At 39.8% G+C, this 72,089-nt stretch overlaps 1 protein-coding gene across 1 annotated transcript; it reads right to left on the reverse strand.

Moving 5' to 3' along the window:
- Nucleotides 1-10,053: 10,053 nt before the first annotated feature.
- Nucleotides 10,054-40,035, reverse strand: PPP1CB (protein phosphatase 1 catalytic subunit beta). Its single transcript, XM_032684601.1, has 8 exons — nucleotides 39,696-40,035; nucleotides 27,166-27,297; nucleotides 23,621-23,851; nucleotides 23,171-23,275; nucleotides 18,297-18,368; nucleotides 14,729-14,880; nucleotides 13,027-13,161; nucleotides 10,054-12,398 (listed from the first exon to the last, which is right to left on the reverse strand). The coding sequence occupies exons 1-8, from the start codon at nucleotides 39,745-39,747 to the stop codon at nucleotides 12,294-12,296; spliced, it is 984 nt and encodes a 327-aa protein (XP_032540492.1). The 5' UTR covers nucleotides 39,748-40,035; the 3' UTR covers nucleotides 10,054-12,293.
- Between the last annotated feature and the right edge of the window lie 32,054 nt (nucleotides 40,036-72,089).

A 72,089-nucleotide genomic window follows, 5' to 3' on the forward strand; every position in this document is an offset into this window, starting at 1 on the left:
AGGCACGTGGTAGGAATCTTGGGGATGGTTCTGTGCAGGACCTGGAGTTAGACTCGATGATCCTCGTGGGTCCCTTGAAATGCAGCACAATCTGTGATATAAACACCTCAGCAGAGTATATTACCTTTACTTTTTGCAACTACAATTAAACTGCTTATTTTAACTGTTTTTAATGAGCTTGGGTGTCTAGGGGGATTCAGGGGTAACAAACTCTCAAGGTGGTCATTCCAATTTTCTACTCCAGCCAAAGAAGGCAAAAGATGACCCTGAGATTAGTTCAGTTGGTTAGAGTCTGGTGTTAATAACACCTAGGTTTGTGGGTTCAAACCCCATATGGGCCATTCACTTAAGAGTTGGACTCAATGATCCTTGTGGGTCCCTTCCAACTCAGAATATTCTGTGATTATGTGATCTTACAATCTTCTGTGATAATTGGAAATGTATACGTACACACACACACAAACACATACCTATAAGAAAGGATATCAGCAGAAGCTACAAACTAATAAACATGGAGCAGAGGTAACAGAAATACAGGCAGATTTTCAGATAGGAGAAAGTGGATACATAAAAATAAAGACCACCATAAGTGGGTAAGAAACTATACAAGTTATTTCCCACCAGGCCTGCAATGCTTAGTACTCCCAGAAAGGAAATACTAAAGCTGGTTGCAGTCATATGTGGACAATTTTCTTGGAAAATAAAAAAGGCAGTCTTACTGAAACAAGAGGTAAACACCAATTGCAGCACACCACTTTTGTTTTTCCTATAGGAAAATGTATAAAACCAGTTGACTTCCAAATATTATTTCAGAGAAGAATTTTGAGTGGTTTCCAGTAAAAGCTAGCAGTAGGCTCAGATGCCTATTTCAAACCAGCATATGTATCACTCCAATGGTCTCCCTTTGTTTCACTTGCTCTTGTTTCTCTTGTAAATTGTACACATCAATGTGTACTATCTCCTACATGGACAGATGTACAATAACTTGATATCACAGGCTAATACCATGTAAATGTAAGTATACATGCTGGTTTTCTAAGAAATGGGGACATATGCAAAACAAATGCAAAACTGGGTTTTAGAGAATTACAGACATTTGAAGTTTGTGGACAGAAATGCCGAGAAGTGCCTCATGAAGTTGCGGAAGTCCAACTCCTACATCACTGACAGCATGATGACATGGAATCTTCCACAGGAACCAACATATGGTTCCAATGGGAAGAATGCAGACAGATACTTTCCTCCTCAGTCTTTGAAGTAATTATCTATCAAAGCCACATGCAAGATCACTGAAGTGCCAAACGATCAGCCTGGCATCCTCTAAGATGTGCTAGTAATAAAGCTGAGCAAGGATCACAATTTTTTTTTTCCTTTTGTCTCGCAATGCTTCTTCCTCTGTTGAACTGATTCTAAGAATTGCAGGCATCAGTTCCAAGGACAAACTAGCACCAATCAGCATAGGAAGATGAGCAGACAACAATCTAAGGCAATTAGAACATTGCACATTAACACTGCAGCAGGTCAGTGCTACTGTCAATATGACACTTGTGAAGGAGGAACTGCAGTGTTTGCTTCAGCTACTGCTTAGAAGTGCTATTTGTGGGACAGCAAAAAGACAAGAACACAGCAGTGTCTGATATGGGTGGAGAAGATTTTCCTTACTGCTTTCTTTGAATAGGTAAAAATGAAGAAAGAAATAAAAAGATAAAACAAAGACTGAGGAAGAACCAAAGTGTTGGTTTTGTACCAAGAAAAAAACCACAACCCTTTATTAGGAAATGCTGGCTAGCATTGCCAGTACTGTACACAGGACACTATTGCTGTCTTTAAGCAGAAATCTAACCCTGACTGCAGGCCAGAGTCAAGAACTCTCACATCTTCACTCTAATCCTCACTATCACTCTACTGTCAAAAAAATCCTTTGATATTTCTGGTTTCTACCATCATACTTGTCTACCTTAAAGGTTGTGAAGCAGATCTATTCCTCAGATGCTTGTGGATTATAGACTAACATGAAAGAGGGATAGGAATGAGCTACGTTTGCAGCAGAGAGCAAACATGCCTTGTTCTAGAAAGCACTAACATTCTAAACTTCAGCCACCCATATCTTCTTCAGTTTGAAGACTAGGACACCAAAACCAGTGACTGAAGAAATCACTATAACAAATCTACATGCACAAATTGGTAACCACACAAGTACAGTTTGAGTAATTGTGTACAAAAATTACATCCAAACACCCTGAAAAACAGCTGACCATAAACTCCTGCAAATAATTAGTTAAGTTACATAAAAATGCTGCACCTCACCTACCTAACAAAGCCTACTTGTACAGACGTGGGTGACTAAGCAAGCCCTGGTCTCTCTTTAAGTGAGGTTCAAAAGTGAGGTTCAAATGCTTATTTGCAGTGCACTAATGCCACCACCTGGCCATTTTAATAACTCCAACTCCTGCAGCTACTACTGAATTTTGTTTAGTGTTTTGTTGGTTGTTTTTTTTTTTTTTTTAGCAGTTCATCTGAGTGCAAAAATACTTAAAATTTCTCTATTTTCACCTAAAAAAAGAATACACAGCACTGTATGGGAACAAACTGATGTCTGACAAGTATGTCACAGACAAGTTCTTGCACAATTACCAGGAGTGCCCAGTGTTCAATCCCATCTCCACATGCAGGCCACAAGCTTCAGAGCTTCTTCATTTCCTCAGTTCAACACTGCACAGCATGAGGGCATAAGTTATTTGTTGTTCTGAACTACCACATACTACTAGAAGAGCTGAACATATTTTATAGCCAAAACAAGTACATGCTATACTCATCCCATGCAGAAGGCTGAAGGCATCCAGTTATTCTGAGCCTAGTCTTTGCTGAAGCATCCTTTCTGGAGTTATCATGTCCTTCCAGCTATATACATGGCTCAGCCCACACTCTAGAAAACCATAAGTCAGCAAGTCAGGTAATTTGAGGTGGAAACACAAAAATAGGAGTGGTCAGAAGGGATAGGGAAAGTACAGATAGGAATGAGTGGGTCAATACAAACTTCTCTTAGGGGTTCAATATGGGGACTAACAGCCCAAACTTAACGGTTTAGCTTAATGTAATGGGCAAGTATCACATTCTCAGTTTTGAGGAAGATTGAAGGACCAGTAAGCATTCTGTATAGAGTGCACTTCCACACCACATTACCTCATGCTCACCTACATGAATGGAGAGGGTATCTGATGATCAAAAGCGTATGAAAGCTTCTTGAATGATCAGGCTGACCTTCACTTTCCTTTCTTTCTGTAGCTGGCCCGTGACTCACTATCAAAGAGCTGGATGTCCAAACTCTGGATGGAAAACAAATGCTTCCTGAAGACACTGGTCTTCCTACCACCTCTCCAGTCTCCTGAACTTTAGCATCTGGCACACAGGCTGCCCAAGAACTGCTGTCAGGCCTGCTACAAGTTCTAGGTAGATAGGACCATGGCTGTCTACAAGTTCTTCCTTCTCTATTCCCTTCTCACTTTTGCCTTAGACTGCAGCTGTGAACAGCACACCTTCCAGCATGGCCTCCCCCCTTCATAACCAACCACCTGAAATTCTTGTGACACCAGCTTGTCTACCTCCCACTGGACTGCTACATATCTGGAGCAAAATCGTGTCTAGCAAGCAGGACAACACATCCTTTTTCTCCTGCCACCCCAGGGCAGTTGGACAAAACCAATCCATGACTGCAGGCTGCCTACTGAAATAACAGCTCTGTACCTGATATCCAAGTCTCTGATCCTGAAGCGACCACACAGCAGTACAAGGCATCTCCTCTAGAACAAACTTCATGCTGTTGCTCCCAGGGCCTGACTAAGGAAGGGCAGCCATGAAACTCTTCAGGAATGTGGAAGAGAAAAAACATTACTACAGGGTCAGCCTTTCACTCTACGTAAACTGACACCTCAACCAGTATTTGCCACTGCTACTGCTCATAAGGTTGTGTGCAGTGTCATCAGCTCATACCCTTCAGCATTTATAGAGAGGAAAATGCCGTATTGTCTCTTGAAGTTGAGGAAGGTTACACAAACACCTTATCCTTGTGTGCAGTTGGTGCAGTTCATTGGACAGACCTCACATGGCAGGAAACCAGCACTTTGAGACAAAATTGTTTCATGGCAGATTTCTCCTGCAGCTCTCAGCCATATCAAATTGCTTTTAGAGGCCTAAACAGCCCTCCTGTTCAGATTAGCAACTCATTGCCTGTCCACACACTCAGGCCCATGTACCAGTCCCCCTCGTCCATTTTAACAAGGTGTATAGGAAAACAGTAAGTTTGCCTGAGTTGAATATTAGTAGCAACAAGCACAAAAGGTTGAATACTTCCAAAGAGATTTCTTCAGTATTGTTGTAGTAGATACATGCTATGACACCTTAAAATGTTTGTTGCCCTGGTCTTAAAGACTTTTTCTACCTTTCTGAACTGTACACATCCCCCAATTGCTGCTCTTCTGGTAGTTGGTGACTTTTGAGGGGCATAGCCTCTGCCTACTGCTGAGAAATTTCAGTCCTCACAACAGACTGAAAAATGAGTACTTCCTTGCAGCCTAAGGTGCCACCATATTGGAGCACCTGGGAAGCCAAAGAGACTTTGCCACCATTGGGTAGAAAAAGCCAGAAGAAAGACAATAAAGAAAAAATCAGAGCAACAGAAAGCACAGTAGAAGGAATGGAAAGGCTTCTGAGGAAAATGCTGGGTATATTGTAGAACAGCAGTGTGACTCTTGACAGTGTCAGAAGTGCAGATGTCAATTTGACGTTACACAGCGCTGTGACACTTCTGTGTCACATAAGCTCTTCACACTTTGATTCCATTCTATCTGTTGATGGACCTAAGTGACATCCATCCTTGCTGAGGGATTTCACAGCCATATGGCCTATTCAGTAGTTTGGATCCCTGACACCACAGCCATACACTGGAAACAAACTTCAACTTAACGAAACCGAACTGAAAAATCTAATCTGCATACAACAGCACGAGCTCTGCAATCAACACCAGTACGTGGAGACAATCAGAAAGAATCACTTCAACACCACATCACTGCTCTGAACTAACACACTAGTGGAGATACAGCTTTTCAAGAGCAACTCATTGCAGACAACTACTGAAACGGGGCTAAACAATGATTCCTTCAAATTGGGTCTAAACTGTACAAATCTCTTTTCAATAGTACATGTCTGTAATACCAAGCCCATAAGTAGAGTAGAGAAGAACCGTCTAATCAAAACCAACAAAATTCATGCAATATTTGATTAGATATTAAAATTTAATACCAGGTCTATTCTGATAGCATCTCCCCATCTCAGCCAAAACCATTTTTTTCCTTTTATGTAGTGTTGATTTATACCACACCTAAACATACTTCATATTTTTTCTTACATATTTTCCACCAGTCCTCATCCAATCACTGGAAATTAATACAAATAATCCCACCTTACTTGGTTAAACTTGGAAACAGAAGACTCCAGCCTAGGGAAGAAACCCAGAAACCTTCGCCTAAGACAAAGCTCAACTTTATTACACTTTTCATGGCAGCTCCGATTTCTGCTTCCCCCCCCCCCGGCCCTTCAGAATCCTCAGATAAGTCAAGAGACTTCACAAAGTCTGCAAAACTTAAGGGAAATAAATTTGTACATCTAACTGGGGTAAGCCTAGTTTCAAAGGAGCAAGATCTGAGTCGTTACAAAGTCATGCACTATGGATATATTTCAGTACTCACCAAGGAATAAGGTTTCCATGTGAGACAAGTGCAGGATAAACATGCAATAAAATGTGAATTCTGCAGCTGCAACAGCTTTCCATTCACTGTACTTCGACCACTAGATGGCATCTGCATGCCAGACTAATTCTAATACGAAAAAATTATGTCAACTGGATTGCATTTTTTTCATTAACTGTGTTAAATCCTCGTACAGTATTGTTTAAAACAAGTCAGACCAAGGAAAAGAATATCTGTCTTCTTACTCTAGGTGGTAAAGGCAAAGAGAGAGCCTCTAAGCCTAGTAAATCAATTGTTTGTTGTACCTTTAGGTAAAGAGCCTTAAGTAGGAAAGAAATAAATGTTTTTTCTCCATTACTGATTCCACAGAAAGGGGCCTTACATCTTTTAGCTCATTTTCTTAACTTAGCCTCGTGGAAACTAGATGCAATTAAGGTGCAGTTAAGGTATCTATAAAAATGTAGTTTTCCTAACATGTTCCCTCTCCCAGCATTCCACAGTAATGATATACATTCTGTCTTTGGGGAAGTTGCAAGAAGTCACTGAGGAACAGAATATGAAATATAAATATTCCAGCTAGTGGAAAATTACTAATTTATACATGCCCAGAAATTTGACAAGACAACGAGGAACTGCAGAAATGCTGCTTGGAAGTAGCCAGAGGGAATAATGTGAAATACTTGGGGTTATTTTCACAATACATTATATTTGTTGGGACTTCAAAACAATGGAGAAAAAACTTACACTGGAATATATTTACTAGCTACACTTATCCTCTGCATTCATCGATGTTGTGTGCTCCTCTGCTTCATGTCGTGAGCTGCACCAGTTTTGTTCTCAAGATACCAGGGGTTTTTTCTGGCTAAGCCTTTTCAGTAATTAATTGGATCCATCCACAGCATTCTCTCTTGCACCCTGAAAAAATCAAACCTTTAAAACAACAGGAGCAGACAGAACTCTCTATCAAGGAGAAAAATCAGTAGCTTAATATTTTGCTCTCTGAAAATACAATTTTGAATTTTTGAAAACCAGTTCTCTGTAAGAGTAGACAAACTATTATCCTGCCTACTTCCTCCATTTAACAGTAACTCGGGTGAAGTTAAAGCACTGAAACTCAACATCCTGGCATGTCTATCCTATTTAAAGAGGATTTGGTGGTGCTCATTTATAGAGCTCTGCCTAGGAGCTTTTCTCATCTTTAACATAAAGCTTACCTGAAGATACAAAATAGCTTTTGCTGTTCTTTATTAGCAGTTGGATATAGTTATTTACCTGTTTTCTGATATGGTTGCTTCTAAGACTGTCTGCAGCAGACTAAAAGGAAGCTTGGGCAGCAGATTCTGTTTAACTAAGGCAGCAGAATCCAGGAAAGGAGCTGTGCTAGGCCACATGCAATACGTATTGACTATTGAAAGCTCCACCTGTTTTGACTGTTTCAGGCAGCAGTAAGTTTTTTCTTGGAAAAGATTAGAGCCATGTATTGGCAAGAGTTTGTGGCAAACAGTTATTTTGAATTGTTCTTAAATTCTCACTTCTTGGGACATACAGATGATTAATATGAGTAGAAATGGGATATTGGGGAAGAGAACAAGATGTCCTTATTACCAATTAACATTATTTATTTTAACAAGGCACACTAAGATACATAACAAGTAACCAGACAGTTTTGCTGATTTCCCAACAGCTCAAGGGGTCTGCAGAGAAGATGCTCAGGTACTACCAGTTCCAGAAATCCATGGAAGATGAGAATCTGGCAAGCCCAAAACGAGTACCCAATCCTGTGTCTTACCTGCATAAAACTTACTTGCTGTCCCAACACTGACTTACTGCCACATGGTTTTCCAATATTCAGTCCAGTGTGGCCTGAGGTTCCTTCAGCTTTCATCATCTGGTACACGCAACATGAGTTGCATGCAGCCACCTGGTTAGATGCTGCCCCCAAAACCTCGATAAGCCTTTGGAACAAGGCAAGCAAATCAGTGTATGATCCAAGAGCAAAAAGTATATAGCTGCACTGAGAGTGAGCTTGAGAGCTTCTATTCCTAATTAGCAGAAACAGATGACAGTAGAGAAAAAACATCCAGGGCTTAGCCTAAATATCTCAACCCTAGTATTGATTGAGTTCCTTTTTATTGACAAGAATGGCTATGTGCATGAACTTCACTGCAACTCTGGTTTGTATTAAAAACCCCTCGCTGTTCTTTAAAGAATATTAGCCCTCGTGGACTCAGAGACATTTGACTGTGCTGTAGTCATCTCTGCTCCAGAATAAGGAGACATTCTTTTGTCCTTGCTTTTTTCACAGTTCATTTGAAGTCAAATGTTCATTTTTATCCTAACGTACATTACAAAGCAGATGGATGCCAATCATGGAATCAAGCTACAACTCAGATAAGTTCAAAAGCAATAACGCATTGACAGTATTGCTGTCTCTGCTCTTTACTAAGCTGTCATGTTACCTGTCAGGTTTGTTTAAGGCATCTTCATCTCCAACAAACCTGACATCAAGGACAGTCCCAGAAACATCAGCCATGGATACAACACTAACAGTCTGCCAGGAAGAAGTTCAGTACCTGGTTAAAGACTAGGTTTTTACAACTATTATGTCCATAAGCCTCTACAAAGCAGATTCCCTTTTCTGTTAACCTCTGAGCTTTACACTAAAGGCCAAGCATGGAATATTTGTGTTTGTCATCTCCATATTCTGTTAATTCCAGCTATCTGTAACAGTTACTCTCAGGTCACCTTCAGTTTAACCATACTCACAACAGCAATATTGTCTTTTATACTTCTATTACAACAAAGCAAAAATGGGTCTTCCAACCCCAAACTAACCACATAGAGCTCCAGCAATTAAATCTAACAGTTTCCACAGTATGATGGCAAGATCCTCTTGCACTTATCAAAAGATAAGCCACAGAAACACTTCTTCATGTAAGAGATACCTTTTTGCTCATCAGTTCCAACTTTGGTAGAAACATGGTAAGGTGGATCGCTATGTTCAAACAACTTTACCACAGAGATGTAGGTTATTGACAACAAAAGCAATTTCCTTCCACAGATCTGAAGAATTTCTATCTCTTTCCTAGGCAAGTAAGTACACAGCACCGACAGCACTAGGGTGTTACAAGCTGTGTCACACCTACATAGGTGTGACACATCTGTTGAGATGCTCCTTTCTCAGAGAGCACAGTACAAATGCAGATTACCTTCACAACAGGATCATGAAGCTTGTTGATGCCTGGCAGAAGCACACTTGCACTCTAAACTCAGAAGCAAAAAGATCAACTCAGACTTCAGTGGCCACAAGTATTTCTATGTGCCTAGATGTAGCAAACTAAATACAGTCCACTAGTGTAAACCCTTACAGTGCTTTCAGTGAGACTATTTCTACAGCATCTTTTGGAAATACATCAGCTCAGTACAAACAATGCTACCTAAACAGAAATAGGGTTCAAGGTATTAGAGCAGCACAACCACAACTGCATGAAACACTTTTTCCTCCATGCATAAAAAACTATGAAGCACACAAAAAAAAAGTGCTGTAAAACAAGAATCTCAGATCAATCAACAGAGAATAGACCAAGGAAGCACTGCTTGCAGCACACTTTAAATTAGTGTTTGGGAATCACAAAATGCTCAGCACCCAGAAGGAAACAAGTGCCATGGCGTACTCTACGATGAAATCAGGAACGAGTATTACTGTCAGATAAAGGGGGGGGGTGTGGGGAGAATATGCAAAAATGTATCACAAATGGTGTAATGTTTTATATGCCTCTCAACAGCTCATTCGAGAATCCTCCTGTTAATTCCTAGCACACCACATTGTGCTATTTAACAGCATTTAAGGTTTGTATAGACAAGATGTTTATGTGGAAAAAAATTCTTAGAAATTAGACCACTAGCAATTTCCATGGAAGAAAGTTGATTTTATCTGAGTAGAATTAGATTCAGGTTCTCTTTTCTACCTCTTTCAGAATGCACAATATTAAAAATAGAGATCTATATCAACACTGTAAACCTAAGCTGAAGTGGCGAGTTCTATTCTCTATCTGACTTGCTTTTAGTATGGACTATCTATCATATCTGTAGGGGTAAGATTATTAAATCATGTACATTTTCCACAATATAGGGTGATGAAGGATGTTAGCAGACATCTCAGATCTCCAGAAATCAAAACACCATTCAAATACTTTTTAAGTGATTGCTGCTACATAAAAATACCAATTCTTCAGAATACCACCACCAGATCTGGCTTTCTAGTGCCATAAAATAAACTGAAAATTTCCTATTTCTTTAGGACACAGAAGAAGGCCCAAAGACTTTATTTTTCTTTTGACATAGCATCTGTAACACAAGCGAGCATGTTAGGTACTCACACAACATACAGTTTTACACCTGGACATTTCATGATACAGAAGACATTGTTCCAGAAACTAAAGAAAAAACGTGAAAGTGTTAATCCAGATGTTTGGTAACATAAAGGCTGGTGCTTGGTAAAACCCAGCATTTTCAAAACTTGTAGAATTAAACCTCAAGTAAGCAATGACTTAGAGCAGGAAGTTACCATGTCAAGGCTTACAGATTAGATTTCATTAATTGCCTTGTCACAAACTGAAGTTACTCTCACACAGCTCTCATCACTGACTTTCAAGAACAAGTGTCTTCAAACAGTATCAAAAGAAATCTACTTCTACATTTTATTCTAAGCATTGAAACTGGTGTTTGCTCCAAGGTGGGGTAAAATAAAGCATTGTTCAAAACCACAGACCAATCCAATATAAATCAGTAACAGATATATATTTTGTAAGTTTTCCTTTTTTAAAAAAACCAACCAACTCCACACTTTTTGAGTAACAGTAAGGTATGTCAAAATAACCAGTCAGACTTCATTCAAATGAATTAGACAACTTTTACTAAATGAAAAAACCTACATTTAAAATATGCATTTAAAACAAAATGGAATTAGAAAAGAGACTGAAATCCATTTTAAAGAACTTGCTCAGTGTCAGAAATCAATGTATCTCTTGCACTATATAATGTGCCAGTTCATAAAACGGAAGTTACCAGAATCCTCAATTTAACATTTTCAAAGACAATACTGAAGTCAAGAGTTTTACATCTACTGATGCACATTTAGAATGGTATAAATCTGCAGCCTTCCCCCAAAGAATCTTACAAATTTGACAATATTCAGTAAAAGCTTTTGTAGTTATATCCAATAAGTATTGCATCCTAAAGCATCACAAATCTGTGCCTTTCATTTATCCTACTATAGTCTGTATCTTCTCTGTATCTTGCCATTTGTCAATGTTAACTCTTTTAAGAAAGGAGAGAGGTGAAAAGAAATACTGCGTAACTCTTGATCACGTACAGAAATTATTGCTACTATAGTACACTACAAAGCAGAAGTCTATACAATAGTACATGAAATTTGATCATGAAAATCCAAATGATATAATCTTTAGTGACATAAGCCTTACTATGAAGTTGGACATTCCTGTAGCATTTTCAGCTCACCACTCATCGTCTAGCCTATTTTACAGTGATGAACATCCATTTAAACACACCCTCTTTATGAAAAAAGAATGTCAGCTTTTAGAGGCTTAGCAAATAAGGATCTTCATGTTCTGTGGAACTATGTAAAATGAATTTCAATGCAGGTAGGGAATTACCTGGAAGCTAAGCATGCCAAAGGTGTTTCATGCTAATAAAACTAAAGCCAAGGTACCACTTAATCAAGTTACCAACTAGTAGGCAATACCATTTTTGTCCTATCTAAGTTAAATGAAGTGCCATCGCACAGTGTAACGTCAATAATTTAAAATAGTGTAGTGCACAAATCCATTGTGTGGCAGTTTAAGCTAAAATGTCAGGACAGGTTTTTCTGTCTCAGTGTATGTTGGCTGTCAAGCTGTCCAGTCTGGGCATTTGGGATTTAGTTTGTCTTTTAATCACTACTGTACTATAAACTTTGCCTTATAATAGGGCACACATTTGGGTGGCATTATTATGAAAAACGAGGGATTAGGGGGAGGATAAGAGATCAATGGCTGTTCTAAAACGCCCTTTCCTCATTTCAATTTCATAGCCAGGAAATAAGACTAGATACTGTATTCGCATCATTCTAGCTACAAAATAACCAAAGTAAAAGCAATCAAGCAACAATAAGACCACATTACACAAATGGAACATCATGCTCTCATCTGGTTTAACTATTACATCAAGTTTTAACTGGGATGTTGGTCAACTTTAAAAACCGTGGTAAATGTGAATATGTAAGTTGCAATAGTTTTCCTCCTAATTTTTCTTTTCACTCTATGCTGGATATTAGAACTTGGAGCTATGCTTGTTACAATACAGTGTCGCACATCTTTCTACTAGAAAAAATTAATAAAGATCCTTTACCCGTCTCTTTAAGTTAAACGTGTGACATCATAAAGGGTGTCAAATGGCTGGATGGTTTTACAGTGCACACTTATTATATACTGTAATATGGAGTTTTGTCCTTGACAGATCTGATGGTGTTTTCTACATTATTTCCTTTCTTCACCTCTTCTTCGGTGGATTAGCTGTGCGAGGTGGAGTGACTGGACGCCCAGAATTCAGTCCACCATACTGGTACTTGGCTTTCTTTTCAGATGGTTTCAATATCTTAGAGAAAATAAAGAAGTTCCTTTGAGTCAGCAACAACTAAGAACATTTCAAATACTGTTAAGCCAACATGAAACCTTGTTCAGCAGGAACAAGAGGGTTGAGGATGGTGGGGGGGAAATCACATCACAATCCTACAGATTTCTTAATTCTGCATACAACAATACTACTTCTACATCCTTCCAGTGCTATCACTACAATCGGGTGGGAACAGGAAAGAAAAGGGGTTGAAAACATGTCCAAGAGGAAATAGGGACTAAAATCTGATCAGAGTAACCATACTAAAAGGGTCCCTTATAGGCTATTAGTTCGCATAATCGGGTCGCATACCAATCGCATACCAGTCACCAGGCATGACTAAAAATAATCACCCAGTTAAACTTTGAAATGAGCATCTGAACAGAGTGAATAACTTAGTATGCAGTAGTTTGGAAAACATCAAATCCCAGTTGTCTGGAGAACAGTTGGTTTGCAGTTCAGTTGTTCACTAACACCAGCCTCCTGCACAGTCCTTTCTGTAGTTCAAGAATATCGCTCTACACTAACCATGAGCGCAGCAACAAGAAGACTAACTTGGTCCATAGAGCCCAACACCTACAGTAATACTTAATGCACAAATATATCATACCTGAAAGGAACACATCAGAGTTTCATCCACACTCATCATGCCCCCTGCATTGTCAAACTCTCCACAATAATTTGGAGCTGAAAATAGGGTGACCAACTGCCGTTTTGCAAAGAATTCATATCCATCTTCAACCACCTGTCAACATCAGAGAAATCAATACAGCTTACATAAGAAAAGATAAATTTTGAAGAAAAAAAGCTAATCTTGAGGTCAACAGGACTTTATATTAGAAAGATGACAAGAACTCATCAAAACAGTCTTTTATATCTTGACTTTCAGACAGGCAGGACAGGTTCATTCATTTTGTCTTACCTAACACTGAATGCCAAGCCAAGTAGCATACCCTGTGTCTGACACTTCCAGTGTTAAACATTCATCAGCTTGACTGTTCAGTATTTTCATAGCTGAAGTCCAATTATGCACTGCTAGTTTAAGTATTCCCAGCATTTTATGGTTTACACACAGCATGGGGATGTTTGACCTAATTAGTGTGGAGCCCACAAAACCTGGATACCATTTAATTGCAACTTGTCAAAATCAAGTTTCACTTACACTGGTGCTGATCCTACAAATCTCAAGTGCAGGCTTTTTTATAATTTTGATGCTCCAAAAGCAAAGTGGGGCTGACATATTTTGCCTAAGAGCATAACACACCTTTAAAGTCATGCAAGCAGTATGATGCATCAGCTAAGGATGTTCCCTCTTCCCCAAAATAGAAGCCTCATGTTACAACACAGTGAAACCAGTGCATCAATTGCTCACTTTGGTGCAGTCACCATGATCTTTTAAAAGACATACTTCTTTTACAAAGAACTGAAGTGACTATATGAATACAGGAAATTGGTAGCAATTTTGATCAGCAATTAAGAAATCTAGCCAGTGTGTGGAATGAATATTAAATTTTCTGTAGTGTTTTAGCGGTAAAATTACAAAGATAAATATTTAAGTGTTCTGATAGTGTACCCAAGCCTAACAGTGACACAAAATAAAGAGCCTATTTTTGTTTCACAGCAGGAAAGAGCTTTTAAAATTGACCAAATAATGAAATTGAAATATTATATAGGAAATTGAAACCTGATGTCCACCTAGGTAGGACTCTTGCTTAAAATAACTTAATTAAAAAAGCGCACTAAAAATGGACAATGCCAAAACCAACCTGATTTACTGAAATGTGCAGAAAGCAAAACAGTCTATGCCAAAGTATCCTAAACAGTTGAAACAAAGGCAAGACTGAAAGATTTTATGTACAGACTTGTTTCAGAAATATTCAAAATGCATTTAATACTTTGACAAAGTGAAGCAGAAGTAGTGTAAGCCACAATTACCAGGGAACTGTCTACTACTGAAATGGAAGAACTCTGAAACTTCAGTGTAAATCTCAAATTCAAGTCACTTTGCCATTTTAAGCTGGACACTGTACCTCTGATGTTTACATACATCAATCCAACATTTAGCAGACAGTACAAAAGGAAAAGATCAATGGAGATATCTAGTGTTAGTATTCTACTTCAATGACATTAGACACGCAGTTCAACATGAGTCAATAGATACAGCCTTACAGTCCCTTTATTAGGAAGATCTTTTTTTCTCTAAAAGTAACACAATGTAAATTAAGTTTCAAATATATCCTACTTATAAGGAGCACCAAAGAGGCAGAAAGACTAGGAGAGGTTTTAAGAAGCAACAGTAGCAAAGTTCATACCTGATGAGCTCGACAGATCAAATCCAGATCATGACGATTCAGAAATTTACTGACCACATCAGCACCAAAAGTGAAAGAGACCCCGCGATCATTTTCACCCCAACCTTGCACATCTTTGTCTGGGTCAGACCACAGCAAGTCACAGAGCAAACCTTTGAAAGATAACACAAGTGAAGATGCTAGTCTTCAGAGGTATCACTTCATAATATAAAACAGTTCTATTGTAATTAACAGAGCAATTCTCCTAAAGAAAATAAGTTTTAACAACAAATGTGGCAACATTTTACACTGCAACTCAAAAGGTATGTTGTGTGTAAGTCTGGAGATTGTTCCTCCTCACCAATGACAACACCTTGAGATTATAAGAGTCAGAGCCAAACAGTTCTCTGAAATAATATTTAATTGTAATACTCACGGTGTTTGAGGAGTTTAAAAATACTGAAATGCATGGGTATTAAAAGGCAACCATCAATTTTGCAGCACACCAAGAAAGTTTAGTTTGAAAGCTGCAGTAAATTAAAACATGCTATGCAAGGCCTGTCATAAATACAGCAAGTAGACTTGTACCATAAGCTTCTGAACATGGAACAGCTTTGATTCTTACCTTTCTCACCGTACATGAAGAACCTTAGGTGGCTAAATCAAAACGTAACAGCAAAATGCTGATATATTGTTTCAGGCAGCACTGTCAGTTTGTTCCGACCGCTGTTGACTTTTCAAAAAGCCTCATGACAACCACTCTGGAATCTAAGCTGGAACAATAAGCCTCTCTGGTGTTTTAGTAAGATCTTTTTTTCTCCTGCCAACAAAAGGTCAGCTAACTCTGGAGTTAAAACTGGGTACTAAAAAAAGATTTCTCTAGATCAACTGCAGTGCCTTTATACATAGAATTTTCAATGAGTTTTCACATGGGAAAGAACCAGGCCAATTTAACTACAACACAGACAAACATAAAAACATTCAAAAGGCATTTCACAGCTTGCCATGAAACTGTACTTTCTTTACCTGTGATGACTAACCCATAGACATTTAAATACTTAAGACCATTGTCATAATCTGAAAGATGTGTCAACAGGCTCCTTTATCCTTCATTCAAGCACTCAGAAGTTTGATTTACACCTGGTTATTTGCTGAACAAAATATTGAAGACATTATTTCCTAAATAGGAGATCCTTCAAGCTGTAGTCAAGTAAACCAATGTCTGAAACCTATTGCACAACTAGACCATTTTATATTTAATACAGTTATCAAATGGTCTTTGGCGCCAGACACAGCTGTTCTCTAAGAGAAGCTAAAATTTTATTTGCTTTTAGAAGACAAAGAACAGAACAAGCACAACTGCATCTTAGATACAATTTCTACCTAGAAATACACTACTGAATACAGACAGCATATGAAAAAAGCTTAGGTTTACTGAAATTTAGTTCTATATTGAGTAACTTGTTTTTCAAAACAACAGTTGCACTGCAATCCCTAATGGTTTCTTACCATGAATTTCCAGTAAGTGACAGAGGCTGCTTGTCTCAGCTGGTTAGGAAGTGCTTCCTCTTCTATTCTCTCCCCAAAATCAAACAATTTTTAGGCTTATACAGAGCAATAGGTTAGAATCGTTAGCAGTGGTATAAAAGAACACTGCAACAAGTTTGTCTAAACTGTGCTGCCCAGGTAGGTTTATATTTTAATATGCAACATCTACCATTGCAATAGCTTAGGCTGACCAAGAGCACACCATAATTTGGCTGATACAAGGCATTCAAGATTACACAAAACAGAGAGTTACAATCTCCTAATAAGCAAATGGTTGCCAATGCTGACCGAAACACATAACTTATGTCCTGGCCTTCACAAAATGCAAATAGCCCAGCATTTATCAAAGGCAAGTGATTTAAGTTGGAATACAAAGTTAGATTTGAGAAAACAGCTTCCAAACCACACAAAAATGCCACCTAAGTAAGAGGTCTTTAAATTGCAGTTCAAATTAAAAAGGCTTTTTTTCCATCAGGCTAAAAAAAACCCTCATGATGATCTAATCTTTGCACAGCCTCACAAACATCTACCAAAAACTTCTATATCTACACATTCACCAAGTGACACCTCTCCACAAGCAGATAGCTTTTAAGGGCTTGTGACTTTCATGGAAGTGAGACTACTTCAGTTTATTTTTCGTTTCCCACAAGATTTACTTCCATTATGTAATACTGGTTTCCTTAAGTACATCCAAAAGGCCAAGACATTCTACGTCACTGTATCATATGCACACATGTTTCATTTTCCCTCTGAGAGTACACATAATTTTGCTTTCACAAGCAATAGCATTAAGACTACAAAACACTACACAAAACAAAAGCCTTTTAAAAAAAACCAAACCTCTACACTTATTTTTAGGGGGTATTAAGAAGACATATGACTACAGTGGAGTGTCCATGGAAACCAGAATTACATTCTGAAAGGGCATTCCTGAAGTGGGGGTGGCTAGAGCAGTACTAATCGTCTCTTGAACAGAACTATCTTTCCCGAGAGCTCTGATAAACGTAAAGATTGACTCATTTGTACTGACATTTATTTGATTATGCACTGAGTGAATAAGTAGCATAAAAGGAAGAACAATGTAGTAATTTATACTACAGAAACACTCATTCACTAGTCTATAACACTTCTCAGTGTCAAGTGTGTATATACTAGCTTGCATACAAGTGTGGTTGTTTAAGGCACAGTAGATATATTAATATTAGTCCCTTAATTATTGCCATGCATCAGCACTGAGGAAAATTACATGAAGCAGAATTCTTGTATTCCAAGGTTTAACTGTAATTGTAGTTTACGTTTTAAAAAAGGTTTAGATCTCGTATTTCCTCTGAAAGTTAATTCAGACCGCTGTTGAAATCAACACTAAAAACTATCCCATTGTACTGCTAGAGTCTTTTCAATCCACTAGTAAAAAAAAATTTAATAAATGGGACACTGAGTATTATTAGTTGAACCATTCAAAAGAACATTGTACAGAAAGCACTGGCAACTTGCATCCAAAATTTCTAAACATTAGAAGAAAATTTCACAACTTTCACATTGATAGATGCAATTGAAATCCCAACTGCAGTGAAGAAGGAGTTGTATTTTCAAATTTAAAGGAGACAAGGTCTCAAGTAGAGAGAAGCCCAAATACTTTAACAGTTGGGAATCCTTGAACAGTTATGTTCTTTGATAGACTAAAAGATTTGTTTGTGTGTGCCTAACTAAGGCAAGAAAAAGAACTAGCTGTTCAGTTTCCTTTATCTTTCATTAGATTTCCCAGTTGTTTAAAGGGCAACTTGTGAACAATGTATCCAAACTTGAATAATGTATCCTACTCTGTTATAACAGGCAATAACAATCTTGACCAAAGTGCAATAACCTCTAAGGTATCAGATAAAGGAGCCATCAGGAGGAACAAGACTCACACCCTACACAGGCATCAAGAATATTGTACTGTGAACAAAGGTTGTGTTAAGTCATCATACTGCCTGCACACAAATTGATTAAACCTGTTCCATCATTAAGATCTATTTACAGTAAATTCCATGCCACTCACCTGTGTCAGGAACATCTGTAGGTCTCATAATTCTCCGGATCTGCTCCATTGACTGGAGATCTGGAGACAGTCCTGTAAAATTACAAGAAAACAAGTGACTTATATATGTATTTTACCTGCAAAAAAGTTCCAGAGAACACAAAATTTCAGGTTCAAAATCATACAGCATCCATTGTTTCCACTGCAATATAAACAAAAGGTAGTTTGCTGTAAGACAAGTTGTTGAAAAGAGGGACAGATACTAACGCAAGTGAAATTAGCAACGGGTTTTAATTATCATCCTTTTAGCCACACGGCACAGACCTCTACAGTTAAGGACATTATCTTAAACAGCTTACAACCATAAAAATCAGTTAGGTTAGGAAAGACCTCTGAGATCACCGAGTTCAAACATTAACCTAACACTGCCAAGGACACTACAGAGAACCGGCGAAGGATAGCATTCCCATTATTGAACACAAACTGGGTGCAGACAGCTTTCCTTACAACCACCTTCCTTTAGAAAAGCTAAAGGAAAAATCCCCTGCCAAGGTCTGAAAGACTACAAGACAAAGCAGCCTGGAAGTGTAACTAGAATCATAAGTCAGATCTGAATGGCACAGTTTTATCACCCAACAGCCAAGCAGCACTCACTGGATTCTGTAAACAAACACTAGACTATGCAACTGCAATAGTTAAGGACCAGAGAGGTGGTCATCTACTATAGCCCAGCTGCTCAGTCATTTGTAAAACCACAGTACTTCAATTACTCAAAAAAATCACTTACAATAATGCCACAGTTATTTTTCTGAAGTTTTGCCATTCACATGCAATTACAACCTAAGCATGGGATTCGAAAGCCACCCTTTGAGCAGTTTACACAGTTTAAAGCTTCTCTACTGGAGGAACACAGGCATGAAAGATACGCTCTAGAATCTTAACAAGTCACTTAGGACCCTTATTTAAGGACATAAATGACTTAGGCCAAATTAGCTAATTAAGAGAATTGTAAACTTTAGAATATCAAGACCCAATTTGTGATGAAACATATTTTATATTACCAAAGCATATCCATTTGAGTCAGTCCAGAACTCTGAGCAGGACAGAAGAAACCTTATCATTGGAAAGGAGTTACCATGTACAATAATTTCAGGTAACAGAGTTTGCACAGTGGCAATGTGTGTGTTACAGGAGCAACACGCCAATGTTCTTTAATTGGATACAAAGACTTGAGGAACTTTTCCTCCAAGTGGTAGATTATTTTTGTTGAAGCACTCTTGCAATAAAGAGCAAGCTTTATTCATCACCAGCTTGTTAAAGCTGCCTTCATGATATTACCTTGAGGTTGTAAGGGAGGGCAGAAGTCTTACATTAAACAGCTTATGAAAGGAGTTTTAGGCAAGTCTACTTAAAAAACAATACAGGAATACTAATATAAATTCAAGTAGATAACCAGCTTTTAAACTGACCAACCTACCACTTCCCCTTCCCCAGATCTGCTCTATTTGTGTACATGTTACATTAGCACTCAGCAACACACTCAGAGAGCAATGGGCAAGCTCGGTGAAATAAGCACAACCAGTTTGTGACCTTCTTTGAAGTTACTGCTCTCAGCATTTCAGGTTGCACCCAAAACATCTTTCGCCCCTGGAAGTGTTCAAGGCCAGGTTGGATGGGACTCTGAGCATCCTGGTCTAGTGGAAGGTTCCCAGCTCACAGACAGGGAGTTGAAACTAGGTGATCTTTAAGATCCCTTCAAACTCAAACCATTCTATGATTCTTTAAAAAGGAAATCTCATTAAAACCCACATCTGAACCCCATGGCTGTTAATTCTTGTGCTATTTTACGCTAGTGTAAAATAGTAAAATCCCACAAAACTGCCCACACATTTGTAGACCTCTTTGTAACCACCCAAGAGGTCTTCTTTTCCCAAGTATTTTCCTAACTCCCCCTGCACAAAAAGAAATAGCTCATGTCTCAAATTCCTATCTATAGATAAAAGTTGTACATGATCGGTATTAAATGAAGTAAATAAGAATGCAAACACAGGCTAAAGCTCACTGTCAAGCTGCTGCCACCTACAATGTACTAAAAGTACACCATTAAGCTTTCCTGTCCCATACAGCTAAGCACCAGTACACTATCTTTCTGAAGTGTAAGACCTCCTCTCCCATGAGAAGACAAAGAATCGTCATTACTGCTGGCAGACTTAAACCTCAACATACATTTCATTGTCATTAATGTCACAAGAAAAACAGAATTCCAGAGCCTGAAAATACAATATAAATGCAGTATTTTACTAAACTAACACAACTCCCATCTCAGAGCTTAAATCCAACATCAGACGAATATATTTAATCAACATGACACTACAACATGAACCTTATTTATAAAAACTTGAAAGTAATCATGTAAGTTCTCCAAAGATTAGAACTAGACACTGGTGTCACAGATAAAAGGGGAAAACTGTAGAGAATACAAAGCAGAGAAAAATGAAAAAGTTGGAAAGTTACAGAATAAGCTTTAATGAAGTGAGATAAAGAGCAAAGTGAGAAGTCAATTGAGAGGACAGCCAGAAAAAGGACAAATTATGACAGGTATGAGCAATGTATAAAGAGTGGGAGTGGAGAGGGAGGTGATGGGAAGGATACAATATAAGATCCTTTCAGCAGCACAAACATTTAAAAACAGGGATAGCAAGAGTGGTTTGACTTATACTGTGAGATAAAAAACTCAAAACACATGCCCAGAAAACTCTAGACAAAAAACATAACTCAGGATCTTAAGTTACTGTAGATAGCCTACTGGGGTTAAGTTAGGTGCCTTCTGTTTTACTATGTTATGCGGTTTTGCAAAGTTTTATTATATATCCCAGAGGACAATATTTTTAAAATAAACTATGCAAAAATGCGCAATATAGTAAAAAAGGCACCTACCTGATATCTACATGCTAGCTTCAACCTCCAGCAGAGTTGAATGGTTTGTGTTGCTGCCTCAGTGTTTATTATAGTAGTATCATCATGAAAAGGCGTTGACAGTCCATTACTTCATTGGATCTGGAATGCAGTTTGGATAGGACTGGAGAAGAGTGGAAAAAGGGCAAAACTTATTCATGTGCTGAACGTCCACTTCCATTTATTAGGAGCACACAGCACATTAGTAATCTTTTTGCTTTATTTCACAGCTGCAGATCAGTTGTGAGTGATAGTAATTTTGGTTACAGATGAAGCCCATGCAAGTTTAAGGGGCAATTAGCAATCAGCAAAGAAGTAAATACTGCTTTTCGTAAGAGGATCCTTAAAGCACACTACATACAAAATAACTTCTTGCTTAATCAAGTAGGAAAATTTTAATTCTTTCCCTCCTCATTTACAATAAAACTTTAAATCTTTTTTCTTGAAAAACAGCGTTCTAAGCTTCTTTCTCGTAATTTGGGTCTCAATTGCACACAGAAAACTACCAGTTTTGTCACAGCATTCCACTCTACCTCCTAAACTGCTTCGATTACCCTCCACCTAAACTTAATTGTTTGCCTGAAACACTCCAGTATTTTTGTCACCATTCGTTCCCAGAAACCACAAAATTCAAAAAAGTAGGATGATAGTAAGAGAGTAATTCTTTCACATCCTTTCTTTGGAGACAAATTTATTACAAGTGTTTTTAGACACTGATAATTGGCTACCTCGGTGCAGAAGTGATTTTTGTATCTCACATTTTTAAAACTTGATCCAGCTCGTAAGATAGTTCTTGAAAAAAAAAAGTACCATACTGCTTAAGAACAAGACTAAAAGATGACCTGTAAGAAAACAAGATGCAAGAACACCCTTCATCATCTTAATAGCACATCCTATATAGGCAGAGCTCTTGCAACTAATAAAGGCAGGATGGAAGCCAGCAATACAACCTCAAAGATTCTCCTCAGGACTTCTGGATCACACAGTTCTTAACTCCAAATGGATCTGTTCCAACTAGAGATTTCGGCAGTGCTTTCACTTCCACTAACTTCCATCTCACTGACAACACAGGTGTGACACCTACCAAAACATTTCTAGATCACTCAGTGCAAGGCATCAAGTTGCTTATTAATGGAGGCAGTTGCAAAGACAGCTGCAAAAGGCAGGATGGCTCTTATTACAAGTAATTTTAAATTCTTGTCAACTGTTTTGACACTGCAAGCTCCTGGAAATCTGTTAAGCATCACTGCCTGTAAAGTCATGGGGAGGCCCGTTCTACAAAGAAGAGAGCCCAGGTAAGTTCCCAGATTCAGACAAGTCAAAACCCTCAGTCAGATCAACACCAAGCATTTTTTCCAGTACAAGAACAGAGCAACACTGGGACAGGTGCCCACAGAATGTAGATTTTCTAATAACAAAGGCTTTTTGGAGTCCATGCAAGCCATGGTTGACCTGCTCCAATGTTAACAAGTGTCTTGCTTGAAGCCCCAGGCTTGACTGTGTAACCTTAGAAGTCCCTTCCACCAACATGTTATGAAAACAGCTAAAGAGATCAAGACTATAGAGCTTTCTTTGTGAAAGTTATTCTTCACTGCTAAGGATGCTAACATTAGCTAAGGCTAATAGTAACAGCAAAAAGTCATGTGGTACATTAGGCAATAATTCTAGCATTCAGTATTTTTCAGAGAGGGATACACTGAGGGAATATTTACAGAGGTACTTCCCCCTCAGGCATGAGAGGGCCATGAGTATCAGGTAAGAATGATATCTGTCTACTGCCAAGTGCATAGGAAAGCTCAAGGCATAAAAGTGACCTTTACAGGCAATACAAGGTTAAACATCTCCAGCTGAATATCAGGTATGCTCATCCACACCCATTTGGTATAGCATTAACCCAAAGAGCAGTGTAGACACAGTTTTAAAAGCAGCCATCAGCTTACCTCCATGACAACAGAAGATCTTCTCATCCACAATGGCTGCAATAGGCAGGCAGTTAAAACAGTCTGTGAAGGTCTTCCACAGCTTGATGTTAAATCTCCGCTTGCCTGCGAGAACAGTGTGTGGCATTAGGAAGAGAAGGCTGGTTTTTTAAAGCCAACCAGTAATACATATCACAACCTGACCAAAAATGTTAGCAAACTGTCTTCATAGGGCTTTCTTTCTGTTAGCATAGTTAAGTCTCAATCTCTTACAACAGCATTTCAAGGACAGCAGAAAACAGTAATGCTCTTGAGTGACTTTAACCTTGGTTCGAAATGTATTTTTAGAAAGTTTCAAAGCAGCTTCACAGAGTGTTGAAACCCTTGCAGCATGAGAGTCAGTACTAGAAGCATCTTCAAAACACAATATTAGTCTGTTACAATCTTTCAAAAGTAATGGGTTTTGCTTACATTCATCATAAAATCCATAGATCCGATTGATGCTAGCACACTCGTGATTTCCTCTGAGGAGAAAGAAGTTTTCTGGATACTTGATTTTATATGCCAGTAATAGGCAAATTGTTTCCAGAGACTGTTTGCCTCTGTCTACGTAATCTCCAAGGAAAAGATAATTAGCTTCTGGTGGGAATCCTCCATATTCAAATAATCGAAGTAAGTCTGTATACTGACCATGAATATCACCTGAATAAAAAAAATGTTTACCAAGGATTAGTGCAACAACAAAGACTACACAAGTCAAGAACTTAAGCCAATTATTTTCTATTCACTGATTTCAAAAAAGGCATTAATATTGCCTTTTAAAACTGGCAATATTTATCAGAGAAGTAAGAACTATGCTAATATTAAAAACTGAAGTACTCCCTAAATATAAATAGCTCATACTATCTGCAGAACTGCTATGTCAGGTATGAATCCAATATGAAAACTAAAAGCTACAGAAGTCCTCACAATTAAGCATAAGCTTTCCGACCAACCTTTAATTTGTTCAAATTACAACAAGGTCAGAAAGACAACCTCTAATTAAACAGGTATATAACCGGGAAGCAAATGTATTAAGAAAAAGACATTATTTACTGCAAAAACAGATCAGTCAAGAATTCAAACAGACTGGAGAGAAACTGAACATTGTGTTGGCAAAGAGACCTTACTTTAAAGATCAGCTCCCTGTACTAAGATTCCCACCCCCCAGCATTTAGACTAACTCCTCCTTTGATGCAATTATTCATGTAAAAACAATACAAAGACTCAAAGACTGATATTTCTTACAAGATATTCAACCCTGCAGGTTGTTCTTAGGAAAAATAACTGTCATGTTACTCATCACACTGCCAGCTTTAAAATTAAGCAGGTTTTCCATGGAACAGCTCTGTGCAGCAATTACATCACCACATACTAGTCAAAGCCAACTATCTGTGAGTTGTCCCTACGGTTGAAGATATCAAAGCTGCTCTACAATAACTTGTAGAACACATACACTGTACTCCAGCTGACTGCAGAACTCATCACCAGTGACTGAATGCAAAAAAGATATGCAAAAAGCCTTCAGTGCAAGCTGTATGCTATTTAAACTAAGTAGCTCCTGGTCCCATACACAAAGCATTACATAAATGCATTTTCACTTCTGCTGCTTGTTCAGAGGCAAAATACTGACTTTGCTCAGCACAGTTATTCTCTAGCAAAGTACTAGCTACTATGGCCTCAAAAGAGGAAAAAAAAAAAACCCCACACAACTTTCTCCATCTTAAAAAAGGTTCCCAAACCTGTATGCTCTCCAATTCAATTCTTAAAGCATACAGTGGTAAGAATACATGTTATATTACATTCCACTTTACACTTTCCATGAGAAATGCAATATTTCCTTCTTCAGGTAGCATTCTTCCATAACTATTTCTCACTCAGGGAGAAGAATAACCTTCCAATTTTCATCTAATAAACGTTACTATTATCCACTACCCAATTCCAGACACAACCTGAAGTTTCACTGGCTAAAATCTTTTTGTGTGTGTGTTGCAACAACAATGATTCCTATTTAAGTAATATTTAGAAGTCTCCAGGTCACAATCCAAAGAAAACAGACTCCCCAAAAAGTCATTTCTATGCTGAGTGTAGTACTCCAGAATCACATTATCAATATGTTCCCCAGACTTCAACACTAACAGAATTACCTACCAAGTAAGCATACTGAGAAAATATTATTATTGTGCTCACAGTCTTGAACGACTTTCAGTTACATACGAGCCCACACATGAGGAAACAATGCACTTAGTGGGTAAAAGAACATTTTATAGAAACGATTTTGTAAAGGGACCAAAGCATTTACTATTCCATTCAAGGTATTCAGCATTTTAAAATACAGCTTAGTATGAGCACAAGTTGAATTGAAGTCTACCAGATACAAAGCCTTAAGAGCAAAAGCCATATCTATTTTAAAATGGACATTTACATAAGAGTTTCTTTCATCTTACATTATAAAACAGCCATTCAAGATGTAAGAGCTGATTTTGAACTGACTTGATTGTAAGACAAGACAATCCTATAATGGTTCCTCAGGCATTGCCTGAGCACACTAAAATAATAGTTCAAAGCTGTACCAGCTGCATATTTTGCTTTTGGTGAAAATTATCATCTTCCTTTCACTTTTATCTAAATGCATCTTTGACAATTGCTCTAATATTAAATTCAGATGCACCTGACACTTCCTGGTGCTTTCACTGTGTTTGGAATCAGATTTAAAAATAACAAATGCCTTAGTTAACTGTGCATTAGCCCCCCTATTACTGTTCATCTAACCGTGCTTTCAACTGTCTCAATTTAAGCAAACGAGAAAAAACTAACTTTGAAGTAGGCTAATTATTCTTTGCAGACCTTGACTTATGCTCAGTCTACCTGAGCTTCTGTGTTTTCTTTATCTCGGAATACGATGAGACTGTACTACGCTGAAAAGACTAAAGTGAACACAATGTGATAAAGCTGGATTTACCTTCACCTTTATGTCAGTAGGAAAGCTAGTCTGGTTTTTCCTCCCCACCCTACCAAGCAATTAGTCATTTAAAAATGACTTTGCCCTTAGTGGTTTGTCTGTGGGTTTGGCTGTTTTGTTGGGTGTTTTTTAAATTGGTAATATCCTCTCAATGTGAGAAACACTGCTACATTAGGTCTGCCAGGAAGCCTAATGTATCTTTTGAGCATGCAAATAATAACAAAGTCAGAGACTGCTTCCACTTTAATACTATGACATTTTAGGAAGCCTAACTCAAGTAATTTTATGCATTTCAAGACCATGCGTATTGTTAATAAATAAATTGAAGGGTGATTACAACCCAGTATTTACAATACTTCAGTTAAGTTTTTTTACAAGCTCGCATACCTATTAACAACAGTGAACTTTGGAAGAAGTCTAGCATCTTATACAGCCTTAGAGAGGTAAAGAACACACACATTATTCGTGTTACACAGTAATAATGATGTTTGTCAAAACTTGTTGTAAAGCTCAAGGAATTTGTTACATGGCAACTAAGCCTAATTTAACAGTCTGCATTTTACTTTCTCAGTTGAAACATTACCAATGCTTTCTGTTTTTCAAGTGTTCCATTTCACAAGGTCTTTCTTTTGCTTATGCTTTGAAGTGAGCAACTACAACATGCGTGTGTTTTTTTTAAAAGCAGCTAACTTCTTTCTGAAATAGTGATCTAAAGAGTAGCAGCTCTGTGCAAGCAAGGGACGGGCTGCAAAATTTACACTAGATGAGGGTACAAGCAGCCCTTTTCACCAAGGGAACTTGCTCTCAAATAGTACCAGGAGCATCAGCAATCTACCAACAGCTAGCTGCTTTTTCTTCACTTAATCCAATCTAAATTGAAAATTACATTTAAGATTTTGAAGACCTCACTCTAATGCCAACTCATGCTCACTTGCCCATCTCAGTATTCTTCCAACCCACCTAGCACACAACTAGATTAAAACAGCTACATAAAATACGTATCAATTTTACATACCACAAATTTTCAGAGGTGCCTCTAGTTCCAAGAGAATAGGCTGGCTAAGAAATATTTCTCGTGATTTTATGCACAAGCCCCGAACTTCTGCTTCGGTCATCTGAACGATCTTCCCAGGACGACATCCTCGTACTGAAATGAGATATTTAACATTCGAAGGTCACTATCACACAGATATACAGCAAAGTCCAAATGATCTGTATTTGAAACCTATATTTGACAAAAAGCGAGCAGCACATTCCACATATTTACCAAATGCCTTGGAAGTATGTAGTCCAATGAATTCTAAAATTAATCTCTGACAGTGTGGTATTCTGTGCTTTAAAGTCTGTATGCCTTCCTGTTAAATCAGGCTCTCAGAAGAAAACAATTTAATTCTTGTTTTTGCCCATATTTGAATAAATAGCAACTTCAAAAAGTTTTTAATTTAACAATCCCATTATGTTAGAGTAGTCACCATAGAAAAAAAAAATCCTGGGAATCCCAAACCTGGAAACAGTTCCATATTAGCACAAAATAAATTTCTTCAGGATTGTTACGTTCAACAGGGCTAGTAAATACCACAGAAAAACCATAGGCACGTTTTCTTAAATTTTCGGCAGCTGAAACTGCCATGTTAGAAACATCCCACAAAAAACTATGATAGTTTGATGAAATTTTCAATCATATATAATGGCTCAAGTTACTGAAACCTTTACAGCCAAGGATATTCTAATTAGAATGAAATTGAATTCACGAAACCTGTAAGTCAGGTACTCAGACCTATATTTAGCACTAAGTTTTCAAAAGCATTTGCATGTCATTGCACTCCAACCAACATCCTCTGGCAAGTTCATCTGCAGCTGCTTCTTTCTACAAATATCTGCATGATTCCTCTGTCAGAGGCTTTAATGTGTCTTTAATGAGGCAGCAAAATAGAACAAATGTGTCTGCACTTTGGCTGATCCAGTTCAGTCTTGCATCTCAGCATAAAGCAAACTTCAGAGTTCAAACTAATAAGCCAGAATGTATCAGTGTGTACAACAGGCGAACATCCTGTCCTGCCATCTGTTTCAGATGAAAGCAATGTTCAGCACTGAACCACAGCAGTACCTACAAGGGAAGGTGGTATGAAGCTTTAGCAGCTCAAATCCAAATGCTTTCAAATTCAAACACTGTAACAGACTACTTTGTAAACTTTTAGCTGCAACTTCACTAAGTTTAATAAGATTTGTGAACAGAAGAGCAGAAACTAGTTCTTCATACTTCCTAGGTCACCTGCTTCTCCCCCTCCAAAACAGAAGAGAAAGCTTGCAACTTTTTAAAAATTAATTAATATAAGTTCCCTTTCCTTTTATTTCTGCTTATTTCCTAGAAAACCTACTTTATAAAGGAGATCAGTATCATTACATCTAGTATTAACTACACTGGGCAATGGGGAAAAAAGGATGTGAGGGATAACAGTTTGTCCTATGTCACCTAGTACTACAGTCCAAAGTGTTAAGCTCAAAAAGCTCTGCTCTGGTTATCACTGCATATTTGTCCCAGTGTAACTGCATATCTGACCATTCCAACACTGTGCTATGAATATCTATTTTTAATAAACACCAGACGCTTGTTAAACTGAGGTTAGGAAGCAATCACAGGAATACATGAGAAGGCAGAACTTAAAAGTGGTTTTCAAAAACAGGGAAGAGATAGGAAACTAGATCCTGGGACAGCCAGTTTGAGAGCCAAAATAGCAAGAGGGATAGCCTATCTGCAGTTGAGGATACATTGGAATTACTTAGCATACAGGACTTTTTTCAGTGAAGCTCTGAATCAGTACCAGGTGATACTTACCATATGGTAAGTCACATTCCTTTTGCTAATTAAGATTTCAGCTATACTTGAGAAAGCAAACAGCTTTTTAGGAACATTTTTTGTGTTGTTATTATTCAGGCAGTAAGACGTTGGCTTACATACTAGAAGAATACAAAGGCAGACATTAGACACAATCAAGATGACTAGCAAACAGTATAAGCCTGGGGGCTTCCATTTCATCCCATCACAAACATCTAAGTGATGTTCTTACAGATATATCTTCAGCCCTGTTATTAAAAAAAAAAATAAATCTCAAGTTTCATAGCTTTGCACAGGACTATCCAACTTGTGAGGTACCAAGATGCTCTAATAATCTCAGTTTCAAATGCTTGCATTCCAACAGATTATATAATGATGCCTTTCAGAGACCAAGAACTCCTGATGGGCACAATAAACTGTGATTATACAAAAGGAAGTTCCTACCCACACAAGCAGTCTTCATATTACAATGGTTATAATTTTATTTAAACAATTTATGTATTTTAAACCCATAGCTTGCAATAAAGTCACACCAAAGCTCCATGCAGCACAACTGTATCTCCAGTGCCATCTTCCCACTAAAAACTGTGCATTCTTTTAACCTATTTTGCTTAGCAATGAAATTCCCCTCTGTATTTACCTACTTCCATAGTGTTTTGCAACACCAGAGTTAAGCCACTTCATAGAGAGCAAACCCAAGAAGTGGCTTAACTGCACACTTATTACATACACTCTAGTTTTGGAACTCAAACCCAAGAAAGTCCACCATATGCAACATTCATTCTATGAGAAGCAGCCCCAGACCAAGCAGAGGCCAAAACTGAGATACCAGTTCAAGGAGGGCACCCATAACACTCAAAATAACTTGGATCCAAACAATATCTCTTAAAACACTAGCCTTTAACTCCTTTTGAAACTCACATGGAGGTTTAAACTTGGAACATTTGCTTTATAGGATTGATGCTTTAAGTGTTGCTGGATTCTTGCATGAGAAGACACGGTGAACGCACAGCTTCTGACTTCATAGTTAGCCAGCCAGAGCCAGTGCCTCCAGTGCCTTGATACTAGTTCTTTACTTTTTCAAGTAAAGCCCTAAATGCTGCAAGTTCTTAACAGAGAAACCAGGCAGTAACTTTTTACCACACTGCAGATTTTCCAGGTAGGACATTTCTATAACTATGGCAAGTGTATCACTCTCAGATGAGGAGAACACCCACACCTCATGATTGCAGTACGTATCTGAGCCATTGTGCCTTTGCCAATGTACCCTCCACCCTCCATCCAAACAGTCCACAGCTCCACGTAGTAAACATGTAGAGTTCAGTTACATTTGAAGTAGTACAAAGCCTAGGGTTTCATGAGGAATAATCATCAGTAATAGAGTTAAGAGAAAAGCAGTTTCCTCCCACAGTTCCCTGATCATCAATAAGGGTAGTACATATTGAAAATGAGAAGCTATTGTGACCCATCCTGAAAGCCTCAGCACTTCACTGGATTCACAAAGGCACTGAAAGGTTTGCCAAGTAGTCATCCGGAACAGATGTGCCACAGCTGTAGTACAAGTACACAAGCAAGACTAAGCACTTATTTCACCAGCTTACAACTAGAATTTTGTTCAAGTTCTCTTGATTCAGCTGAGCCCTATACGGATTGTAAACAACACCGCATTTAGTTTTTCAAAAGCCAAATCCTCAAGAACAGATTGAAGAGGAGGTTATAAGAACGAGATCAAGAGCGTGATTTTTCCAGACTCATTTATGAATTACTATAGCTAACCACTGTTAAAACATGCAAGTCATAGCAAAATCTTTAGCTCACAAAAAGCCTTTAACAGTATTGGGAAAACCACCATTTTTAATGGTTGTCATTTACCCAGAGCAGAAACAGCGTCTTGACATTAGAGGTAAATTAATTCTCTTTAATCTAAAATGCAGATGCTGTAAACAATCTTTGATTTACATAAATTAGCCTTTCGGTAGGGACAGCAATTCCTGTTGTATACACCATCACACATGCATAGTGCTTTAACAGAACAAGCCTTTGCTGCAAGGAGTTTCAAGCAGAGTGATGTAGCAGGGAATAAGGAGAAATAAAAGCACATATACATGTGGTACACTGAGAAGCACAACAGAGCTGATAGTAATCCATACGCTGCTCTAATCGATATTAAAATGGTCTCTGCATCTACACAAACTTGGGTAAGCAACTTTAACAAGTTTACTAATGGTAACTAGTAATCTAACATATGAGTTGCACAGTGGCAGGTAAGAATAATAATTTTTTTAATTCCCTCCAAGCTCATGCCACAGAGTAGCAGATAGCACAGGGCAACAGTGGAAAGGAAGAAAATAAGTAACACTAAGGAAAGTGCGTCAAGAATTGGCTGTTGGAAGTTCTGTGTGCATCCCTTTTTGCCACAATCTTTCATGAAATGGAGAAAATACATTTAACCTCTTCTGTCACACTGCTTCTGGTGTGCCTCTCTAAGCAACTAAGCTGCTCATTTTGTGGCATCACTAATACAAGTTTCTTCAATTACTAAGTCAGCTGTGGTATGCACAGCTGTCCTAAGCATTTACATAGTGTTGTTCTCCAACATCACACGTCTTGTTTACTGGACTTAACACTCATGGTTTTATCATAATATTAAAACCCAGACAGACTTCACCCAAGTCTCACAAAAAATTAGGTCAGCATTACTGCTAAGAAGCACTCTTTTCCCTACACTCTTTTTTTGCAGACATATGCATTTATGTGGCCACACAGTAAACTGTGTCAGCAAACTGGTATTTTCTTTCTAGTACGAAGATAAAACAAATCAAAAACATATTCTAAATAGTTCCCCAAGCCGAAGAATGCATCCTCTGTGAGCTTGGGCTAGGACTAGTGAAAGAATAAGCAGCTGTTTCTGCTTCTTTTCACAGTAGCTCCAGCCAAGCTTATTTCTGAAATTATGGCTTTACAGATCTATTTTGCCAGAGTATATCTAAAAAAATTCCAAAACTACAACACAAGACTGCAAGCATGCAATTTTACAAATTGCACATAAGCAATTCCTACAAGCTTACACTCCCCCTACACTCTGTGGGATGTTTAATCACTGGTGATTAAACACTACTACATTTAACTATTTATTTTTTGTACTTCAGAGTATTTTGGAGTATTTGGTGAATCCTGAACAGCCTGTCACAAGCAGGAGCAGAATGGATTTGAAAGCCAAAGGTGGTGTCACCTACGACTTGGAAAAAACCCCAACAATCCTTACACTGATTTTGGAAATATGTTCTGAAGTTATCTGCTCTCAGTATTTTTTAAATCCAAGATACATATTTTCATGAGCTTAAGTCAGGAATCCTACATTGAATTTTAAACGCATCTTTCATTTTGGAAAGCAGAATTTCTACTCCCTCAAAGTATTTTCTGTTATTTAACTTGTTCAGCTGCCATCCAGAAGCAACCACTCCCTATCTTGCAGCAAAACAGAGTTAAGCCAGCAACATAAGTTTTCAAAGTTTCAGAACTGCTGTAACAGAACTAAGCTTAGAATTGCTTTCATCCATCTGTTACACTGGTAGACAACAATAATATAAATGAACCTCTGCTAGAGCTTTGCTCAATTCAGCAAGAACATATTGCTGAGTGTAGAGCTCTTCCGCACAGTGTACACAGCAAAGACCTGTACCTTCCCAAGGGTACCTCACCCAAACTTCCCACTAAAAACAGAAGACTCAGTCTCCCAAGGAGTTTTTTCCTGAAGAACTGTGCTTTTGTATCCAAGTAACCTTAAAATCTTTATAAAATTTCTTCACTGGATGCCCTTGATATTAAGTATTTTGCTAAAGAACAGTGACTGCTTGCAGACTCATTTTAGCAGGACTTACTACCATCAAACACAAATCCACTGCAGAGCAACAGACTGCCCAAACCTTTAATTTTCAACCAGGAAAAAAACCCCAAACAAGGAAGTGGTGTTCTTTTACCCAAACTTGAATTTATGGTCTTAATAAATACGCTATCCAGCAGAATCAATGCTTGTGGAGGAGGAGCTTTTTTAGAAACTAGTACATAAAGCTGCTTCAGGGGATATTCAAATAAGCCCAGGAAAACATGCACGTCTACCTACACCAACTTTTAGGGACCACTTGCTTCTTTATACAGAGTTCTATAAAGTAACTGATGTCTCAGTCATTCTGTATCATATGTGGTTCCAAGAATTGCTGAATTGAAGGTTCAAGGACAAGATGACACGAATTACTCCATTCGGTAAACAAAATGTATAACTCTCATGTCTGTTATTGTTCTATATTTACTGGTTGCTTAATTACACCTGAAGCTAAAACTCAAACAACCAGCGGAGTAAAGGTAGAAGCTTCTCATCATGCTGTATATACAGACCAGTAACAATTCCTGTTCTAGTCTACTTGGAAGATTAACCTAGCATAAAAATTCCACGAAACAAAGAATTTCAGCTTATTTCTCAAAAGCTGACTTTCTTTTCCTCTACAGCAGTGCTAACAAAATTCCTAAAACTCAAGGAAGGCAAAAGCAAATTACAAAGTTATGAAGTAACTCCTAAGAAGTACCAAGGAGAGAAGTTACTGAATAATACAAAAAGCTGGGTTTAACATGACTTCTGCACATCAGTACTCAGTACACATCAGTACACATCACACTCAGGTACTTAACTAATGTGGGATATACACACAAAAGTTTTGTATTGAGCCTGGTATTAAAAAACCCCAGCACAACACAGAAAAGATGGTACTGTGACACTAAGACAACCTAGCTGATGTACTAAGACAAATCACAACAGGAAGAGAAGGCAGCAAACAGGTTAATTTCAATGTTCAAGTTAGGAACTAGATACAGGTCGCCTTAGAAGTGCCTCAGGCTGCGGTTAAGAGTGGATTCTCCTACACACTCCCCTTCACCAAGAACAGCATCTGACCTTACTGAGTAATAGCCAAATATAGTATGCTTGCCTTCACAGTGCTAGACCACAGACCGTGGCAGGGTTTTACTTCTTAAAAAGTTACATACCTACATTTAGTGGTAACTAATGAGTATTTAACAGCAACTATAAAGTATTAAAAATCCTCTTATCTACATTAAATAAGAACAGCATTTTTCTCCTTTTATACCATGATTTAGCTGTATTATGAGCAAGACATTGAATGACTCAAGCAAAGCCTGTGCCACAGAGTATCTAAATGAAACAGTTACTGAATCATGTAACCTTCAAGTGGCCAAACGAACAGCCAGAACAAAGGAACACCAGCACACGCTACCAGATGCCGAGCTCTTGGCCTTCAGTGCAATTTTTTCAACCATTTCATTTGTCACACACTTATAAAGCTAAAGATGAACTGGTTGATATCTGCCCTGCCATACAAACCCAGAAACAAACTTCTTCTATCCCTTCTCCCTCGTTAATACAATACCTACCCTCCTAGAAACATATTAAAACTGCCTATTTTTTTCTCTTTTTAAAGACTACTTAAAGGAAAAAAAAAAATCATTTGGTCTTTGGCAAAAAACTCCTCTTAGAGTTCTCCTTGTTTATTTTTCTAATAGCAGATTATCCAGTGATTTCACACCAAAACAGGTAACAACTCTTGTTTATTCAAGATTCACCTCCATGGTTTGTTTGTACTGTTTTGCAACAGATCATTAAGGCCTACTTTTCTTCTCTACAACAGCCTCTCTTTTTCAGCATCAGTTACAGAGCCTGGAACTGCAGGCACTACTACCATATCCTAATACCACCCAGCTGGCTGGATATGTTAATTAGTTAAGACACTAATCAAACAAGAAATATGTTATTGACCGTAATACATTAGACCTACTGGTCTATACCATTTAAAACTAATAAAGAAAATTTAAATTATTTCATAAGCATTTAAAATCCAACTTCCATTTGAAAAATCAAGTAATATTGAAATTTCTATCTTTAACTCAACCTGTAGGACCTTTGAAATCAGAAGAAAATGAAGCTTGTAGCTTTCTTAGAAGACATCACACAACACAGCAAGAAAAATACACAGCCAGTTTTAAGGCAGCAATTAGAAAAAAAAAAATCACACTTTGAGCTGAACATGGAAGCAGTAACCATTCTCCACAACTACTGGTAGCCTGACACTTATCTTCTTGGATAACTATTTCCCAGCTTTCTTGGTGGATTGGTACCATCAGAACCAGTAGCCCTCAGCCTCATCAAATACAATTTTGTTTTAGAGAAGATCCACATTAAGCTCCATCAAATTAATTTACATTGTTAATTTTAAATAGGTTAGCCAATTTAGGCAAGCAAGGAGTCTTCCCTAGACAAGGTAAATTTTTTTGTACAGCAATATACATGAACCCAAACCCCAGAAAGCCATCTTGTATTTAAGGTTACTATATGTCTGTGTTTCCCTAAGTACATGCTCTCTGCTGTACAGTAAACTTCTTAGTATTCACCAAGACACCTATACATTTAAAAGAGCAGAAATCCAGTCCAGCTGGGCTGCCTTATATCCAGAAGTTTTAAGAGACTGCACAGAAACAGGAAGCCCAACACCTGGACAGTAATATGGCAGTCTCACTTAACACCTCTCACAGCACTTTCTACTAGTAAGGTTACCCTATTCCCATCTCCTAGCTTTGATGTTGAGGGAACTTTTTCCACACATTGCCAAAGCTTAAATTGGCTTAGAACCTGGCTTAAATGTAAGACTGACATACCCACTCAGCTCAGCATTGCTGCAAATATCAGGGCATTTCCTACATAGGGATACATGGTGTTCCAAGATGAGGCAAAACACAAGAAGCAGCTGGAGGGACTAAGAAGAAAAACTATGTTGAAAGCAGAAAAACTCTGTTCACACTGGAAAAAAGAAGGCTTCGGGGAGACACTACTGCTGCCTTCTGGTGCTTAAAGGGGGCTTATAAAGACAGATGGGGACAGACTTTTTAGTAAGGCCTGTTGCAATAGGACAAGGAATAACAGTTTTAAACTAAAAAAAAAGGTAGATTCAGACTAGATATGAGGATGAAATTTTTTAAAATGACAGTGGTGATACACCAGAACAGGTTCCCCAGAGAGGTGGTGGATGCCTCATCCCTGGAAACATTCAAGGTCAAGTGAACAGGGCTCTCTGAACAACCTGATCTAGTTGAAGATGACCCTGCTCACTGGAGAGGGGTTGGACTGTGTGACCTGTAATGGTTCCTTCCAACCCAAACAATTCCATGATTCTGTATTCCACATCTGCTGTACTCATGGCAGCCTCATGTGTGTGCATACTCCTGTGTTGTCCACAGTTAGAATGGGCTGGGAAAAATCTATCCACCAGATGGCATAGCTGGGAAGGTAGGAAGAAAAAAAAATTAAAACATGCAAAAAGCACACACACTGAAGCAAAAATAAGGTTATCATCTTTGTGTCCCATAACATAGCTAAGCCTGACCCAAGATTCTGACTACCAGGGTAAGAAGGATTTGGATTACTCACTTTCACGGTCACATACCATTACAAAAGGATTTTAGCAAAGCCATGGAATTTTGTATTTATATGACCTGCAAATCTTCGCAGATTCACTCCTGTGAGAAATCCCGCAATAAAACTCAAAGCAGCTCCAAGAGAGTGAGGTACATGTGTAAGAGCACCAGCATCTCCCTCACTCTTCTAGTAAAGAAACAGGAATGACAGAAGGTACCTGGTAGAGGTCAAACAAGTAAGAGAAAGCCTTGCTATGCTCAGACTTTATGCCTACAGCATACACTTTAGTTTTACTTTCCTTCAAACAGAAGTTTATTTATAAGGTATCACTAATTAGTGACAAAGTACTAGACACATTTCAAGAGAGAGTTAATTGAAAATGAACTCTTATTCCTAAATTCACCACTTGATCAATGAGTAGAGGATAAGAACTTAGTATATGCAGAAGAACACGGAAATTAAAAGCTAATGTCCTGGAAGACTATCAACATGCATTACACCATGGTTCAGTTAAGTCTTTATGAAAACTATCTCCAATTTAACTCAAGAGTTAATCAATCTGGCTTTCAGCACTCAGAATAAGTATACATTCAAGATAAGCAGCCGTGCACACTCGCCGAGGATTGGGAAGATGTTCTTGACGAATCCTCCCAAGAGCCCGGGCTATAGGTCACGTCATATTGGTATCTCAGAAAAACCAGAAAAAAATCCACAATGGAACACGTGGAAAGTGAGACAATCTAAGTAGGTAAACCCAGTTAAAAGGTAAGTTAACATGTCATATAACCCAAACCCAATAACAATAAAACCAGGTAGAGTAGCCTAATTAAAGTAAGAGCAAGAACTCCTGACAGTTAATATCACAGCCTGGAAACAGATGTCACCACCCAGCAACCCAATGAGAGCAGGGAAGCTTCCTTTTGCTGTGGATTTTGATACGTATTTGCTACCCTTGAAAAATTTGTGCAGCACCTACTGAGAGATAATTGTAGACTATTATTCAAACTTAAAGCCATCCATTTCACTTAAAGGAATCAAAAAGACTAAATATATACTGCACGACAACATTTCATGAAAGTATCTTTTTATTATTTCACTGTGCTTACATTGAAAGCTCAAAAGCCACGTTTCCTTATCCTTTAAATCAAAGTTGAAGAGGGAGTAATGGAGCCAAAAAACTTGCTTTAAACAATTTAACTGCAGATAAGAGTCAACAGAATTTTTTCTGCGCAACCAGCGTGGGGAGGATTCATACTCACTTTACCAGAACAGGTCAGCTAAGCAACAGCATGAGCTCCAGAATGTGAGCTGCCAATTGTACACAGAAAAAAAAAAAGCTTCATTGTGAAACACTACTATTGGAACCACAGCTTAGAATACTACAGCTAGCAGTGCTATAAATAAAGGATGTTAAATGGAAGGAAAGATAATGCATATACAATGCAATCTTTTAATCTTGTGTTTTTTCAAATAAAACCCTTAAGATTCTATTACGTTTCAGGTACAAGATGTTGTACAAGGCACTTCTGTTAGTAGATGACAAGCAGAGAGAAAACACACTTCCCTTAATCTTCCTAACCCCTGCTCAGAGGGAAAAACAGACTGAGAAACAGAGATGAAAAATTATACACAAGGCTTGGTTCAGAAGTTGCACATCATATCCCCAAAGATTAAAGTACTACAGAAGACAAAAACCACAGGTTAGGTTGCTCCAAAACAAGGTACCCACTCACAACTCAAAAAGCTATAAAGTTCCAACACAAGTATTTATGGTTTATGTAAAAGGCATGGAACATGTATTTTAAAAGACTTTGTGAAAAAAAAGAAGGATAAGCAGAGTAATATTTAAGAGGGAACAGAACAATCTAAGTTGCATACCAAAACACTGCAGAATCCCCTCCTCTTGAGGCAATCTATATTTAAATAGCTACACTGATGAGCAACAAGTATCCTTCAAATATATTATTTAAAGCATTTCTCAAAAAAATCCACCACCACAACTATATTTGCATTTTGATGTCCAAAAAGAAAATTTGCCGTACAGAGTAAACGTTTACTAGGTTACTATGTGGTCTGTCTTAACATCCTACTTAATAATCTGCGTTTCAACATCCAGAAAAGAGGAGTTTTATCTGAAACAGCAATCTACTGATAACACTTGTTTCTTCATACTATACTAAACTGCATGCCTTAAATCACAAACATAAATACAACTGCCCAAAGTCTTTTTGTATTTTAAAATACTGATTTTTCTGTTCATAATTTTCACATTGAAAAAAGAACAGATAGCAGGTATTAAAATAGCCTCAAAGACCTAAAAATTCTGCTTTGTAGTTACAAAAAACTTTCAGCCTTACGAAACTCTTTTCACTTCTAAAACTCTACATACTCCATGAATTCCTTTCTATAAGCCTTCTGCAATGTGATCCAACTATCTGAGGAGTACAGCAACCAAATAAATGAACAGAACATACCCGTGCAAGTACTCTCATTTCCAGCATACCAGGTATTTGTTGAATATGGAATACAAGATTAATGGGAGAAGAGACCGAAGAAGACTTAACATTCGGAACGTTAACTTAAATAAAAAGAAAATGCTCGGAATAGTTCCTCGGCTTCTCCAAAAGGAGCTTCTAGCCTTTATCAGCCACCCATGAGAGCCACTTCTGGAGACTGCCCCGTAGGCAGGCTGAGGAATGTCAGCGCACTAAATCCCCCTGCTCCCGCCGACACTCACGTTCACACAACTCCACACCTAGCGCTGCTCGCAGACGTAATTTTACACACGGAGCACTGCGACTACCAACGCGACCAGAGCGAGGGGGGGAAAAGGCCGCCCTCAGCTCAGCTAGAGGTGGGTCCCCAGCTCGCCCCTTAGCCAGGCAGCTGCAGCCAGGTGAAAAAAGCGAAGACGGAAAATTAGGCTTTTTTATAAATTATTTTTTTTTCTTTTAAATAGGAAGGCAGCCCCTTCACCCCGACAAGGCGGCTGCACCCCCCCCCGCACACCAGCACCTCCTCCCTCCGTGGGGCTGCGGGGCCGGGCCGGGGCTCGGGGCACCGGCGGGACGCGCCGAGCCCGCTCCCGGCCGCCACCCCGGGCCCGGCGGGGCGGGCAGGGCGCTGCCCTCGCTCCCCCCACACCCCGCCAGCAGCCCCGGCTTGTCCCAGGGGGCGGCGGCCGTGCCCTCTGCGGCGGGCGGGAGGGGCTGCCCGGCGGCCCGCTCACCTTCCAGCAGCCGGGTGATGAGGCTGTCCACGTTCAGCTCCCCGTCCGCCATTTTGTGGCCACCAGACTCGGTCCCGGGCGGGGAGAGGGCGGGGTGGAGGGCGCTCCGCGGAGGAGGAGGAGGAGCAGGGAGCGGCGGCCGCAGCGACAGTGGCACTCCCCCCACCCCCCTCCGGCGGTCCCCGGCGGCCGCCCGGCTTCTCCTGCGCCCGCTGTCTCGCAGCTAAAACAGGGGAAGTGCCGCCGCTCCTCCCAGCGCCTCCTCCCCGCCCCAGGAGCCGCCAGGGCGCATGTGCCGCCTCGCCCGCCGCCGCCGCTCCGCGCTCCGCCACCGCGCAGGCGCCGCGGAGCCCGCCCGAGAGGGCGGCGCGTGCGCGGAGCCGGCGCTCCCTCCTTCCTTCCCACAGTGCCCCGTCCCCGCCGGTGTCCCGGGAGCCCCCGGGGTCGGGGTCCTTGGCAGCTTCAGTTATGGGCAAAAGACAGGGAGACCAGTCCGAGGAGGTTGCATGGCACCCCCGTGTCACCCCTTCCTGTGCTAAGACTGCACCTGTGAAATCTCGCAGTTGATTAAAAAAATTCTGTCATGACCGGAGTGACGAGTTGTGCTCTTTTCTCGCGCAGTTGTCAGAAAAAACTCGTAACCGCTGTGTTTCATCGCGGCTAGATCTGCTAAGAGTACTTTTTTGGTGATTTCTGAACCTTTTTTTTTTTCTTAAGATGACCTCTCTAAAGACGTGTTTACGTACTTCTGTCAACAGATGCTTGCCTTGGATAGACAGAGAAGTGCTTTAAAATGGAGGTGGTGAAAACTTACTGTGAGCTGGGACAGCACACAAATACATGTACGTTGACAAAGTAACAAAGTGCAGATGTTCTAGAAAAAACCAGACCACTTCTTTATATGCCTAAATATAGATGTCGATGGAGAAACTTATCTCTGTGAGCTTGAACTTGAATTTTTTCCATCAGTTCATACAAGCCAGCAAAATCCTGTCACCTTACATAATTTCGAAACCTAGTTTTTTATCTCTTGATTAGAATAAAGGGAGTATGAGCAAAACAAAAGCAATTAGGACAAGGTGGGGCTATGATTAGACATCAGATGATGCCAGGTGTCCAGACAGTCGAATAAAAGAACACCCTTTTGAAATACTTACACAGGTAGACAGGATATATGGAAATATAATTTCATCTGCTGAAAGCACATACAACTATTCTTTCTTATTTTTCAAATTCTGTGATCTAAATAAAAAAAAAAAGATATCTTAAAATATTTTTCTTTCGTTTTTTATTAAGTAAGAAAAATAATCATTTGTCTTTTAAAAGATTCTTTCTTAACCCAGCTACTTTACTGCTGCCAAAACTAATAGATCTGCAATTCCTCTTGAGCATTTAGGAGTTGTCCCAATTTTGTTTCACACAACCGAACTGCCCTGAGGGTTATTTTAAGCCATCACAACATCAGGTTCAGATATAATTGTATCATATTATCACAGAACATTCTGCATTGACAATTAAATGGGGATATGAAATTATCTTTTACTGTGGCATAATAATACAATTAATATGTCTTCCAAAACTCCAGAAGATGCTAAAGTTTCAGATACACTGAGCAAAACATAATTCTCTAAGAACTGTTTTTACTAGGCATGTCAGCATGCTCCAGAAACAATTCAGCAGCATATCAAAACAACAAAATAATTTAATTAGCAGAGATGCTGTGAAACAGAACAAGCTCCAAAAAATACCTCACTAATTTCCTTGTAGATTCTGTGCCAGTGTCTTATTTTATTGGGAACATGGCTGGGTGACTGTTACTCCCCATCTGTATGTGGGTTGTCAAGCGGTTGGAAGGTCACCTCACTGTGCTGCATAACCCTGTAAAGTTTGCCCCCCCTTTCTTCATAACTTGAACAGGGAAACAAGTACATGAGTTTCTCCCTCAGTGGGTAAAACTTGACAGGTCCCGTTTTTCATGTTGGCATAATCCAAGTACAGTAAACAGAATTAAAAGATCAGAGAATGAGGCTCATTGTCTTCTGTGATTCAGAAAGAAACAGTTAATGTGGAATGAATGAATTTTCTTTGATCAAGGGAAGATGTTTAGTAATTTTTGGCATTATATGCTACCCAGATACATGCCAAAGATACCTAACTGGCAATTCAAGTAGCAAGGGCAGCTGAGCGTCACTGATGCCTCTGTCAAAATCCCGTTAGTAATGCCCACCTTTCTAAATTGCCTTTTAGTCATTTTGAAGTTTCCTCTCATATCCACCAACATGGCTTTGCTTTTAACCTTGCCCTACATGGTCTCAGCCTCATTTACCATTAATACCCTGTATGTCACTTTTCCTCTCCTTGTCTACGTGCTGTCTCAAGGTGTCCTTTAATTTGTAGTGTTCTTCTGCTGAGTTTGTCAGCTCTGCAGGACAGAAATTTCCAAAGAAGATGGCAAAACAATTATATGTTAGTTAATGTCATTCCCTAAACTGTGGCTCTCTAGACATGAGTTCTCACTTTGCTGCTGCAAATTAGAAACAGTTGCTTCCCCAGCTACAGAGCACTGACTCAGCATCTCTCTTGTTACCTACTCTTTCCTAGTAACCTTACGTTGGTTTAAACAATACTTCTGTTATTCACTGCACTTTAAATTTAGTGCACTACATGCAATTTTAAGTTATTTACTATGCCATTGTAACTTTCAAACACCGTGGCCTCAGCTACATTGCCCTTCTAGGTCTGTCATCAGTTATCTGCTAGATAGCACATGGCAGTATTTTACAACATTATCCTGTCACTACAGCTTGTTTCTAATGTACTTTATAACCTTTGCAAACTGTAACTTGGGCTGACTGCAGTTCTGGTGTGGATGGGAGGGAGAGGCCAGTAGGAGCCATGTGGTTAGTTTTCCAGCATGTAATTAGGAACAGTTTCTCCCTGAGAGGCAAGAGCTGAACCACTACTGCCTCCTCAGTGTTGTTCTCCAGTTTCTTACTTGAAGCAGAAATTACTGATCCAAATCACCAGTGTATTTTCTTAGGAGAGTTTGTTTACAAAAAATACTTACAGATCCTGTTTCTTTAGTCAGAAATGGCAGGAAACTATATTAAGGTAATCTCAAAATTTAACAAAGACTGCAGATAAATTATCCCTATTTTGTCCCAGAAGTTTAGATTCATAGATAGGTGGAGAACACCCAACAGATCCCACTGCGTAGTACTTTATGACCCTTTATCATATGTCAGTATTTGCACTAAAACTGGGTAAATAGTTGAGATCTTTCGTTGATACACAAATACACATGCTGTACTCATCAAAGCTTTGTTAATAGTATTTTCTGAAGAACAAGATTTTTTTGTAGATTAATACTGACCCTTGATTCCTGTAAATGTAGTTATGCCAGCGTTACCTTTTACGCATACTTAAAAGGCAGGGCAGGTCTAGATGTTCCTGTATTTGGAATTAAAATAAGAAAAGAGATTGTTGATGTCAAGAACCAGTGCTGAAACAGTTGAAAAAATAGAATAAATATTTCAATCCAGTAAGTGTGACTTGAAAATCTTATTTTTCTGAAAAGAGCAGCTCCCCCTGCCCTATCCTGACAGCTCTCAGCTGGATTAGAGAGCCTGGGCAAGATAGGCACTGCCTGGAAGGCAGGAGAGAGCCCTGCTGGAGAGAGCCCTCCAGGAGCCACATGCAAAATAAGGACAAGGTGAGACATAATCAGGGGTTTGTATCACAGGTTACTTCATCTCTCCATATCAGAACTGTTTAAAAGTGTGAGAAGAGTTGGTGTTTTTTCTTTAGATTATATTTGTTGGCATGTGATACAATCTCAGTTCCCCTGACAGCCTGTCCTACTGCCCACAAACTATCAGAAATACACAACACCTGCTGAGGTGTTACTCCCAAGCGAGGAAGGGGGAAGGACTTCTGAAGCAAAACAAAGTAAATAATTTGGCCTTGCAGGATCTGCAGTTTGCAGAATGTCAATCAAGCTTAGTATTCCTCTGCTTTGGAGAGAAAATAATCTTCTCCTCCTGTTTGTCAGGAAGGAACAGCTGCAAGAATTGAAAGTGTCCGCATCTATTTTCCTCAGTAAACATGGGAATATTTAGTTTCAGCAAAACCAGATGGTTTACGCCCTGTGAATATGCTGGCATTTGACACCAGCAGTCAGTTTCACAAAGTGCATGCAGAGCATTAGAAAGAACTTCTCTAAATTGAGGGACCTGACACAAGAAATTAAAGCTCTGAAGGCAGTAATGACAAATTGACAAAACCCTCCAACCTCCATCCAGGGATCTCCAAGTGCTCTCTAAATATCATTAATCAGACTACATAAAAGCCCATGAAGTGATTACATTTTGATATACATTTATCACAGAGGCTTACACTTAAAATGAGAAAGTAAATAAGTTCCTCAGGGTTATGTGGTGAGTCATGGTCTGGTCTCCTGTGTGCTCTGACCATCCGTGTCTCTTCTTGCTAACTTGTCTCTAGTGTGCTGTGTCCTCAGCCATATTCCCAGGACACAATTTTTAAATGTGAAACTATTACAGTTAATAGTACAGGGGCAGGATTGGAGTGTGTGCACCATTTATCACCATAGCTGGGGCACCTGAGTGCTCTCTGGGGAATTTATAATATGCTAAAGAGATTTATGAACAGTTCTCAAACCTCTTGCTAATGGCAGTTGCAATGGGTGTTAAGTGACTGAATTATTTGATGATTTTTATTGATTTGTGTTGTTATTGCTTAACATGACTGTAGTAACAAGGCATCTATCAATCTGAAAGTGGTTTTCAACCAATGAATTATTAAAATATGTGATTCTGATAGGTAAAGTGTCTTGTTGGACTACTGGGAGGTTGATGAGGTACTCAGCTTGGAGGGCAAGGCTACAGGGGCTTTGGGCCTTGCAGTCACTGATGTCTGCAGCACATGTTCCAAAGCCAAATCTGACCCTGCTGACTCCTTGTCATCTGCAGCATATAAAAGTAGGCTTAGGAAGGATCTCTATTTACTTGCAACTTCAGAGTGAACCTTCCCACAGAAGCACATCAATTTTCTGGATCACTTAGTGAAATGTATTATTTACTGTGAATCACTAGGTATTTCTTCTTCTAAGACCTACAAACGTAAGTCCTAAAGCACCTCTAGTCCTGGTTGCAGGACACAGCAGAGGCCTGCAATATCCCCTTCAGTTTCCCAGAGAACAGCTGTGTTGTGCTCTGGTTTGTCCCCTTCTCTGCATGATGGAGGGTGTGCCACTGAGCACACCTGCCCTGCAGTTGAGGCAATGCTATAATTTAATATACTTCATGATCAGCATTTTAAGAGTTTGAATTTGCTATTTCTTCATTATGTAATTACATAATAATAATAATTTAACAAACACAACGTACGTGGAGTTTTGCTGTTGCTTCTTATGTAAATTAGAGAGATTTAGCAACACATTGCAAAATGGATACGTGTATTTCAGACTGAGATGTAAGACATTACTTTGATCCAGAATAAAATAAAAAGGAGCTGCTGCTGCGAAGACCTATTTTGTAAAAGAAAGAACTGCTTATAACTTTTCATCTCATGGCTTATTCACTAACATCGAAACTGCAGAGCTTCAATGTGTTTAAATTAAAAAAGCCTCAACAAAATATCAAACAAAAAACCTCTGCCCAAAAAACCCAGAAGATCAATACCGAAACACCATTTCTGCCTTTTTAGAGAAATTCAGATACTTAAATTTAGATTCAGAAACTGAAATGATATACAAATGTGGAATTTGAACTTGAATTTAGATAAAGTAGCAAGAACAACTAACTAAATGTTAAGGAAATAGCTAATCTTTAGGTAGAAAAGAACATTTATTTTAGTTGTTACTCTGCTCATAAGAAACAGAGACACTATATATTTACAGTACACTTCAGAAGAATGAAAAAGAAATTTAAAGTCAAATTTTAGATATCAAAACATGTCAGACAGCTTGACTTCCAGCAAATTGTAACAAGTGCTGCTCATTCCTTTTAACTTACGTGGTATTTTTATTATCTATCAAGTAATCTAATTTACCCCTCTTGTTCCAAAAATAGTTCATTTGCATACAGTATGGCTCAGAAGAGCAGGAGCTGGGAGAAACCACATCACTGTGACTAGTAGCAATGAGTCACATTGACAGGTTTAAGTCTTGAGTCAGCAAAACCTAGACTTACTCTCAAAGCCTCGGTGGGCTTGGCTCAAAGGAGGCCATTAGCTGTCATTTCAGTTTGGGGGATGTACACCATGGCCCCCCAAAAGTGTGTCACAGGTCTGTAGAAACACATGGGGCCCTGGCTGGCTACACAGTGCTTTCTTTGGTGGCAGCACGGGCTGAAGGTGGTCATTGCAAGTTCCCTCTGTCCCTCCGCTCCATGATAATGCCATCCTTGCCATCCTGCTGATGTGTTTGTGGGACTGCCTTGCGAGTCAGATGTCTGCAGTGATCCATATGAATAACGGCTCCCTCTGGCTCTCCAGAAAGCACAAGCTTTAACCCGTGTTGCTTTGAGTGATATGACATACAGCACATCTCCCAAAGACACGTGTCTCAGTTCAGCTGTAGACTGCAGTATGAGGCTGAAACTTGCAGTGGCCACTGGTGGAGGGGGCTGTCTGAGCCTCTAAAGCCATAGTGTGGTGTAACTGTACCCGTCAGCGAGGAGGCTGCAGCCACCCAGCTGTGGCTCTCGCATCCTACTGAGTCATCGCGTGACTCCAGATAAGCCATGTGCTTTTTCGTGCCTCAGCCTGCCACCTGCAAATCAGTGATAACAAAATTTAAATAATTCAGAAGAACATAACAAGGCTTAGTCGTAATTGTAAGGCTTAATTGTAACGTTTTGGACTCCTTACATACAGTAGTGCAGAATTTAAGGTATAGCTGTTACAGAGTGTGCTGCTAGTAGTGCCATCTCCCTTTAATATTCCCTGCAAACTCACTGTCTTCCTACTTGCATTATCAGCACTCAGCTTTGGTGTCATTGTGTTGCTTGGACACCTTCTAATTTAAATTTTGTGTTTTGATTTCTGGATGATAACTTCAAACACCGATTTTCCTCTGCTATGCTATACAGCCTTTTGCTCATTTTAATGAAGCCTAGCAACCATAATGTAAATTCAAAATAACTACAGCCCATTAGACTATTGAAATCCCTGAAGATTTGAATTATTCACTATTAACAGTACTTGTATAATTATAGGTTAAGATATCACTTAAGCATTTAGCATACATCAGTTCCACAGTTCATTTTTAGCTCTTGATCTGTATTAGTAACCTCAGCTTGCTAAATTAAAGGATATGCCTCCAATTAGCCTAAATTTAACATTCAAGAACACATCTCTAGTGGGATGATGCTTATAAGATGCAGGCAATTTCAGCTGATCTACCAAGGCTCTATCACAACTGGAAAAGAAAACATTTTCTTACAAACACTTCCATGACTTTCACAGGAGCAGAAGTAAAAGGACAAGGCTGCATTCTGTGTACAGTCCAAAGTCAAAAGGGTGACAGGCATTGCAGTCCTCTGTCCCTGTAGGGATCTCCAAAAGAGCACTTTCTGATCAGAGCAAACTGTAACTGGCTGTTTTCAGCTACTACCAGGTAGTTTTAACTCCTTCCCAAGAGTCAGAAATATTGCTGCAATATCTTTGATAAGACTCAACATTTGTCTTTTTTCTTCAGACATCAGTGATATGACTTGCTGTTTGCTAACATATAAATTAGCTCTTCTGTTCCACTAGGAAAGAAAGATTCCTGGTAACCATCTGTGTATTTTTCATACCATTTGATACCTGCTTTAGTTGATTAGCTTTCACTACATAGTCCTAGGTAATCACACTTCCACTTGTGGAAAGCCTTTTAAAATAATGAGCTAGGAAATGGTTTAGGCTTCTGTGCAGATGATGATGAATCTGTTCCCACATGCTGGTGAGAAGTTGGAACGAAATCTTAAAGCTTTGGCTTGGCCAGCACTGAGAAAAGACAGAGCTTTTGACAGTGTCATCTCTTATATCCATAAACCAAATGAAACAAATTTTAGTAAACATCAGTGTGCTTGTTAATGAGGAGAAATGCAGCACACTTGGTAGCTGTATAATTGTGTCAAAAGTATAATTCAAAAAATGGTTGCTAGTATTGATGAGTGTCTCCATAGGAAAGCTCTGAGTGGTAAGAAATCCTCTTGTTGGGAAATCTGCATATAATCTTATAATGATAACCATTACAGAGAAGGGAGAAAGTGCTAAATTGGAAAATGCTATTAAAAATTGTAGTAGAATCCAACTTATTGAAGCTTAGTCATGACTTTCATTCAGCAAAACTTGTTGTGAAGTATGGATTTTATTGGAAACAATTGGAATCAAAAGATTATACTATTAATACCCTACTTTGTGGTACCCATAACAAATGAAAAAGAAAAAAGAACATTTTCAGCACACTGAGGATTTTTCCTATGATTTTGTTTGGTTGGTTGGTTTTTTCACTTAGGAGATTGAACCCTGTCATCTAAAACCTTTTGTCATGTAAAACAGTCCCTATACTGTGTACATCTTGATAGTTAGACCTCCAAAATTGTGGAGGTGTGTCACTCCTAAACAGTTCCTTCTGACAATGCCAAATTCCAAAACTGTGATGCCCATAATTGCCCTATCAACCTCCAAATGAAGGCTTTGGTTGGTAAATCTCAGATTTGAGATGTCCTCCATGCATTTGCAGTCCTATTTCTGAGCGTGTCCAGGGGGGGTCCTGCAAGGTCAGTACTTATACCTCAACATTTCTGTTTCATGAGGATTCTTGAGCTTACCATTCCTTTGGCTGCACTAGTTGTCCCTGATGCCAGGATTATTTGTGTCCTATGTAAAGAAGATGCCACCTAGTATAAAATCCATTAATAGCTCTGAGAGTAAGGACTGCTCAACTAATTCAAGGCAGCTCCCTGGTCAGCCTGGGGGATTTTTCATCACACTTTGGAGGCTGCTTATTCTACTCTGTGGTTGTCGGGAATGCCTATGAGCCTGACTGGAGTGCTTTGAATTACCCTACATGGGCAGGGACTGACTTCTCAGCCCTTGCAATGTCTCAGCAGAGCTGCCTAAGCAAGCAGTCTGGCCTCCTCCTCTACCTCTACTTTTGCAGGTTGATACCTGAACCCTTTCAGATTTCTCTTCAAAACTGTCAAATGTTTAAGGAGTTTGGATTTCTCTCATTTACTGTGGAATTTTACCTTTAATTACTTAGAACAAAGACTTTTCCCACTCTAATTAAACACCTTTTGCCTCAAGAACGGACTATCTGTGCCTTGCATGATCATTTACTTTCAAGATTTTGAAAGAATTTTTCGCTTCCATGTTCCAGATGGCTTGCCAGTGACAACAGTCATGCATTTAGTTCTTTTCTCTCATTAAGCCTGTGGATTTCCAAAATATTTCTGGAACGTGATCTTACAGTTTTCTCTCTCTCTCTGTCTCTCCCTTTTTTTTTTTCCTTTGCCCTTTTCAACCCAAATGCAAGAAAAAGTACAAAACAGGTGTTTCCACATCTGACTTGATGTTGGATTCTTTTGTTTAGGGGAGAGTGGAAAAGGTAAATGCAGAGCTTATTGAAATAGTGATGACAACAGTCAAAAAACCAAAAGGCAGGTACAGTAACGTCCAGTTGCTGTAATCCTTTAAACCTGATCTCCTGCCCAGCCTTCCTGGGCAAATCTGCACTGTGAATTGGAAGAATGAGCCAAGCTCTCAACAACATGTGCTGGTAAGGCTTCCTTCCACAGCATCACACAGATGCAGTCTAGTCCAGCAGCCCATCCACAGACAAGAAAAAAGTCTCCTGTGGCTGATCCTCCCTCTCAGATGGGCTGGCATCCTGCTGCTAACTTCTGAACTGGATAAGAGTCACACCCAGTGCATGGCTAGGGAAGAGGAGGTTTTGGAAAACAAATTATACTTTGTTAAGTGGTTAGAAGACACAGTGAATTAAATAAGCACCTAGCTACCATTTACATTTGAAAATTTTGTCATGTAGAGTTCTGCCAGTAAACTCCTCCCACATAATTAGAGTGCTTTTTGCCTGTAAAATGCATTCCAGTTTGGCAAGCAATATAAGCCATAACATCAAAACCACTTCGCCCCTCTCCAGTGTAATTGTGTCTACTGTACGGCTTTTGTTGAAGTAGTTATGTCATAAAAATCACCCTACACAACACAAAGCCTTCAAGTGCAGACTGAAACCTTGTCTACCCAGCCAGATGTTACTGTGCTTTACATACAGTTATGGAAAATCAAGGTAGATTTGTTAAAACATGCTGACCACAACTGAACAGTCATCAGAGACGAAGTTAAATCCCATTTAGCAACATATTAACTAACCATGTATGTGGAGTGGTGTAATCGAATTTGACTTTTGCATAGCTGTGGTTGTCTTTCACATGAATGTTTCTAGCTTTCCTCAAAAATGAAGATGCTGCTCCTCAGAAAACAATGACATAAGGTTGTATAATTGGCAAGGCTAGGACCTGAAGAAGTCACAGAAAGTTGTTTATTAGATCCCACAGAAAGACAATACTATCTTCCATATACAGTTCAAATTTCACTCACTGATATCCAAAGTCCATCTGCTAATGAAGGACTGGAACCAGATTTGCCCTGGAATTACTCACAGTTTGCTACTGAATTCAGAGGAAGTAGATTCAGACCTATACTAAATAAAGGAGAAACCTAATTTTTCTCTGAGATGCAATTAATTCTGCAGTGTGATATGAACTTGTTCAATCAGCTCTACTTATTTTACAGATATGTGAATGTCCATGATCATCCTGTGTTAGCACTAGCCAACAGTGTGACAGCTAAACAATTTGTTAGCAACAGTCAAAGCAGTAAATGCACAATGCTACATCCTGTTGATGGCACTGGCAAACGCGACTAGACAATGTAATTAGCCGAGATGGAATTAAATTAGGGCATTGCATCTTTATTACAGAAAATACCAGGGGATTCCTACTTGCCACAGATAGGACTTATGCTTTGTCCTAGTCAGGTATTATGGCTCGTGATACATTTGTACTGTGTCAGGCAAAGAAAGTCTGTCGTGTTACTGTGACCTCTGTAGCACTTTATGTAAAGATAATCCTTGGAGAGATCCCACCAGCACTGAAAGCTATGGAAAGGACAAACTGAATGGCCAAACCAGGAACCAGGAGTGCAGTGGAGCCTTGGCACATGCTTTTGGTCATGGGATACTCAACAGACATAGTGGCTGACATTTTCAGAGGACCAGGGGAGAGGTCAGACAGTTTGATATATTTTAGTATTGTTTTTTGCCTGCAAAACCAGAAAAGAACTAGCAGCTGCTATTCCACTTCAGGCCAGAGCCTCACATTGAAATAATGAAATTCTTGCTTCACTACTCAAGCAAACAGACCCAAGAGCATTTTTTCTAAACACAAACAAAAGCGATGCCAATGCAATATTGATGCTGTCATGCGGCCTCCATGTCTACTGCACCCATTGCTTTTGCCTTGGTGGCAGACTGAAAGCAAAATGTATATGAGCCTACTTAACTGTTTAAGGTCAATCCTGCCAAGCTAACAGTAGGGTTTCTCTGACCATCTATTTACCATCTATCAGTGTCATCAGTATCACCACAGGAGAATATCATCTCCTCTTTGCTTTAAGTGTTTGCTATTATCCTCTGCAGCACCAATTGATTTCCCAGTGGAGATAATAATAAATAACACCCATAGCAGTTATATAATGCACCTGCAATTTTCCAAGAGAGGTCATAAGGAATGATGCCTGTGAAAAGTAGACATTTTTGTCTTCAAAGAATACTGTGTAATTTTGGTAAATAGCCTTAAGAAGTATAATTGAACTGTAGAAGTGGGAACTAGGCAATTCCAGATTCATTAGTGGTTATGTATCTTTTATCTCCAGGTTACTGCGTGACCGGACCAGGCGAGTAGTGCCTAAAAGTTGTTGATATCTGGCAGCCAAGGGGAGAAGAGGTGGTGTGTCCCACTCAGGTTTTTGATGGGCTGCTGACCACAATACAAAGACCCTGGACTAAACTATGTGCACAGATTAATCATCTCTTTTGACTCTTTTGTGGGAATAATCCCTTTTGATCAGGGTGGAGAATCAATTGTCCTGCAGGGGAAGTAGTCTTACCATTGCCCATTCTGTACCTATGGTATGACAAATGAGCTCAGGCAGACCTGCAGCCAGTGCAAATTGTCAGAGTTTGGGTCATTGATTTCAGAGCAATTAACACTACATACACTGCAGAGGAGGTATCCCAACAGGTTTATATACATTGATGGAAGCCTGAAGATTTTTATGAGCACTACGTATGACTACTGTAGATTAAATCTTCCATCTTTTAAAGTTAAAAATATGCTTCTCGAATTAATTGCACTGGATTTTTCCACTTTTTTACTACACCAGATTTCAAACTTCCACGTTAAATTTACAGCACATTGGAGTAAAACACATGAGTTTGGATTTTTTTATAGTGCTTTATGGTGTTTTTGCTGGGAAAGTACTTTCAAAGTTGGGTGGAGTTTTTTCTTTTTTTTTTTCTTCTGTGCGTGAATTCATTAATCCAGTCTCAAATTCAGATATTTCTGTCCTTCTTAACCTTTGATACATAAGAACAGGGCATACCACAATAGTCACAGAATTCCCATTTCACTGCAAACTTTTAACTTGCCTCTATAAATCATATAAGACATTCTCCTGCTAGTGTAAGGTATGTGTCCCCAACAAATGATATACCAGATATTAATGATGTTAGACTGTAAGACAAAAACCTAATAAAAAGTACATCTGTCATAACATATTACGAGACATGGACAGAACACCTTTTTTAACTGTCTTGAAGGAAAAAGTACAGATGCAGTCTCATTGCTAAGAACAGCCATTTTTACTCCTCCTCAGCTCACAAACAGCAACAGGCCGTGTGATTAATGAAATTAATTAATTAAAACATTCTGCAACCCGATTTGAGTATTTAGGTTGTCCAAGCAGTTTACTTCCCATATGACAAAGGAATGGGAATTATTTATTAATAAAAAGTAATAATAAATAATTTTGAGAGTATGAGCTTTATGAATGTTCACTGAATGTTTGAACAACAGATTAAAAAAACCCAAACTCCTCCAAACGTGAATAAAACTCCGTGTTTCCCTGCCCTGAGTTTCTGGATGTGAGCCGTAATGCCCCAGTGGTTCAGGTCTGCTCCAGTGTGGGCGGGAGGAGAGGACACAAAACCCACGTGAATGAGGCTGCTGGCCAAACTCCCCATTTGTGGCACACCTCTGGAGCATGCATGCCAACAGAGGTGTGGGTGTGTTTTCAGTGCTGTAAGACACTTGAGGACAAGCTGGGGAAAGAGCCTGGGCAAGCGGAGGATTTGCATCTCCCCTTGGAGAATGTGGGGTGACGACAGATCCATCGTGGGGGCCATGGCTCAGGGCTGCCTTGTGGGCCGTGCTGGGATCAGCCTGAACAGCAGAAGTCAGAGTGGTAAACAGCACCATGTTTGACTTTTGATATTCTTAAACAAGATGTTCCAGTGTCCCTTTTCCATCAGTGCACCTGCCATTACTATTTCATATTAATGTGGTGCCACACATCTTCTCACCCACCTAGAGCCTTTAACACACAAAACATAAAATAAAATCACAAAGCATCTCATCCCAGGCACAGCAGTATGCAGTTTCTCACCATTTACTTGGTATTTTTTCAGCAAAAAACTGTTTCTCTGGGGAAAAGGTGCAGGGACCTATTGATCTACTGACTTCAATGTCAAATAGACTGATTACAGTTAGCCTCCCCGTTGCCTACTGTTGCTGAGTACCCTACTTTTCCAGTGGCTTAGCAACCTGATCTCCTGATGGGGGGTTTACTCAAGTAAAACACAACTTTTCCAAATAGTGCTTTCTCTTGCAAACACCCATCTTGTCAATGAGCAATTCCATGATCATTAGTGACTCTGGCTTCACACTGGAACAAATATATGTTCTGTGTACTTTAAGAAGACTTGGTGCTTTTGACTGGAGTTGAGAATAAAATGGGCTGAACCACAGAAACAACTCTGGCTTCAAGGAAGAAAGTTTACTGAAGTAAAAGTTTGATGATCATAATGTAATATTTCACCTGGGTTGAATTTGGGCTTGGAAGAAGGGCAAATCGAAAACATGCCAAGACCTGAAGAACAATTCCAGAAACAGAAAAGTACTTTATCAGGTAAGATTCACATTAATTTTTATTCAGTCTCATTCAAAAGAAGTTAATTTCTTTGGTGCCAACATATTATGTTAAGATTCATTGTGAACTCACGGAGAAAGTGGTTGTGGTTGACTTTCTCTGTTTCTGAGCCACAACTGAATTCGCAACGAGAAGAGGACAAAAGGGGGATTTTGCAGCACAACAGCACATGAATGAAGAGCCTACAGCCCTGGGAGGGGACTGACAGAGGAGCAGGTCCCAAGAGAAGCAAAGGCCCGTCAAGGGCAGTCTGAGGTAGGGGAAAAGGAGATCTTTCTTTCAAGGTTTGGTGTCAACAAAAGAACCTTACTGCTGGACAAACACTTCAGGGAGCTTCTCTTCCAGAAACAGGGTTCTAGCTGTGGCCTTAGCATAGAGAATATATGAAGAAATAATATGAATAGGGGCAAACATACAGGGGCATTAACGAGGAAGAGCTGTGACATAATGCTGATTAGCCCATCCCTTTATTCTGGTTTTTTCCTTTGTTCTTCTTTTCCCAAAGTTCTCCACTATTTTTCCTTCTCCCTCTCTCTCTCATTCAAGCTGTGTTTGAGAAACCATTCTTCTCCATGGACTTCGATGGGCTTTGGATCAAACCCTAAAATACATTTACAGCTTGTTAAATTATTAAACATACTTGCTTCACAATCTTTGCGCTATATTTTGCTTCATCAAATGAAACAACAACAAAATTTGATCATATGGTCTAATTCCAAAGAAGGACTAATAGTCTACCCTTGTCAAAGCTAGCATGCTAGCTCAGCTTTTTAGTCCTTTAGAAAGCTAGGTTACTCTAAGCACAGGTTTTCACTGCTGGTAGGTGGCCAGATTTACAATGCAATAAATTACTTGCTCCTGGAGAGAATGGTGATCAGAGAAATACAATGAATGCTTTATACTGTCTGGAGGCTGTCTCTGAACAAAAACCAAACCATTTTATAGAGCCTGATGTAACTGATTTAGTATTATTTCATAAGAATATATACATTCTGTATGATGACTCACTTTTTAGAATGTTTATTTTTTGAATAGTGATCTTTATTTTACTGTAACTATTAATCCAGGCAAAGGAAACTTGTGGCTCACAGTCTCAAGCCCATATGAGTCCTCACTCTCAATACATTGAAAGCATGAGGTGAGTGTAAATTTATGGCTCATCAAAGTCCATCAAGTATGGAAGAGATTTTTTCTCTTATGATTTAACCTTTATAAGGTTAAATAACCTATTTAATAAATAACCATATAGAAGCCAACAAGGAGAAAGAATAAGTTTCTCTGCAGCAAACACTCAAAGATTGTGAAGAGAGTATCTCAGGATTATTATCTGAAGATAAAATTGGATAAAGAAACAATATGTATTTCAATGGGGTGAACATAGAGGTTAAAAAATTATTTCAAGAACCTTGACTATATACACAAAATTGTGGGCTAGTCTAGACTCAAACTCATAAGTGTGAAAAAGATTTGAGGTTTTAAGTGGATGATGAGTCCTTGAGCTGGTGCTTTGGACAAGGACATTTAATCAACAATTAAATTAGAAAAACCCCAAGTTTAGTTGTTTTTTGGTTTTGCTTTTTTTTTTCATTTTGTTAAATTGCTAAAATACTGTACATGCCTTTAGACAGCAAAAACTGCCGGAATCTCAGAGAAACTAAGTGCCCACAACCATATCGTGTTGGCTGCTTCTGTAGCTCTGTCAAGGAAACCTCTCTCGCAGGGTTTAGGGAAGGCTCCAATTCAGTGGTTCTCAAGCTAGGATTATAATAAGTAAATTGAGTCTTTGATACCCCCTTCTTGCTTTTCTTCCTCCTTCCTTTTCTTATTAGCTTTGGTATCAAAGATCTTCACTCTATAACACTTGTTACTGGGACTGCAGAATAAATGCATCCAGCCCCCATGGAACCCGAGGGAACAGGATTCATTCCCTCCTCAACAACAACACTCCTAAAGCAGGATTCTCTAGGACATTGCCAGAAAAACAAAACCACAGAACAGCAAATACCTTACAAAGGGCACACTGCAAGTGGGGTGAGTGAGCAGGGAGCACATGCCAGCAACAAACAACAACTCACGCCTGTAACAATTCCTCCTAACTGCATCTGCACATCTGTTGTTCATCTCTATATTTACTAGCAGCTTTATGAATATCTGGGCCACTAAGCAGATTTTCTTTTCAAAACCGGTGGCCCACATTCTTAAGAACACACATTATGCTCCCTAAAAGGACAGAGGACATGTTTGTGTTTGTTTAAAAAGCAGAGCTGATGAGCTAAATTATGATGCATTTGCATAAGAAACAGTGGAAATCCGCCTGAGTAAGAGCAAGAGAAGCAACAGATTTCTGTTTTTTCTTATCAGTACCTGCCTTGCATTCAGCATGCCTTATGTTGGTTAATTCTGTCAAAAGCATGAACAGTACAAGCTAGGGAATCCAGCCTAGAAGCCAGCAGCGGTGTCCTCTGCCTCCTCAAGTCCAGAATGCCTCATGTTGCAGAAAACTGCATCTCAGTACTTAATTGTTCAGTCATATAAAGAACCAAAAACAGTCAAGCATTTCTGAACCCTAATCTTACTTTGGCAGTTTTCTGAAGAGCATCTTTTCACCTTAGAACACAGTCCAAAACAGGAAGAGATCCCACAGCAGAATCTCACATACAGGGGCACTAATGAAATTAATACCTGATGGTTTTAGAAGGACAAATTTTGTATTTCAATTTGACTGAGAACATCTTATGGATGTTGGAGTGGAAGGATTTCTTATACTCACAGCCTGGGCTGGGAGCACACTCATATGGTTCTGTTCCCTGGCCTTAGCTAGCAACTTCTAGCATCACCCTCAGCAGATCACCCTGGCTACATTTAGGAAAATCCAGTAAATGGCTTGCCAAGGTTTTTTTGCAGAATTCTCCATAATGTGAAATGATTAAATCAGGATTAATGGTGTTTCCAAAAATACAAACTCGTACAGCCACAGGTTGTTTGGTCCAATGCAGGAATTACAAGGTTAAATTGTACAACACAAGCAGTTCAGCATAGGGGATCCTAACAGTCCCTGATGGACATAATATCACAGAATCACTGAATATGCTGAGTTGGAAGGGGCCCACAAGGATCATTGAGTCCGACTGTTAGCCCTGCACAGGATCATCCCCAAGAGGCACACCAGGTGCCTAAGAATATCCATGAATTAAGGTAGGAGAAGGGACAAATGCAGTGGGACAGCTCGTGTGATTACTGATTCCATCTCCTGCCCCCTCTTCTGAAGCACCTCCCAAGCCATAGCAGTTTACTGCCCACATTGCATCCCTGATGAAATATACCATCAATACATTGACGCTGGGGTACAGGGCATTGAAAAGCAACAGAAGAGGCTACATGATTTTATTATTCAAGAATATTTGCATTTTGGTCATGAATAAGCAAATCTTCAAGAAGGAAGCTGAAAATAAAGGGGGCCAGAACAGATGTTTCCTGTCCCTATCACTACATAAGTAGCAGACATTTGAGATTTCTTGTGCTATGTTTTTTTCCTAATGTTTTTCCTTTCTTTGCTTTGAAGACTCAGACATTGACCATTATTCAAGTCTGAATCACAGAATGGTTTGGGTTGGAAAGGACCTTAAAAATCACCTAGTTCCAACCCCCCTGCTATGGGAAGGGACACCTCGCACTAGACCAGATTGCTCAGAGCCCCATCTGACCTGGCCTTGAACACTTCCAGGGATGGGACAACCACACCTTCTCTGGTCAACCTGTTCCAGTGCCTCACCTCCCTCACAGTAAAACACTTCCTCCTAATATCTAATGTAAATCTACCCTGTTTCAGTTTAAAGCCATTCCCCCTTGTCCTATTGCTAAAAAGATGAAAATCTTAAGTGACTAATGGCTTGATCCAGAAAGGCAAACCCTAATTTTTAAAATATGGTACGTTAGGAGATATTTATCAGCAACATGCAGAGTAGCTGACTTTGACAAAAGAAAATTTTTTCAGTGTGAGCTTTTAGGTTCAACTGTTTATCAAAAGTAGATCACCCAAAGTTGACCTCAGGCAGTGGTAAAACTTCCACATAGCTTCAGTGACCCAACTCACTGTCATTGCTCTTATTCCATCCACCCAGCACAAGTCAACTGACTGCATTTAGGAATTTGCTGTATGCCTATAATTTATTGTGCTGTCATCTCAGAAAGAAGTATCATTGAAGAATGACATGCTCCTTCCTTTAAAATTTATTGTCCCAATAAAATTAATCACCCAACTTCCAGCTCCTAGAAAACTCCACAGAGGAAATCGAATTCTAAAGATGATCCATTCTTAGCAGTGGCAATGTAGTAAAAAGTGAATCATTGTACAGGCCTCAACGAGAAACACAAATGGCCTTGGAGTGGCAATCAAAGTTTAAAGGTCCATGTTTCACAGAAAACATCAAGATGGGTAGTTGGAAAAGGTTGTATTGATTTGGACGTGCTCCCACACTTTGAAGTATTTTTGTTTTAATGTAGTTTGCAGTTGTTTCAGGATGCAAGAAGGAGCCTACCCAGGGCAACTGTGATTTAAATGAGGGTGATTTGTCCTAAGCCCTCCCATCCATGAAGCTCAGTGTATAGGAGTAGGTTTCCCAGGCCTGAGGAGGACCATACTCCCCTTCCCATGCTGTTAGCACCACTTGGCACAGCACACACACTGTGTGACTCAATGGCAAAGCGGCCACAGCACTGGGCAGCTTCCTCCATGGCTACATCAGGAACGGTGTGCTTTACAAACACTGATGTGCAAAGTCCCCTAACTCCTTCTGGTATGGATTTACTACTCCATTCAAGAGTTAGCAAAGTACGACATGAAAACCCAACAGCCTTAAAAATTTTCCAGTGTCTCACAGTTAGTATCAAAAAGTTTTGAAGAAAAAAATCCACGCTAGAAACTTGAAATCCCACTAGCTACTGGATCCAGGTCAACACTAGTCCTTTTTATTTATCTTTTTTTTTTTAAGAAAAAGCTCAAGTTTATTCAGCTAAATGAGTAAGGAATATAATTTTCATGAGTCTTTAGAGGATATGCAGAAATCATTAGCACCATCCAAATTTTGCCACTAATTTGCTATGGTTAGGTCAATTAAACTCTCCATTCCTGCCCATAAAGTAAAGACAATTTTAATGACTGCTCTTATTACAGAAATACTGGAAGATTTAATGAGCCAATGTTTTTCCAACACTGGAAGTATGTAAAGTACTCGGCAAATGCTGAATGTTATCACCAGTGCTGGAACAGTTGCGGATTGTAAGAAGGGAGAGATAGGGAAAAAATTTGTTTTATTGAGATGGAACAAGAATTGAAATGGGTTAAATCCTTACTAGCAGTTATAGTTTCACAATTGCATGTTCCAGAACTTGCTTAAAACCACAGACATTGCGAAGTCACACAAGTTATTTGCTGCTTTTCACGATCAAGAGAGTGACTCCCTCATCTCCACAAACACACTTCAATCTTGCTCCTACTGCTTCTTCATGTGCAACTTGCCATTACATATTTTAAAATATCTACACCAGGTACAATGAATTAGTTCAAAAGTCTTATGGAGGAGAGATTTACAGGCTTGTTTGATAAATACTGTGCTTCAGCATAGGCCGGTTTTCCATTGCAGATTAACAGAGGAAAGCTGCCAAAATTATAAAGCACAGGGTAAGAAACTCAGGTAGTATAAAAGTAACTTGTTGGCTTAGGGTGACTTATACTTTGAGGATCTGGATACAAGAGGAAGCTTGCTAACAGAGCTTTTCCTTAGCAACTATCTATCATACAGAGGCTAGTGCAATCCCAAATAATTTCCTCTATTAAACCCCTCTTATAGTTTAGGAGTTCCTTCCTTTTGCAGCAACACTGGGAAAATGAGCCCAACAGCATCAGACTCATCTGTACCAGTAATTTAACAACACAGATCCAAGATTAGTATTTCAATTTGTGCACTGTGCTTGTAAAAGAAGCTTGAGACCCAACTTGAATTCATAAGGAAACATATTTTTCAAAGGCATCTGAGCCGACACGTTTACCAAAGGACATTATCTGACTCACAGAAATCAAGATCCTCCTCAGCAATAAAAAACATGAGAAAAAGAGGATTTGCACCTTGCCCATGATGTCAGTGGGATTTGCTCAATAACAAAAGACACACTGATCATCAGCAGCCTAAACCCAGCTCAGCAGGCATCATCAGCTAGTCCTATCCTTGTAGATATCTTAAATGTGTTCATAATTTCACTCATTTAATCAATTCCATTAAGATCAGAATGTTCACATCAGTAAATATATGCATTTGGTCAAATAAGCTTTTATGGTAAGATTACACTCAGTACTGGAGTTTGCAAAACAGTGCAGAATGTGCAGCTCTGTGCCATCCGCTGCTGTGTGCTGCTCATCCACTTTATCAGATACTCTTTCCTCACAGTGCTTGTACCTGTGCTCAGGTTCGAATTAAGGTGGTGCATCATTAATATCCCTACAGCTGAAATCCCTTATGCATTTGCAGTTATTTAAAAAACATAAGCATTAGTTGGAGAAAGTGCAGCTGACAGGTCTCTGGGGGGGTCTTTCCTTCCCTACACACACATCTGATGCTTTTATCCACGGCACCTTGAGACATACCATTTGTCCACCCTCACATAAGTCCACTTGTACTCCAGGCCTGGATTGACCTACACGCGCACTTCACCTCCTGCCTGCCACCCTCCTTCACAGGGCCCCAACCTTCACCCCAGTACATGTGTGCACAGAGGCATTAGCTGTGTTCTAAGTACCCCCATCGTAACACATAGGCCCCCTCTAAGGTGGTAAGTGATGGCAACTGACATGGGAAGGTGCTCGAGACACCAATAGAAATTGGTGCTGATGCTCCTCTGCTGTCAGAATACAGGCTACATTTGTGGTTTGGGTCATGGTCACTAAGGAGAACAGCAGACTAACATTTTTTCTTATTTCTCACTTCATTGTAGCATTCAATTTTGTCAGGTTTATAGCTTTCACAGAAAAATGTAGTGCTAAACATGGATGAGAAAAATATATAGCACATACAGAAAACACATCCTATAGAGACCTTTCAGCATCATTTTCAGATACCATATTTTTCCAATTATCAAACAACCCCTCCATATCCCTAGCTGTGTGGGGTGCCATGACATAAACCCAACATAGTTACATCAAGGAATTGATTTGCTCCCATCTTTCCTGCCATCAGCTGTATATCATTTACTTAAAAGCAACTTTGGAATACAAGTATTTTGACCTCAAGTACTTTGAACCACTTCCAGGCAACCTCCATGCAGGATCAGCTGATACAGCCCCATTTCTACCATGACATGAGGAATAATGTTATTTGATCTGTCTTTTTATCTTTCCTGATGCTTTTGTCTCTTTTGCCTACTCCTCCTGTTACCTCGTGTGCAATATGCACCTTAAGAGATTCAGGGTACATTGTCTCAGAGAAATAGCAATTAATTATTAAACCTGTCTCTATAACAGCCTTCCAGGTGTTGAGACAATCTGTAAGCTAAGAACTGATGTTTATGTCTGTAGCATGGCACTACTGCATGAAACATGTCAGCAAAACTGCTGCATAAGCATTTTTTAATTTTTTTTTTAATTATGGAATTGGCTCATATTGGAAAAGTGCCTCTTTTACAGAAAAAATAGAATTAATCTGTGGTTAAATGCTCCTTTTTGTCCACTTCTGGGCAGACGTGTCACCATGCAAAACCTTACACTGATTTCAGTACTGTGCTTACCACCTTTGCTGTGTAAGCAGTCAGGAGTTGGAAACCTGGAGATAGGTTTAAATTGGTCACTTGCCATTTGCAAGTGGGGTTACACATGTCTACATGTCATATGGCTACTTTTAAGGTTGTCCCTGGAAGGGGAATGGGGGGAGGGTGAGGACTTAGGATCTACTGCCAGCAAAAAAACCAACAAAATTCTGGGTGAGATTTTGTGCCCTGCAGGTGTCAGATAAACCTTTGGTGATTAGATCTCCTTTATCTGCCTTTATCACTATTATTACAGTTCTTTTTAGATCCCTCTCGGGGATCTAAAACTATTGTCCCAATCATAGTGGTAGCAACTTAAATGTTGTTCAACAAGCACTAGAAGAGTCCAGATTTCTTATGAGTTTGTCTCTTGTGATCATTTGCAGGTACAAACCGAGGCACTTTTTTTTTTGACACTTAACTACTGTAACTCCCTTATGAATTTTTTGGTATCTACTAAGGTACAAATTTATCTGATACTTTTCTTTCTGGTGTGTGACTTCAGGGTTCCTCTCTGCTCCAGTTAGCTGTGTACTTGCACAAAACTTTCAGAAATTCAATTAGCTTTGAGCCTGCTTTCCAGCAGCCAAATTAAATCAACTGGTGTATTCAACAGTTATCTGAGGATGTACAGAACATGATCACCTTATTTCCTGAGGAAACCAGACTAGCAATTCCTACTTCTAAGAGCAAATCACTTCCAATGAGTGTATGAACTAAATGTGAAAATGAGAAGTGAAGTAGATGGCAGAAAGGCTGAAATCAGGTAATAAGAACCTAAGCATTCTATTGTGCAAGAAAATGAACCTTAGTCACAGTCCAATGCTAACAGCTGGCACCAGCTTTGCAGCCCGGCAAGGCATTTAAAGGAAGGATGGACAGTCAGGAGGGAGGTGGCAAGGTGGGGTTTTGTCCCAGATCATCCTATATGTGTACGGTGCCAGAGGGGGAAACTCCACTCGAGGAGAAGTTAATTATTAGGAGGTGGGCAAGCAAAGGTGGTTATGGCAAATAAGCAGGGACAAGCTGTTTAGCCCCAGATCCAAATGCTGATCGAAGGAGAATGACGTGCTTCCAGCCTTGCCCCATGGCTTGCTGTTCACGTGTGACCTGGCCTGGGGGCTCATCTTCCAGCTGAGAAGCTCAAGGAAACACTCCTGCTGCCTCAGCTCAAATGGAGCAGGGGGAAGCTTACAGACATGAACAAGTGGAGAGCTGCTCTTTTGGGAAGTCAAGAGACACAGTAACTTTTTCCAGTCTTTGCAAAAGGGGTGTCTGTCCACCTCCCCCACGGGAAAACTGGTCTTGAGGAGGGACTGTGTTTTCAGGTGCCATCTTTACAAAAGCATAATGCTTGGGTTTTATGAGGAAGGGAAAGGAAATTAATGTGCGTTGAGAGACCTCTCAATGTGTGTCTGGCATTTTCTGTGTTACAGGAGACATCTGGGCTCTCACCTTTTCTCACAGGTGGGTACTGGAGGTTTGGATGGAAAGAAAACCTGAATTTAAATCTGAATTTAAAGAAATTCTGTGGTGTGGTTTGGCTGATGTGAGTCTAACAGGGAGCAGCAGAAAACAGGTGCTGGTGGCTGAGTGGTAGGATATGTAGGCTGCAATGACAACAAAAGACAGGAGAGGGTATGAGGTTCTGTGGAGCTAGGACTACTCACAGGTTTGACTGTTTCATGTATCCATAAGGCAATGTCAAGTTTTCCATTTGGTCAATTGGAGATGAGCCTGGAATAGATAAATGTGAGAATTATTAGCTGAAGCTGTGACAAATCAGACATATGCTTTTCCTCTAGAAAACCTTCTGCTGTCCTTCCTCTACCTGCATCAAGAGCAGGAGATGGCAGTCTTATCAGCTCTTTCCCTTCTCCAGCTCTCTGCTGTCAGAGCTACTTTGTTCCAGGAGGGGTTTTTTTCCCCACTGGATAAGCCTGATGCTTTAAGGCCAGTGAAGGCTTTAAAGCTACTTACAGATTGCAAAGTGACCTTTTTTAGACTTCAGACTGAGACTGACTCATGTGAACTGAGAGTCCCTGAACATGGAGAGAAAATTCTTTCATATTTCTCAACTCTCAGATAGTCATTAGTTATAAATAATAAAAGTCACGTGGCTTGCAAAATATATATACAACCTATTTAAGAATACTTAATGCTTGTGGCAAGTTTTTTATTTTAAAGTATTTTTGGTTTTAACTAGTGTTTTCAGCCGTTGGCCACAGAACTGCCTATGGAAGGGAAGGAGTAGGGTCAGTATCATACGTTATACTCTTAAAAGGTGAAGACGAGAGGGAGTAAGCCAAAGGCAGAACTTGGATGAGACCCAGGAGGAATGAGGATGGTCTTGTGCACACATCAGCCATCACAGTTGCAGGGCTTTGCAGAAAGGCTGTGTTTACTGGCTGCTTGTTGCCAGACACCAGGCATGAAGATTTCCTGCAAGCCCTATCCTCACCATCTGACCTCTGGGAATGGCAGGACAGCAGGCAGAGCAGGTCCCCAGTTTTCCCAGCTGCACCTCACAGCTGACTGCCGTATCAGTCTGCAAGGCAGGCAGGGGATACATATCTTGGCTCTGTGTGAACATAACACGATTCCTCTTTCCTCTCTCCAGTTCACTAAACTCCCATTTCCTATGCCTCTGCTAGTGCAGTTCAGGCTGAAAAATAGTCTTCGTAATGGCTGAGTTTGTTTGCTTTCTTTGGGGATGTTTATTTAACATCTCTTCACTAATGAGTCAGGCTTTTTCTATGATCCACAAAACATCAATATTGCATGTGCTCAGAGACCTGAATGCTAAAAAATACATGGATGCTAAGCACTGTGTATTTCAAACAGCAAGTGCTTTGTTAACAGCAACCGCTAAACAAGCCAGGGAACAGCCTGAACTTCTGGAGTCAAAGCAAGATCAAAGCACGCAAAGGTTAATTGGCAGAATGCCACAGGAGCCATTCTGCAGTGGGAATTTATGATTTACAAGCATACCAGTAAAAGACTGCTTTAATCACTAGATTACGCTAAGTACTTGCCACTATTTTTTTCTACTTTAACATCAAAAAACTTCCCTTCTTAAATACAGAAACATATAATCAGATTCCTATTAAATGCTTCTCCCTGCTCTCCCCTCCCCCCCCAAGAAAAGCATTAATATTATAAATAACGCCATCAAGATCTCTGAGAAACATGTGCAGGAGGATGGGGGGGTGGGAGAAGAGATTTTACCTCTTTCCTCACTTACCCTGTCCTGTTATGTGCCTCCCATGACTATTGGCTTGGAGGCACTTTCCCCATTTGCCTGTGCTGCCCTCTGGGTTATTTCCTCCATGACTTAGAGTTGTCCTCTGAGCACAGAAATCTCCTCCCCAGTAGTCCTGTGTACCTCACTTGCCCAGCATGCTATTTAGACAACAATTTTGCTAAAATGAAGGGGGCAGGGGATCCTGAGGAACCCCTCAGCTGTATGTCCCTGGTGCCAAGGACATGCCACCCAGAGGGTTACCCCACAGCCAAGGGGAGCATGAGTGAGGCAGCCAGTCTGGCTCACTGCCTGCTGAAAATGGTATGTTAAAAATTCTATTGTGTGCTTAAGTGGTATTTATAGACACTACCAATCACAGAGGTCCTAAATGCATTAAAATGAGGTTCATTTAAAGACCAGTGTTCTTCCAGACTCCTAAAAACAGCTCAGAAAAATGATATCATTATAGCCCTCACCTAAATCTCATGGTTTCAAATAGGTCTCTGATGCTCAGCAGGGCTTGATTTGCACTGAGGCTCAGTGCCTGTTGCTGGTATCCTTCACAGAGAAGAACAGAGACAGCAGGAAGCAAGCTCAGACAAACCCTTTGTGTTACAGTGAGCAGGGCTTACCTTCATGAGATCCAGATTCAGTGGTATAACATCAGCGTACACAGAACTGGTGTGTAGAATAGGCTAGACCAGTAAAAAAACAAAGCACAGCCCTATCTCTAAGCCAAGGCAAACAGCTGACCTCTTACTCTGTTTTTAAACTCCAACTTCCCCCCTCCCTCTCTCTGACCATAACTGGGCACAGCTGGGTGCCTGCCACTTGCCTCCAGCCTGGGGGAAGTCTGAGGCACAAAACAGAAAACATATGTGAACTACAGACCTTCCTAAATGAGCTATAAGCAGCATTTTTCATTCTTGATGTGATGGCATTTTAGGTCGTGTTGGAGTGCTCGCATGGGTGCAGTTCCTTGGGTGAACACTTGCTTTTTGGTCATCTGAACCTAATTCATGCAGCTGTAGCAGAGATCCCATAGCCTAGGACTTAGGAATAGCAGCAGGCGGTACTAGTATACTAACAGTGTGATAGGCACAGCTATCACAGTTGTCCTGATTTTGACTCCAAAGTCTAAAATTAGTTATTTAACCTCTTGAGTTTGGGTTTCCCTGGCTACTCGTGTTTTTATTTGCATTTACCAATTCATTAGTGCTGCCTGAAAAGATAAGATAGCACTTACAAGCTGTTCTCAAGAGAAGAATTATTTTGCATTCTGAGTTTTACTAGAGCAATGGTGCTAGAAGCAGATATAAGGCATAAGTTAGCGTGACTTGTTGCAGGAATGCTGCTGCTTATTCCCTGCACAACTAATCTACAAAGGCAGAGGAATATTAAGCACCATGTAGGCCACTGATTTTCTTATGCATGCAAAACCTCCACTGCAAGTTTAAGTAATGTCTATACCTATTGTGCTACAGGGTAAGCTGTAAAGCAGTTTGCTTTTCCTTCGTTAATGTAATTTGTTTCTATTTCCCCCTCACCCCCTCCTTTTTTTTGTGAACTGTTCTGCAGAAAGTCAAACTGTAGGCAGCTTTCTTCTATAAACAAATCCAATTAGTTAAGATTGTGAAAGGATTAAAATTTAAGACTCCACAGAGATGGGTGGATGGAAACCCTTTAGGTTAGCTAGTTCTTACTCAAAAACACAAAAACAAGGATGGAGGACAGCAGCACATTTAACCTGGGGACTGGTGGGTGGAAACCACCAAATACTTAAAGATCTCTCTTTATCACCCTTGGAAGAGGGAGGGCCAGATAAACCAGGATATGACCCATTACTGGCAAGGACGGGTATGTAGGTCATTGTGTCACATGGAATGACGCAGAGCAAAGCCTGAGCAGTAACCTCCAAGCAGTGGCCCAGATCAAAGAAGCTGGGGACACTTTCAGAAAGAGCTCTGACCACAGATCAGGGAACAGCAAGAAGCCCCTAGTACAAAGGAAAACACCATACCCAGCTTTCTTTTCCCTCTGGATGAACAGATGGCCATCTTGGCTGCTGTTAGGAGATAGCTGACGAAAAAAACCTTTGATGAAGAATTCCTAGGATTTTTTACAGCCAGAAATAGAGAGGGCAAACAGGTGCAAGGAGTATACAGACAGCTGCATGTACAGCGAGACTGTTCTGGATAAAAGAACACAAGGAAGAATGGGACCAAGCAGAAGTCAAAGTGAGGAGAAGGGAACAAAGATTTCTCTCCTATAGCATGGAACACAAATGAGGCAGACAATAGGGTTGATGCAAAGGTTTCAGACATTCATTTCTAGAAAGAGGTTAGGAGAGATCTGAATCCAGCTTCAGCAGGATGAGCTACCAGCTCATCTGCAGCTCTGGCTGAATAGCTGCTATTGCCTTTGAAATAAAAGTCACCAGCATGTAGATGCCAATAAAGTTGGCACGGTCAGCTTAGAATGATTACATGAGGTCACCCTGGAGGATCAGCTACCCAGCAGGAGTCAGTAAGGGTAGAAATGCTGACAGTCACTTCTCCACTGCTTTCTAGTGATGACTATTTAGATCCACAAGACACCAGCAGCCACCATGCTTGTCACCTGCCAGGTAGTTCTTTTGATTATATGGAGTTGCAGAGCCATAGAGTATGATTGTTTCCCTGGACCAAGAGGTGGGTATTTCAGGACACTGTTTATACAGTAACATCTTCCTGCAATGGAGTCATCAAGTGTTTCTGAGGTTACTTAGTACTGCAGAAAAAACGAATAAAAAAACCCCTGAGCTCCATAACCATGGCCTGGATCCCACAGGGTGCCATGAACCCCGTGGAAGTGTCAAGGGCTCAGCACAGAAGCAGAAGCTGCTTTGGGTGCTAGCAACCCACGTATTGGCAGCCTTTGATCTAAACAGCTTGAACAGGGGGGGAGAATTGTAACACTGCAAATGTCTCTTTTGTGACAAGGGTGATTAAACACTGGAGCAGGATGCCCAGAGAGGTTGGTAGATGCCCCATCATTGGACACATCCAAAGTTGGGTTGGACAGGGCTCTGAGCAGCCTGGTCTGGATGAAGATACTCCTGCTCATTGCAAGGCAGTTGGACTAGGTCCAACCTTTAGAGGTCCCTTCCAACCCAAACATTCAATGATCTCAATTGTATCAGGTCTTCTGCCATCATCAGTGCTTCTGCTGCTCTGACCAAATGGTGCCCGTTTATCATGAATATTTGCCACCAATAGAGCTTCCTAGAGGGTAAGACCTGTCTTGTGTGAATGGTGAGTTGGAAATGCATTTTGTTTTCACACTCTAATAAATCTGAATGTTGCAAAACCCTGAAAAATAATTGTTTAGGATTGTTCATAATGCAGAAGCAATGTTTTTTAATCTGCCTATGGAGTTTTTGTGTTGTTATGAAAACAAAGTTTTCATGTGGAAAAAGGAAACATATTCTAAAAAGTCCCCAAACGTAAAAGCAGGAAACCACCACTACTGAAAATTTACAAAAGCTGAATTACTGTGGAACTGTGTTTTTTTTTACTGGTCTGCAATGGCTGTAATTGCTTATTGTCCTTCTATCCAATTCTAATCAGTGTAACAATATCTAACAGGGTGTGCTGAAAAATTATATTGCATTATATCAGCAAAAATGTACTTAAAATGTACTTCTAATGACAAAAGAATGAAGTTGATAAATGTAGTTTATTTCACTTTGGGAGGGGCTGATATTGGAGAGCAGCAAAAGGCTGGTAGGCACCAGTTGAGCCTATGCTGGAAGAACTGCAGGAAGAGCTATACCATCCTAGTAAGCAGTGGAGAATATCAAAATATTAGATTGGGGCAGAGTGGTCCTTTTGAGCAACTTTGCATTTTGAAATGGCTGAGCAAGCAGCAGGCTGAGAGACCAGGAAAACAAAACCAGGGTTCCAGTATTAGCAAGTCAAATTCTGAATTGACATCAGGAACATAGGGATGATTACATCATTAATTTCACAATATTTCATGCTGTTTTCTACAGCTCTTGCTCCCGCAACTCTGTAATTGCTTTAAAATTTAACATTAAACAAGCACTCCAAATGAAAAAAAAAAAAAAAGAAAATAAAAAGGCATATCAAACTAATCATTAACTCCCCCAAAACTCTCAGGGTTTTCCAGCAGACAGCTCATGCAGTGTGATGGTCTGAGTTGAACTGATAGCTGCTGGCTGCTCAACTGGTGAAAATTTGGTTTTCTTGAGGGAGGGCTGACTAAGAGGGAGTATCTGTTTTTAAAGATAAGAGAGTAAAATATGGTGGCTGTGTGGCTGACAGGAAGGAATAGCTGTAGTTTTCATACTGGCTTTTCTTGTGTGTGAGAGATGAAGCTAGGAGAAAGACTAAAAGTGGATCCTAGCTAAATCTTTAATGACAGTCTTTACTTGCTCACTATCTCTTTGTCTGCATTTCTTACATACCACTACAGAAGTTTTTGGATACCTGGGAAATGCATCACTAACTGAGGTATATATACACATACACGTGTGTGTATATATTCATGTATATCTGTATATGTGTGTTTTAAATGTCTGCAACCCTTTAGTCACCTTGCCTTGTAAGAAGCAAGAGCCACAACATGCAAGAGTTACAAAATAAGAATGTAGCTGCCACAAATCCATCTTTAATCCTCCTTTAATTACACGGGTGAGTGGGGCCTTAACGCTGAGACAGCTCTGTGCTGCAGAGTGCTCCAGCAAGCATAAAGGAAACAGCAGCACCTGATGACGCAGGACTATACAGGACACAGTGTGAAGTGAAGGCTGTAATTAGGAAACCACTTCATTGTAAAGCAGGCAGTCTAATGAAAGCAGCTGATGAGACCAGCTGACTGCGTCTATATTGACAATAGCCTGCTAGCATCATTAATATGTCTTCATTTTTTCCCCCTGCCCCAGCACATCTCTGAATGTATAGAGTGAGGTAATCTGCCAACACTATAATGACCAAAATCCTTAGTGAATTGCTCTGCTGAGGACTGTCCCCTACTCTTGTGCTGTGATGGCCATTATGTCGGGAGTGGGGAGGAGAATTTCACCTCTGGGCCCACCTATGGTAAACAGCCAAGAAGGGGTGGCCGTATCCTACTCCTGCTTCACACATGCTCCCTCACGTGTGAAGGACATGCAGGAAATAGAGAAAATACGAGTAGGCAGTAGTAGATGCAGAGGAGTAGACTATGCTCAATCCCAGCAGAAAGGTAACAACAGATGAAAGGCACTTCCATAGAGCTCTTCCTCATCAGGCTTACAATGCTTCTCACACACTTAAATGAATTCATCAATCCTGGCTCTTCTGAGAAGGGGTCAAAGTCTACAATTACCTGTAGTCCACTCAGGAAGACTGGGACAGAGGAAGAGAGCAAGTTGCTTCTTTGAGGCATGACACACGAACAGAAAATGAGTCTGCTAATTTACAGTGCTTAATTCTGAAAAATTTAGCTTACATGCCTCAAAAAGACCTTTGGAGGTCCCTGATCCATCTGTCTCTCCTGTCTGGTGCCATCTACTTTTTTCCTCCCCCACAGTATTTTGTGCAGTTTGGCTTGGAGAAGCTGACAACTTCTCTGCGTATGCTGATGGACTAACCCCCTGCTTTTCAGCTTAGCTGTTAAAACAACTGGAAATACATCCAGGAAGAAGCTTGCCCTTTTGCTACCCTTGATGCACCTAGTCTGAGCCTATAGGCTTTTGAGTCTCCAGGGCTCTCCATCTAGCAGCTTGTGAAAGCATTCTGAATTTACTATTCTTTTAACCAGCAAAGAAACTAAATCTTCCTTGCCATAAATGCTAATGTTGGTGCACTGAGAAATCCAAAGGGAGGCTGCAGAGAGAGACAGAGAGAGAGAAACATTCCCCATGCAATGATTAAAGTGCCAGTTCATGAAAGCTGACGTCAGCGCGTGCTTTCAGGGTGGCAGAGCACTTTGCATTTATCCTTTCCTTGTTTGTGCTCCATCTGGATGGGCTCCAATGGAAAAAAAAAACGAGGGAAAAGGAGAAGCTAATGCCTTTCTAATACACTTCTGAATTCCTTCAGTTTTATGCAGGGAGCAGGCTCTGAGACATCTAACTTCTGCTGGCCCAGTTCAGTGAGTTAAAAGAAGCCGAAGGCAGCTGGTGCTCGCGGCCAAACTAAGTCATAATTAGATTGTCACAGCAAACAGTCTGCTGGGGCAGCTCCAAGGAGGACCAAATGAGAGTGCAAGGGTAAATCATCATCTCAGGATTCAATAACTTGTTTCCTATTAAGAGGATTCATTCCAGCTCACAATTGCTTTCATATAAGGTCACAATGGTTCAAAACTCAAAAAAGCTACAGGAGGAAGCTACAGGTTTCTGCTAAAAATGGTCTGAATGGGAAAACATCCAAGAGCAGTTCCCCAACTTCATGGTGTTATTCTCAGGGTAGAGGATAAGCAGGGTCAGTACTAGGCTTCCTGCTGAAGCAGATCTCCCTTCCCTGGGCTGGAGCACTACAGGAAGTGCCACATGCTCCCCTTTTCCTTAACTTCTTATCCCTTTCCAGCAGTGGCAGTGCCAGTTAGGTCAAGCAGTTTGTTGAAGGTGTCAGCTGTGAACATCCTTGCTGGAGACGGTGGCTGCTGTGAGGCAGCCCTATGTGGAAAAATACCTTTTTTTTTTTTATTCTGGACTACAGTTGGAGTCAGTGGGAAAGGCTTACCCAATCACTGTGGTCACACACATGCTGCAACTGCTACAACAATTACAGAGCAGGGTTTCTTACTGAAGATGGCTGGTACAGTCAAGCAGCATGGATGATGACTGTGCAGAACAGTGGCTTTGGTCTGTGGTCACTCCCATAGCTGGCAAAGTTACTTGGTACAGACAGCTCATGTTGATCAATACAGGAGTTAGCTCCACAGTGAAGCTGCCTTGCAAGCACTGAAATAACAATTTTGAATTTACTGGAACTATTCAAAAGAAACAACTTTTCTTTCTCCTCAGACATGATTTAGTGTTAGTTCTCATTTCAAAAGTCAGGATG

This window comes from Chiroxiphia lanceolata, chromosome 3 (assembly GCF_009829145.1).
Source record: "Chiroxiphia lanceolata isolate bChiLan1 chromosome 3, bChiLan1.pri, whole genome shotgun sequence".
Lineage (NCBI taxonomy): Eukaryota > Metazoa > Chordata > Aves > Passeriformes > Pipridae > Chiroxiphia > Chiroxiphia lanceolata.

Excerpts from the sequence above, each read along its gene's own strand:
- PPP1CB (XM_032684601.1), bottom strand. The coding sequence starts at position 39,747 with ATGGCGGACGGGGAGCTGAACGTGGACAGCCTCATCACCCGGCTGCTG. Across the intron at positions 23,276-23,620 it reads CTATGGATTTTATGATGAAT|GCAAGCGGAGATTTAACATC; the intron begins GTAAGCAAAACC and ends CTGTTCTCGCAG. Across the intron at positions 13,162-14,728 it reads TGATCTGTCGAGCTCATCAG|GTGGTTGAAGATGGATATGA; the intron begins GTATGAACTTTG and ends TGATGTTGACAG.